Source organism: Phocoena phocoena, chromosome 8 (assembly GCF_963924675.1).
Source record: "Phocoena phocoena chromosome 8, mPhoPho1.1, whole genome shotgun sequence".
Classification (NCBI taxonomy): Eukaryota; Metazoa; Chordata; class Mammalia; order Artiodactyla; family Phocoenidae; genus Phocoena; species Phocoena phocoena.
In genome coordinates this window covers 101,393,336-101,465,424 of record NC_089226.1, presented here as the reverse complement: position 1 = coordinate 101,465,424, position 72,089 = coordinate 101,393,336, and the positions used below count along the sequence as shown (strand labels likewise).

Sequence of the window (72,089 nt, the reverse complement as noted above, 5' to 3'; positions counted from 1 at the left end):
CAAGAGGCCAACAGATGCATGACAAGGATTTCAGCATCACTGGTCATCAGGGAAATGTAAATCAAATCTGCAATGAGATACTACCTCACACCTGTTAGAACAATTATTGTATAAAAGAGGGGAGATGTTAAGTGCTGGTGAAGATGTGGAGGAAAAGAACACATGTAGACAACTGATGGCAATGTGAATTGGAACAGCAACTAGAGAAAACGGTATGGAGGGTCCTCCAAATATTAAAAATATAAACACAATATGACCCAACAATCCTACTTCTGGGTACCTAACCAAAAGAATGAAATCTCTATCTTAAAGAGATATCTGCACTACCACGTTCTTTGCAGCATTATTTATAATACCCAAGACATGGAAACAACCTAAGTATCCACCACTAAGTGAATTAGAAAAATATAGGTATGTACCACCTATGAGATATAGATAGATGAAATGTAACAGATAGAGATATAATAGATAAATAGTATGGAGAATATTATTCAGCCATGTGAAAAATCAAGAAGTCCTGCCATTTACAACACGGTTGACTCCTTGAGGGCATTATGCTAAGTGAAATAAGTCATAAAGAGAAAGACAGGGCTTCCCTGGTGGTGCAGTGGTTGAGAGTCCGCCTGCCGATGCAGGGGACACGGGTTCGTGCCCCAGTCCGGGGAGATCCCACATACCGTGAAGTGGCTAGGCCTGTGAGCCGTGGCCACTGAGCCTGCGCGTCCAGAGCCTGTGCTCCGCAACGGGAGAGGCCACAACAGTGAGAGGCCCGCGTACCGCCAAAAAAAAAAAAAAAAAAAAAAAAGTAAAGAGAAAGACAAACACTGTATAACCTTCCATATATGTGGAATCTAAAAAGCCTGAACTCATAGAAACAGGGAAGTGATTACCAGCTTGGTTGCCAGGGGTAGCAGGATTGAGTGATGTGTTCAAAGGGCACAGACTTCCAGTTTACACTTAAGAAGTTCTGGGAATGTTATGTACAGCATGGTGACTAGAGTCAGCAATATTTTACTGTAAATTTGAAAGTTCCTAAAATATTAGATTTTTAAAGCGCTCAACAAAAAAATATAACTATGTGACGTGACGGATGTGTTAACATACCTTATTGTGGTAATTATTTCACAACATGTACCTATATCTAATCATTATGTTGTACATTTTAAATGTACACAATTTTATATAAATCTTATCTCAATAAGCAGAATTTTTTAATTTTAAAAAAGAAATAATTTGATTTATAATCTTTTGGAATTGGCTTTTTTCACTAAGCAAAATTATACAGATATCCATCCAAGTTGCTATGTTTATCTATAGTTTGTTTTCTTTTTATTGGTGAGTACACAAAATGTATATGCAAAAGTTAGTTTAACCAATCTTCTGGGGAAGGCCATCTGGATTGTTTCAAGTTTTTGTTTGCTTGTTTTTTATTGTAATATAATTGACATATTAAGCTGTATAAGGTTAATGTACACAACATGTTGATTTGATACATTTGTATGTTGCAGTAGGATTACCAGCATAGTGTTAGCTAACACTTTATTCATGTCACAAAATTATTATTTATTTTTTGTGTTGAAAACAATTAAGATCTAACTTATCAAGTTTGACATTTATAAAATAGTATTTTCGACTATAATCGTTAGCTGTGCATTACATCTCCAGACTTTATTTATCTACTAGCTGCAAGTTTGTAACATTGAACGTTTCCCCATTTCCCCCGTCCCCTGATAACCACTATCCTAGTCTCTGTTCCATGAATTTTTTTTTCTTTTTTAGATCTGACATCTAAGTTACCTACAGAATCTGTCAATCTCTGTCTAACTTAATCTAACTGATCACAGTGTCCTCAAGGTCCATCCATGCTGTCACAAAGAGCAGCACTTCCATTTTTTCATGGCTGAATTATATTCCATTTTTTATACATATATCATATCTTTGTCCGTTCATCTGTGGATGGACACTTAGGTTGCTTCCGTATCTTGGCTATTGTAAATAATGATGCAATAAACATGAGAGTGCAGGTAACTTTTCATTATCTTGCTTTCATTCCCTTTAGATATATGACAAGAAGTAGGATTGCTGGATTTTATGGTGTTTTAAAAAAAAAATTTTGTGGATCCTTCATACTGTTTTCTGTAGTGGCTGTACCAATTTACATCAGCATCAACAGTGTACAAGTATTCCCTTTATTGAGCATAACTTATTATCTCTCGTTTTCGGATGATAGCTGCTGATGAAAATTAATCAATCTTCAATCAAAAGGGAGAAATAAAGAATTTTATTCGAGTCAAGCTGAGCATTATAACCCAGGAGAAAGCCTTCCAGAAAATTCTGAAGCCTATCCCGTTTGTTAGAAGTCAAAGGCACAGTCACATACATTTTTGAGACAAAGAATTTTGCATCAAAATGACACACTGACATTTTACACCAAGTTCACCAAAGATACATAGTCCAGTTCTGCACATACCAAGCAAGCAGCAGGTCACCATGACCTGTTAAATCAAGCATGCATTCCCTCCTTTCAGGAGGTCTGGTTAATGTATAATGCAGAAGCACATTGCCTGCTAAGGAGAGCCCAATATGGGCAGAGAATATGCTATGCTTAAAATTTCTCGTCCTGCCTTAAAACATAAATTTTTTTCCATCATAGTCATTCTAAGAGGTTGAGATGATTCCCCGTTGTATTTTTTTTTTTTTTTTTTTTTTTTTTTTTTTTTTTTTTTTTTTTGCGGTACACGGGCCTCTCACCGTTGTGACCTCTCCCGTTGTGGAGCACAGGCTCCGGACGCGCAGGCTCAGCGGCCATGGCTCACGGGCCCAGCCGCTCCACAGCATGTGGGATCTTCCCGGACCAGGGCACAAACCCGTGTCCCCAGCATTGGCAGGCAGACTCTCAACCACTGCGCCACCAGGGAAGCCCCCCTGCCTTGTATTTTTGATTTGCATTTCCAAGATGATTAGTGAATTTGAACAAGTTTCCATATACCTGCTGCCAATTTGTATGTCTTCTTTGGGGAAATGTCTATTTAGGTTCTTTGCCTATTTTTAAAGTAGTATTTTGGGTTTTGCTGTCGAGTTGTAGGAGTTCCTTAAGTATTTTGGATATTAACCTCTTATCAGATAATGTGGTTTGGGAATATTTCCAAGTCTGTTGTAGGTAATACTACACAGCAATAAAAAGGAATAAAATATTGATCCAAACAAAAACATACATTAATTTCATGTACAATATACTGAGAAAAAGCCAAATACAAAAAATATTAACCTGTAATTCTAATTATAGGTTAATAATAAACCTAATACCTAGTGAAATATATATTGGAAGAGAAGTGAGGGCTACATGACAATTCTGACTGAGGAATGAGCACAAAAGAGCTTTCTGGATGATGGAATTAATCTGCCCCTTGAAAGGATTGTAGATGACACTAGTATATGAATTTATGCAAATACATTGAATTTTAACTTAGGATTTGTACATTTGACCATGTGTAAATTTTATCTAATAAAGGAACCATAAACAACAACAAAATGATATGAATTGAAATGATTACTATAAACATTTAGAGGGTGATTACTAATAAAATGGTAAGAAGGAATATTACTTTGTACAGAACATGTGTATCATCTTATTTACTAGTATGTTATATTTTCTAATTTGGGTGGTGGTTAAACAGTTGTCTTTATAATAATTCTTAAAATCTACTTATATTTTAATATACCCTTCTGTATGTAAATTTCAGTGCTCACAAGGTTAAAAGTGTATATGGAATAAAAATGTTCTGCTGATAGCTATGCTAATTTTGAAAAAGGACAAAGGTAAGTGACTTTCTCACCCAGGTTTTAAAGATACATAAAACAAGTGAGTTACTGAATTAAAGAAACACTGAGTTATAGGAACAGGAGGAGACAAGCTGACCAATAAAACAGAACAAGTGTTTCTGAAAACAAAGAATCTGTTATATGATACAGAAAGCATAACATATAGAGAGGCTAGAAGATTTGTTTTAAAAGATTGTGATGGAAATATATCCCATTCTGAACACAAATATACGTGGATATCACAGCATTTGCTAGAGTTGAACCCCAATAGAACTTAAGATAATAACCAGGTTGGTGTCCTTGCAAACTACATTTCCAGATGGCCTTGCCAATTGGACTATGGTTCAGGCAGTAGGAGGTGATGGTAAAAGATTGGAGAGCAAGAGGAGAAGAGAAGCAGTGACTTCACCAGTGATAATATCTCCTCTGTTTCTCCAGCAACCACCATCTGGTACATTTCTTCCAGGCTCCTCTGGGTGACCCTGGAACCTGAACCTCCTCTGGTAGCACCAACTCCTCTATGTGTTGTCTAGACTTGTGGTAGCAGCTTCTTGTTACTGATGACCTAAATTGTCTTGCCACCCCTTGTTGGAAAATTTGCAACTTATTTCCCCATATTAAATCCTTCTTTTTGAAATAAATGATATTTTATGGGTTATATGATTGGATCCCAATGCCTCGGGCTTTCTCATGTTCCTTTTATTCAATATTCCACAATCACTTAATATGTTCCCCAAACTCTTAATGTGCCAAGAATTCTTCAACGTGATACAACACAGAACAAAACATACCTCTTCTATTTGAATAATGAGGAAATAGACAATATTCAAATATATAGCTGGGAGTGCTAAGTGGTATGAAGAAGATGAAGCAGAACAAGGAAATATTAACATGTAAGGAGAATGCATAGGGAAATTCTCTCAAATGTGGTAGCAGTTGGCTAGAGAACTGAAAGAACTAAAAAATTTTTGACGTAAGTATTTTGTGGGCAAAAGAAAGGCAGTGGGAGTATGCCTGGTATCCTTTGAGACATGAAGGAAACTGGTGTGTCTATAACAAAGTTAGATAATATAAGAGAGGGAAAGAGACAGAGGGGAACTAAATCTAACACGGACTTGAGTGTAACAGTGTCGACTTTCATCCTGGATGAGTTGGAAGCCACAAGAGATATTTGAGCAGAGATTTGACATCACAAGATTTACATGAAGATTTATTTGGAGAAACTGGGGAGGGGATGATAGTCCAGTTGAGAAATGAGAGCGACTTAGACTTGGGAAGTTATAGTGCAGTTAGGGTCAGCCAGATTCTGGATGTCATTTGAAGGTGGAGCAAGTTTTAAAACCTGGGCTTTACAGGAGAGGCTATGATGGTGATGTAAATTTAGGAGCCATCAGTAAAGAGATGAAGAGAATGAGTATACACAGAGAAGAGACAATATTCAGGACCTGAGCCCTTCAGCACTCCAGTGTTGGAAGAGTCAGCACAGGAGAGTGAGAAAGAGAAGCCTGCAACGAGTTAGTAAAACAAGAACAGAGTAGGGTTTGGTGGCCAAAAAAAGTTTCTAGGAAGAGGAATTTACCAGCTACCACAAATAACCATTTGGATGTGAAAATATGGAAAACATTAGGATCTTAAGAAATTTGGTGGGGTTGAATATCTTATAGGAATGGGTAAAAATATAAATGGGAAAGAAAGAAATCAGAGAATAGGGCAGTAGCTGAAGGAGAAAGTAGGTTCATCAGAAGTTTATTTTGTTTACTATTTAAGTTGGAATACTTCACTCCCTGTTTGTACTTCAGGGTCCTGGTGATTAGAGGAAGCTTATCTCATGCCACAGAATTCTTCTGTCTATGTCCTATTTTCTTGTCTCCCCCAAATTTGGGACAGCTCTGATCCCAATGATATAGAAGAATATGTCTTTTGGTTGAGGGCAGCATCTTCCAGGGGCATCTTTCTTGGGAGGCCCCTTGAGAAGACCTCAGTTTTCAGTGCAGCCTTGCCTTACAGAAGTTTCTCATGTGATCTAGGCACTGTATGTCTCCACTAAGCAAACATGGATATGAACCCTAATTTTGCCTCCTTGTAATATGGAAGGGTTTCAATGAGATCAAAGGAATGAACTGAATTCTGGAACAAATCAATGCAAATGTCTTTTTGTGTGTGTGGTAATATACTTTGATAATTTCCTCTTTATCATTTTGTATCTACTGTTAGGTTTTCCTTTCTGGTTACCATATTCTTGCATAAAGCTTTTTACAGTTTGGACAGTCTATTTTAAGCTGATAACAACTAACCTCGATTGCATACAAAAACTCTCCAATTTTACTTGCCACAAAACACACATGGTATATGCTAATTGTGTCAGAATTTTCATTTCTTATCCTGTATTTATAAAAAAATATTTTATTTTTTAACATCTTTATTGGAGTATAATTGCTTTACAATGGTGTGTTAGTTTCTGCTCTATAACAAAATGAATCAGCTATACGTATACATATATCCCTATATCTCCTCCCTCTTGCGTCTCCCTCCCACCCTCCCTATCCCACCCCTCTAGGTGGACACAAAGCACTGAGCTGTTCTCCCTGTGCTACGCGGCTGCTTCCTAACTAGTATCTAATTTACATTTGGTAGTGTATATATGTCCATGCCACTCTTTCACTTCATCCCATCTTACCCTTCCCTCTTCCCGTGTCATCAAGTCCATTCTCTATTTCTGAGTCTTTATTCCTGTCCTGCCCATAGGTTCTTCAGAACCTTGGTTTTTTTTTTTTTTAGATTCCATATATATCTGTTTGCATACGGTATTTCTTTTTCTATTTCTGACTTACTTCACTCTGTATGACAGTCTCTAGGTCCATCCGCCTCACTACAAATAACTCAATTTTTCTTTCTTTTTATGGCTGAGCACTATTCCATTGTATATATGTGCCACATCTTCTTTATCCATTCATCTGTCGATGGACACTTAGGTTGCTTCCATGTCCTGGCTACTGTAAATACACCTGCAATGAACATTGTGGTACATGACTCCTTTTTTTTTTTTTTGCAGTATGCAGGCCTCTCACTGTTGTGGCCTCTCCCGTTGCGGAGCACAGGCTCTGGATGTGCAGGCTCAGCGGCCTTGGCTCACAGGCCCAGCCACTCCGCGGCATGTCGAATCTTCCCGGACCGGGGCACGAACCCGTGTCCCCTGCATCAGCAGGGGGACTTTCAACCACTGCACCACCAAGGAAGTCCACATGACTCTTTTTGAATTATGGTTTTTTCAGGGTATATGCCCAGTGGTGGGATTGATGGGTCATATGGTAGTTCTATTTTTAGTTTTTTAAGGAACTTCCATACTGTTCTCCATAGTGGGGGTATCAATTTACATTCCCACCAACAGTGCAAGAAGGTTCCCTTTTCTCCACACCTTCTCCAGCATTTATTGTTTGTAGATTTTTGATGACGGCCATTCTCACCAGTGTGAGGTGATACCTCATTGTAGTTTTTATTTGCATTTCTCTAATGATTGGTGATGTTAAGCGTCCTTTCATGTGTTTGTTGGCAATCTGTATATCTTCTTTGGAGAAATGTCTGTTTAGGTCTTCTGCCCATTTTTGGATTGGCTTGTTTGTTTTTTTGATATTGAGCTGCATGAGCCGCTTATGAATTTTGGAGATTAATCCTTTGTCGGTTTCATTTGCAAATATTTTCTCCCATTCTGAGGGTTGTCTTTTGGTCTTGTTTATGGTTTCCTTTGCTGTGCAAAAGCTTTGAAGTTTATTAGGTCCCATTTGTTTATTTTTGTATTTATTTCCATTTCTCTAGGAGGTGGGTCAAAAAGGATCTTGCTGTGATTTATGTCATAGAGTGTTCTGCCTATGTTTTCCTCCAAGAGTTTGATGGTGTCTGGCCTTACATTTAGGTCTTTAATCCATTTTGAGTTTATTTTTGTGTATGGTGTTAGGAAGTGGTCTAATTTCATTCTTTTACATGTACCTGTCCAGTTTACCCAGCACCACTTATTGAAGAGGTTGTCTCTTCTCCATTGTATATTCTTCCTTCCTTTATCAAAGATAAGGTGACCATTTGTGCATGGGTTTATCTCTCGACTTTCTATCCTGTTCCAAAGCACTATATTTCTGTTTTTGTGCCAATACCATAATGTCTTGATTACTGTAGCTTTGTAGTACAGTCTGAAGACAGGGAGCCTGATTCCTGCAGCTCCATTTTTCTCTGTCAACATTGTTTTAGCTATTCGGGATCTTTTGTGTTTCCATACAAATTGTGAAATTTTTTATTCTAGTTCTGTGAAAAATGTCATTGGCAGTTTGATAAGGTTTGCACTGAATATGTAGATTGCTTTGGGTAGTAGAGTCATTTTCACAATGTTGATTTTCCAATCCAAGAACATGGTCTATCTCTCCATCTCTTTGTATCATCTTTAATTTCTTTCATCAGTGTCTTATAGTTTTCTGCATACAGGTCTTTATCTCCTTAGGTAGGTTTATTCCTAGGTATTTGATTCTTACTGTTGCAATAGTAAATGGGAGTGTTTCCTTAATTTCTCTTTCAGATTTTTCATCATTAGTGTACAGGAATGCCAGAGATTTCTGTGCATTCATTTTGTATCATGCTACTTTACCAAATTCATTGATTAGCTGTAGTAGTTTTCTGCTAGCATCTTTAGGATTCTCTATGTATAGTATCATGTCATCTGCAAACAGTGACAGCTTTTCTTCTTCTTTTCCAAATTGGATTCCATTTATTTCCTTTTTCTTCTCTGTTTGCTGTGGCTGAAACTTCCAAAACTATGTTGAATAATAGTGGTGAGAGTGAACAACCTTGTCTTGTTCCTGATCTTAGTGGAAATGGTTTCAGTTTTTCACCATTGAGAAACATGTTTCCTGTGGGTTTGTCATATATGTCCTTTATTATGTTTAGGTAAGTTCCCTCTATGCCTGCTTTCTGGAGGGTTTTTATCATAAATCGTTGTTGAATTTTGTCAAAAGCTTTTTCTGCACCTATTGAGATGATCATATGGTTTTTCTCCTTCAATTTTTTAATATGGTGTATCACTTGATTGTTTTGCATATATTGAAGAATCCTTGCATTCCTGGGATAAATTCTACTTGATCATCGTTTATGATCCTTTTAATGTGCTGTTGGATTCTGTTTGCTAGTATTCTGTCGAGGATTTTTGCATCTACGTTCATCAGTGACATAGGTCTGTAGTTTTCTTTCTTTGTGACATCTTTGTCTGGTTTTGGTATCAGGGTGATGGTGGCCTCGTAGAATGAGTTTGAGAGTGTTCCTCCTTCTGGTATATTTTGGAAGAGTTGGAGAAGGATAGGTGTTACCTCTTCTCTAAATGTTTGTTAGAATTCACCTGTGAAGCCATCTGCTCCTGGACTTTTTTTGTTTGAAGATATTTAATCACAATCTCAATTTCAGTGCTTGTGATTGGTCTGTTTACCTGTTCTATTTCTTCCTGGTTCAGTCTCAGAAGGTAGTGCTTTTCTAAGAATTTATCCATTTCTTCTAGGTTATCCACTTTATGGGCATATATTTGCTTGTAGTAATCTCTCATGATCCTTTGTATTTCTGCAGTGTCAGTAGTTACTTCTCCTTTTTCATTTCTATTGATTTGAGTCTTCTCCCTTTTTTTCTTGATGTGTCTGGCTAATGGCTTATCAATTTTGTTTATCTTCTCAAAGAACCAGCTATTAGTATTATTGATCTTTGCTATCGTTTCCTTCATTTCTTTTTCATTTATTTCTGATCTGATCTTTATGATTTCTTTCCTTCTGCTAACTTTGGAGGTTTTTTGTTCTTCTTTCTCTAATTGCTTATGGTGTTAGGTTAGGTTGTTTATTTGAGATGTTTCTTGTTTCTTGAGGTAGGATTGTGTTGCTATAAACTTCTCTCTTAAAACTGCTTTTGCTACATCCCATAGGTTTTGGGTCATGGTGTTTTTTGTCATTTGTCTCTAGGTATTTTTTGATTTCCTCTTTGATTTCTTCAGTGATCTCTTGGTTATTTATTAGTGTAATGTTTAGTCTCCATGTGTTTGTATTTTTTACAGATTTTTTCCTGTAATTGATATCTAGTCTCATAGCGTTATGGTTGGAAAAGATACTTGATATGATTTCAATTTTCTTAAATTTACCAAGGGTTGATTTGTGACCAAGATGTGATCTATCCTGCAGAATCTTTCATGAGCACTTGAGAAGAAAGTGTATTCTGTTGTTTTTGCATGGAATGTCCTATAAATATCTATTAAGTGCATCTTGTTTAATATAACATTTAAAGCTTGTGTTTCCTTATTTATTTTCATTTTGGATGACCTGTCCATTGGAGAAGGTGGGGTGTTAAATCCCCTACTATGATTGTGTTACTGTTGATTTACCGTTTTATGGCTGTTAACTATAAAACAAACTTTTATGGTCGTAATTGTTAACACTTTTTTTTTTTTTTGTGGTACGCGGGCCTCTCACCGTTGTGGCCTCTCCCGTTGCGGAGCACAGGCTCTGGACGCGCAGGCTCAGCGGCCATGGCTCACGGGCCCAGCCGCTCCGCGGCATGTGGGATCTTCCCAGACCGGGGCACGAACCCGTTTCCCTTGCATCGGCAGGCAGACTCTCAACCACTGCGCCACCAGGGAAGCCCCAATACGTTTTTATTTAGCTTTTATGTCAGTGCTAAAAGGTAATTTACATATCACTGGTCCAGTATTACATTATAGTTTGTCTGTATATTTCCCTCTACCTTTCTCAGTGAGATTTGCACTTTCTTATTCCTTCATAATGCTGCTTAGTACCATTTCGTTGCAACTTAAAGATCTGCCTGAACTTCTCTGAGATGATTAGTTTGAATTCTTTGTCAGGCAGTTCATAGATATCCATTTCTTTAGGGTCAATTAGTGCAGCTGCATTTTGTTTCCTTGGTTGTATCATATTCCCCCAAGTCTTCATGGTCCCTGCAGCCTTGCATTTCTGTCTGCCCATTTGAAGAAGCAGTCACCCTTTCCAGTCTTTACCGACTGGCGTAGGCAGGGAAAGGTCTACACCAGACAGCTTGGCCAGAGAGTCTGTACAGTCCAGTTGTCAGGGACCCTGGGCAGGCTGCCTGGTGACGTCCATGGTTGTGGCCTGATGCTAGAATCCAGAGTCTTTCTCTCTCTTTCGCCAGTGAAAGAACTTATGGGCCAAGGGGATCTTTCTCAGTGCTGCTCTGTGGCTTGTTGGGAGGAAAGTGGAACTCTTCTGTTCACCCTTTCAAACAGGTCTTTCCTCATTTCTGTACTGCACCACGCTGATGAACCCTCTCACCTGGATCCCAGGTATCTCATAAAGGAATTTTCATCATGGACAGTTGTTAAATTGGTGTTACTGTGGGAGAGGAGGGCTGGGACCTCCTATCCTGCTATCTTTCTGATGTCAGTCTCTTTTATCATTTGTTCTTTTGTGTCACATTTAAGAAATCATTGTCCAACCAAAATTGTGAATATTTGCTCTTATGTTCTCTTCTGAAAATTAATAGTTTTAGTTCTTATATTTAAGTCTATGATTCATTTTGAGACTTGTTTGTTTATGGTATAAGATAGAGGTCCTGAAACTTTTTGTATGTGTATATCTATTTCTCCAAGCATCATTTCTTTTCTTTTTTTTTTTTTTTTTTTACTGTCAAAGTAAGATGAGCAGTTTATTAAAATAAGCAGCAAATTTGGGGTGGCAGGCCAGCAAGGACTTGACCTGCAGAGATATGCGGAGATGGTCAATATAGCACAATACTTCTAAAAGTAACTTACATGGAAAGCTAACCAGGATATTGCTTAATTTCTATAACAAAAAATCAAGGATGTATCTTTTTGAATTAGTGTTTGGGGGATTTTTTTGGATAAATACCCAGGACTGGAATTGTTGGTTCATATGGTAGATCTATTTTTAGACTTTTGAGAAACTTCCATACAGTTTTCCATAGTGAGTGCACCAATTTACATTCCCACCAACAGTGTACGAGGATTCCCTTTTCTCCACATACTAGGCAACATCTCTTATCGTGGTCTTTGATGATATCCATCCTGACAGGGGTGAGGTAACGTCTCATTGTGGTTTAAATTTGCATTTCTCTGCTGATTGAGGATATTGAGCATCTTTTCATATGCCTATTGGACATCTGCATGTCTTTTTGGGAGAATGTCTATTCAAGTCTTCTGCTCACTTTCTTTTTTTTTTTTGCAGTACGCAGGCCTCTCACTGTTGTGGCCTCTCCCGTTGCGGAGCACAGGCTCCGGATGCGCAGGCTCAGCGGCCATGGCTCACGGGCTCAGCCGCTCTGCGGCATGTGGGATCCTCCCGGACCGGGGCACGAACCCATGTCCGCTGCATCGGCAGGCGGACTCTCAACCACTGTGCCACCAGGGAAGCCCTTCTGCTCACTTTTTAATCTGGCTTTTTTCTTTTTTGATGTTGAGTTGTATAGGCTGTTTATATATTTTGGATAGTAATTCTTTATCGGTCATTATTTGCAAATATTTTCTCCCATTCAGTAAGCTGTCTTTTCATTTAGTCGAAGGTTTCCTTTGCTGTGCAAAAGCTTGTAAGTTTAATTAGGTCCCATTAGTTTATTTTTGCTTTTATTTCCTTTGCTTTAGGAGACAGATTCAGAAAACACTGCTATGATATATGTCAAAGAGTGTTCTGCCTGTTTTCTTCTAGGAGTTTTATGGTTTCAGGTCTTACATTTAGGTCTTTAACCCATTTTGAGTTCATTTTTTATGTGGTGTTAGGGAATGTTCTATTTTCATTCTTTTACACGTAGCTGTCCAATTTTCTCAGCACCTCTTATTGAAGAGACTATCTTTTCACTATTGTGTATTTTTACCTCCTTTGTCATAGATTAATGGACCATAACTGTGTGGGGTTTTTTTTTTTTACATCTTTATTGGAGTACAATTGCTTTACAATGGTGTGTTAGTTTCTGCTTTATAACAAAGTGAATCAGTTATACATATACATATGTTCCCATATCTCTTCCCTCTTGTGTCTCCCTCCCTCCCACCCTCCCTATCCCACCCCTCTAGGTGGTCACAAACCACCGAGCTGATCTCCCTGTGCTATGCGGCTGCTTCCCACTAGCTATCTATTTTACGTTTGGTGGGGTATATATGTCCATGCCACTCTCTCACTTTGTCACAGCTTACCCTTCCCCCTCCCCATATCCTCAAGTCCATTCTCTAGTAGGTCTGTGTCTTTATTCCCGTCTTACCCAAGCATCATTTCTTGAAGACTTCCTTCCTCCCACTGAATTTTCTGGTCCCCTTTGTTAAAAATCAATTGACCATAACTTTAGGGTTTATTTCTGTGCTCTCAATTTTATTCCTTTATGTTAAAGTCTATCCTAATGCCTGAATCACACTGTACTATAGATTTGCAGTAACCTTTGAAATTGTAAAGTGAAAGTCCTCTAAGTTCATTTTTCTTTTCCAATATTGTTTTGGCAATCTGGGTCCTTGAGTCCATATCAATATTAATGACAATGATATTATAAATTCACAATTAATGTCAGTTCTGCCCAAAAGTAAGCCAGTTGAGATTTGGATAGAAATTTTGTTGAAACTATAGGTCAACTTGGGGGTATTGCTTTACTGACAACACTAAGCCTCCCAATACAAGAATATGAGCTATCTTCCCATTTATGTAGATCTTCTTTATTTTCTCAGAACACTGTTTTTTGGTTTACAGTGGACAATTCTTGCACTCCTATTAACTTTTTCTGTGCATTTTATTCCCTATGATAGTATTGTAAATTAATTTTTATAAGATTTGGTTTTGGGGCTTCCCTGGTGGCGCAGTGGTTGAGAGTCCGCCTGCCGATGCAGGGGACATGGGTTCAAAAAAAAAAGATTTGTTTTTGGATTGTCTATTGCTAGTGTAAAGAAATACAATTGATTTTTGCAATTTATTTTATATTTTGCAAAGTTCATAAACTCATTTATTACTTCTAACAGATATTTAGTGGATCCTTGGGAATTTCTACGTACAAAATTATGTCATCTACAGATAAAGACCGTTTTGCTTTTTCTTTTCGAATATGGTTATCTTTTATTTGTTTGTCTTCTCTAATTACCCTCATTAGAACTTTTAATATTTTGTTGAATATACATGATGATAGCTGACATCATTATATTTTCCCTGAATTTATGGTGAAGAAATCAGCTTTTCACCATTTAGGGTGAGAATTCCTGCAGGTTCTTTGCATTTGCTCCTTCTTGGCCTTGCTGGGGTGTAATTGATGCACCAAATAACTTCACATTTTGTTGAGATCGTACATATGCATACACTTACGACACCATCACTAAACTAAGGTACTAACCATATTGATCACCTGGAAAAATGCCCTTCTGTGCCTTTGTAATCTTTTTTGATTGAACACAACATAAGATCCACCCCTTTAACATATTATAAAATGCACAATGCTGTATTGTTAACTATAGCCTTATTCATCATGAATAAAAAAACTTTATACCCATTGGAAAACAATTTCCAACTTCTCTCTCCCCCCAGCCCCTGACAACTATCATTCATTCTACCCTCTGCTTCTATGACTTTGACTATTTTAAAAACCTCATATAAGTGGAATCATGCCATATTTGTCATTCTGTAACTGGATTATTTCACTTATAATAATGTCTGTATGCTTATCCATGTTGTCCCAATGGCAGGATTTGCTTCTTTTTTATGGACAACAAATATTCCTCTTTTAAGCAAGATGTAAACACTGACTTGGAACTCTAAAACTCCTCAGAGAAAAAGCTAGGGAAAAACTTTGACGTTGTTGGTGGCAATGATTTCTTGGATTTGGCATGAAAATCACAGGCAACAATGTCAAAAATAGAAAAGTGGACTACATAAAACTCAAAAGCTTCAAAAAGCAAAGGAAATAATCAACAAACTGAAAAGGCATATACGCTGTTTACCAGGGTGAACTCCCTTTCTTTTGCTCACTTCCCATCTATTTTCTAAAAGAGTTTGTGAAGGATCCATGTTAATTCCTTTTAAATGTTTGGTAGAGTTCACCAGTGAAGCTAAATTAGACTGAGCTTCTCTTTGTAGGAAGTTTTAAAGTAGTAACTTAAGATCTTTAATTTTTATAGTCTTATTCAGATTTTCTATTCCTTCTTTGAGCCAGTTTTGGTAAATTTTGCCCTTCTAGGAATTTGTCCGTTTCATCAAATTATCTCATTTCTTGGCATTCAGTTGTTCACAGGATTACCTATCTGCTCTTTTTTATTTATGATTTTAGAAACTTGAGTCTCTTCTAATTCTTTTCTTAGTTAAGACACTTAAAGTTTATTCACCCTATTTTGTTCACCTTTTCAAAGAATCGATTTGGTTTCACTGATTGTTCTCCATTGTTTTTCTATTATCTCTCTCTTTTTTATCTTTGTACTAATGTTATTACCTTCCTTCTGCTTTCTTTGGATTTAGTTTTCTCTTCTTTTTCAAGTTCAAAGATTGAAGGTTAGATTACTGATTTGTGCTCTTTCTTTTTCTTTAATATAGTCATTTTCTTCCATGTCTTTTCCCCTAAGAATTGCTTTAGTGCATCCTAAAAGTTTTGCTATGTTATGTTTTCCTGTTCATTCATCTTGAAAAGTTCTCTAATTTTCCATGTGATTTCTTCTTTAACTAATGGTTAGGTAGAAGTGTATAACTTAATTCCTCATATTTGTAAATTTCTCAAAATTTATATTGTTGATTTCTAATTTAATTCTATTGTGGTCAAAGAACATATTTTGCATTATTTCCGTCCTTTACTGTGTCTAAAGGCTTGCTTGATGGACTAATTTATGGTCTATTCTGGAGAATGTTCCATGAGCTCTTGAGAATATGTACTGTGATGTTTTAGGTGAAGTATTCTATACTTGTTAGGTCTTCTTTGTTTATAGCATTGTTCAAACCTTCTTTACACTTCCTGACCTTCTAACAAAGGTTCTATCCATTATATTTAGCAGGATATTGATGTTTCCAACTATTATTGTTTGAATTTTCTATTTCTACCTTCAGTTCTGTCAGTTTTTGCTTCATCTATTTTAGGGTTCTGTTGTTACATTTATGCACATTTATAATTCTTATATCTTCTCGATTAATTGACCTATTTATCATCCTAAAATGTGCAGATTTTGCTTTAGTCACAGTTGTTGTCTGAAAGTCTGTTTTGTATGATATTTATATAGTCACGCCAGCTATCTTGCAGTTACGGTCTGAGTGGTATTTCTTTTTCTATCCTTTTACTTTCAACCTATTGGTATCAGGTCTAAAGTACATTTCCTCTAGACAACATAGAGTTGGATATTTTTGTTTCTCATCCAGCCAGTCTCTGCTTTTAATTAGATTGTAAATATTATTATTGATACAGTTGGAATCACATCAATTATTTTGATTTTATTTTTCTTTCTGTCTCATGACTATTTCATTCCTCTAGTCCTCTTTTGATACCACCTTTAAAGTAAATATTTTCTAGTGTATCATTTAATTTATTTAAGTATTTTAAACTCTTTTTTTTCTCAGTGGTTTCTCAGTAGTTGCTCTAGAGGTTATAATACACAGCATAAGCTATCAGAACCTACTTCATATTTATACTCACTGAATTCCATAATATATAGAAACTTTACTCCTATAGAGTTCTATTTCCTCCCCCATCCACTTTGTGCTATTATTTTTAAGACATGTTAATATATTACTATATATACTTTCACAGTCTAGAATAGTTGCCCCATGAGTTCTTTCATGGTGCATTTAGTCAAAAGAGAACAGATTCAGTATGCTTACTTTATCTTCTTCAGGATCAGAACCCTCCTCCTTTTTTAAGGGAAGCTCTGTACCACAGCAAACTAGTCATATATGTTTAATTTTGGTATATATGGTGTATATATGTGTCTTTTAAAAACTGTTTTCTGTAGATAATTAAGTTCCGTAATTAAAATTTTTTTAAAGAAAAAATAAAGAATAGGACAAAAGGGAAATTAACAGGAAGCAGAGAAACACATAAAGTTTGGTAGCAAGAGAGAGAAAGATGATGAAGAGGGAGAAATTATGAAACCATGCTCCATAGGATTAATGGAAGCTGGTGTTTAACAGAAATCATTGAATGCGTCTAACAGAGCAGCAGATAAGGGAACAGTTTCTTAGAAAACCCTCTGCTTGTAACCTGCCTTTACTGATTAAGCCTACTTCTTTTGTATTTTTTCCCCTTTCTCTAAATACAAACCCTCCAAACTTCACGAACCCTACATAATTTATCATCAGACTTCTAACCACCCCTATAGATAATACTTCTGATGTATGAGTCACTGTAGTAATGGGGGCTTAAGCTGTTTTCCAAAAATTTGGAGTCAGCTCCTGCCCAATACACCTGGCTAAGACTAGTTGAGCCCACTGACCCTAAAGCTGGGCCTGCACAGAAATGAGTTACTTCATCTTTCCCCAATCTCCAATCACCTTTCCAAATGCCTGAGACCACTCTGCTTCTTTATATCATAAATATCTCAAGCCTCTGGCCTTTGGAGATGCATATCTGAGATTTATTCTCCTGTGTCCTCACTTGGCTACCTCACAAATAACACTTTCTCTGTTGCAAACGTCAGTGACTCAGTGTTTGGCTTGTTGTTCTACGGGCAAATAAACCTGGTTTGGTTACATATTTGGTGAGCAAACCAGGAGATAACTCCAGACAGTCCTTTTGCCCATGGTTCTTCAGCCCCTTACCAGTATTGATAGCCTGTGGATGAGTCCAAACAGCTGCCTGGTAGACACTCCACAGGATTTCCCCCAGACCCAAAAAGATCAGTGTTTTCAAGTCACTTAGGCATATCCCAAACAACTCAATAATATTTTTAGGAATAAAAAGTATCTAGCATCCAAGAAGTTAAGACACAGTACTTGGCATCCATCAAAAATTAGGTAAGTAAAGTTATAGGAAAATAAAATCCATGATAAGGAGAGAAACTATTAATGAAGAAAAAGATAAACTAAATAGCCCTATATCTATTACATGAAATAAATTTATAGTTAAACATTCTCCCACAAAGAAAACTACAGGTATCTTCACTGAAAATTTTACCAAATATTTAAGGAAGACATATTACCCATTTTACGCCAACTCCTTCAGGAATAGAAGAGGAAAAAAATGTTTCCTAACATTCTATGTGGGCACCATTTTTCTGATCATGGAATTACATGTTCCAAGACATCATATGTTTAATTGCAAATTAATGCCATGATTGTAAATGAGATTCATGTTCCAGTATACTTTCTTGCTAGTATGTAAAGATAAAGGAAAACTCCCATTTTCTTCTTCATATTTTTATTTTCCTCACCAGTCATCTCATGAAATCCACTTAAAATTTTGTCACTTTAATGTAGAAATCTTTTTCATGTGCTTCTCTCGAGAATTGTTTGCTGGAAAAACAAAACAGAAAAAATCAAATCAACCAACGAGTTAGCAAATAAAAACACACATTAAAAAATAGAAAATAATAAAAGTAAGTTTGGATGCCATCCGTGCACAAGTACAAACTGATCCTTAACCATCAGCTTTTTATAATCCAGTAAAATCCATGAGAGATTGACACTCATCCTGCAAAAGGCTCTGCTGACTGTGCAGACCCAAGAAAGCAGTTAGAAAGTGCTACTCTCACTTGGTCTTTTTAGACCTCTGACCAAAGACACCTTTGGAAAGTCAAGGGGTGAGCTGAAAATCTTAGCCCCATTTGTTATGCAGTGAAATGTGTCCCTTCAAAAATTCATATGCTGGGGCTTCCTAGGTGGCGCAGTGGTTGGGAGTCCGCCTGCCGATGCAGGGGACGCGGGTTCGTGCCCTTGTCCGGGAAGATCCCACATGCCGCGGAGTGGGTGGGCCCGTGAGCCATGGCCGCTGAGCCTGCGCGTCCGGAGCCTGTGCTCCGCAACGGGAGAGGCCACAACAGTGAGAGGCCCGCGTACCGCAAAAAAAAAAAAAAAAAATTCATATGCTGAAGCCTTAACTCTCAGTATCTCAGAATATGAGATTGCCATATTTAGAAACATGGTTCTTGCAGATATAATTAATTAAGATGAAGTCATACTGGAGTAGGTTGGGCCCCTAAACCAATTTGATTGGTGTCATTATACAAAGGGGATATTTGGATGTAGAGACATGCCAGGGAGATGCCATGTGGAGATTGGAGTTAAGCTGCCACAAGCCAAGGAACTACCAGAAACCAGGACAGACCTGGAACAGACCCTTCTCTAGAGCCTTCAGAGGGAGCATGGCCCTGCCAACAACTTCAGCTCAGACTTCCAGGCTCCAGAACTGTGAGACAATACATTTCTGTTGTTTAATTCACTCAGTTTGTGGAACTTTATTATTGAGGCCCTAGGTTACGAAGATAGCATATTTCTCATATTAAAAGACTTTTACTAGTTTCTTTTTTCCCCTATCCTTGATACTTTCCATTACTTGTAGTGACAAAATTTGCCTGAATCTTACAAGCACCTACACAAGATTTATTTCTTTATTATCTTTTCAAAGAGAGTCTTTATATTTTTTCTTTAAAAAAATTTTTTAGCATCTTTAATGGAGTATAATTGCTTTACAATGGTGTGTTAGTTTCTGCTGTAGGACAAAGTGAATCAGCTATATATACACATATATCCCCATATCTCCTCCCTCTTGTGTCTCCCTCTCACCCTCCCTATCCCATCTCTTTAGGTGGTCACAAAGCACCGAGCTGATCTCCCTGTGCTGTGTGGCTACTTCCCACTAGCTATCTATTTAACATTTGGTAGTGTATACATGTCCATGCCACTCTCTCACTTCGTCCCAGCTTACCCTTCCCCCTTCCCGTGTCCTCAAGTCCATTTTCTACATCTGCATCTTTGTTCCTGTCCTGCCCCTAGGTTCTTCAGAACCTTTTTTTTTTTTAGATTTCATATACATGTGTTAGCGTACGGTATTTGTTTTCCTCTTTCTGACTTACTTCACTCTGTGTGACAGACTCTAGGTCCATCCACCTCACTACAAATAACTCAATTTCATTTCTTTTTATGGCTGAGTAATATTCCGTTGTATATATGTGACACATCTTCTTTATCCATTCATCTGTCGATGGACACTTAGGTTGCTTCCATGTCCTGGATATTGTAAACAGTGCTGCAATGAACATTGTGGTACATGACTCTTTGAATTATGGTTTTCTCAGAGTATATGCCCAGTAGTGGGATTGCTGGGTCATATGGTAGCTCTATTTTTAGTTTTTTAAGGAACCTCCATACTGTTTTCCATAGTGGCTGTATCAATTTACATTCCCACCAACAGTGCAGGAGGGTTCCCTTTTCTCCACACCCTCTCCAGCATTTGTTGTTTGTAGATTTTCAGAATGGCCATCATCAAAGAGTCTTTAATTCAACATGATCTTCCTAACATTGTTCCTTCACTGGTCATCCCATTTCTTTTCCCTTTATATCCCCTGCTCTTATGGATCTGAGGATCATGAAATACTATCATAAGGGCAGGTAGGATATGCCCTCACAGTAGAGCTAATTACTGTCTCTTCAGCACTAAAACTACCAATGAGAACAGGGCAGAGAGGAATCTCTGCAGTCTAGACTGGAACTCACAATGGTTAGAAATGACCTTGCCACTTGTGAAGGCCATGGCCCAAGATGGAAGTATCCCAGCAGGCTCAGCCTTTCCCGTGATCTAAGGGACCCACCCTGTGTTTTGTCTTTCTCACTCACAGATCCAAAGCACACAGTCTCTCCCAGGGGATGGCTAGAAGCATTACTCACTTATTTTCCACATCCTGGATGGTGTCAAGCAGAAGCAGATTTCTGGTTTCAGGTTGGAAAGGGACAACAAGACTCGCGATAATGGGACATACTCCATAGATGATCCAGGGCAGAGTGGGTAGATACACCACCAGGGTCATCAAGAGGGGAGCCAGTGCTGACCCACACCTACTAGCCATTACATCTAATCCCAAAGCTTTTGCCCTGAAAGATAAACAAGAATACATAATAATCCAGTAAAAATCCACACATGTAACTTATGATCTATTATTTTGATGTGATTATGGAACACACTAAAACACAATTATTACATATGTGGGCTTCACGAAACACTTGTTTTTGCTCTGTGATTTTCTAGCTGTCTTTGAAAGGGTCAAAATGTGTTAAGACCCATTTTCATCATTTTAATAAAAACAGATGTATTGAAGTACTGCTTAGTATGGTACATGGCACCAAGTCAGCTTTTCTGATAAACTTTGGTGATAATTGTTTTTTAGTATATTGTTACTATTACTATTACAAATAATTGCTTTATAATTAACATTTCTTATTATGTTATTCCACAATAAGCATCAATTAGCTGGGAAAGTCCTATTTTTTGGCCCTGGAGGGATATTCAAAGTTCTTTGTTTTTGATTTTTCATTTTCTATTCTAGTAGTACAGTTTACAGTTATTAGATGATAAACAATAAAAAGTCACTTTTTAGAAAATCCATATCCAAAGTCAACCTCAAGTACACAGTAATTAAGGTTAAATCCACTTTTTTTGTTTGTTTTTATTTTCTAATATGTTTGGTGCTTTATATTTCTGTTTTACACTCATAATTGGAACTTACAAATGGGCAACTACTACCTTATTATTAGTGGAATTAGAACATTTTCCTGGTCCCTTTCCTAAATCACAAATTATATTAAACTACTGGACACTATATATCAATCTTTACTCAGGCGTTGGAAGGATATAAAAAATCCTCATACCTGAGGAGAGTGGGGATGAGTTCATTACAGTGGACAGAATAACTGGTGATAGAAGCGGCACCACAGCTGATTCCCACACTTGCCAAAGTCACACACAGGGTCTGCATTTCTAGAGAGAGGAAGACCAGTGAGATTAAGAAAGCTGTGTTAAAGGAATCAGCAACCACCAAATTTATTCAGGACAAACAACTCTACGGGTTATTTGTATGTTTGAAATAGATTGTAGAAAATATTACAGTAGCAGGATCATGGAGTCTTTTATAAACTGAGAAAGATAAAGTTATCAACAGAGGTTGTAAAATGTACATAAAATTATCTCAGTTAATTGTAGCAAATCTCTCTGTATATCCGAGATTTGCCAGAGAAGAAGAAGAAAAGGTGAGTGTGGCAGAAATTTGCTTTTAGTTATTCTGTCCAGTACTTGCTCTATGCTTATTATAGAAGGTAGGACTGTCATGTGGACAATTACTGTGTCTAAGCCTCAGCTTTAACCTTGAGGACTTTACAATTAAAGAGCAGAATTTAAAGTGACCAGTCATCCTGGTTTTCCTGGGAATTAGGAGGTTTTAGCAATGTGAGATTTTCATTAATAAAACCTGGAAAGTCCCAGACAAACCTCAATGAGTCAGTCAACCTAGTGTAGATACAGCATTGCCATGGGGTGAGTATGGTACAAGAGAGTAACAGAAGGACAGGGCTCTTCTGTTAGTGGACAGGCTGAAGAGAAGCTGGATCTACATCAATGTTAGACATGAGGAACCAAGAATGGAAACTTCTATTTGGAAAAAAAGAATTTGGAACCACTAAAAAAAATTTCAGAGAAACAGTTTTCTGCACAGTATAAAAAGAAATCTAATTATAGCTTTATAATATTGGAAAGAACTCTCGTGTAAGGGAGTAAGCCTGCATCATTAATGATATTCTAAAGAGCAGAGTCCACCCACCTGTAATGCTGTGAAGCATATTCTTGCATTGGGAGATGGTGAAGCATAGAGCTCACTAAGGTTCTACTAATCGTTACATATCATTTTTCTATTAACTTGTAAAGTAATCTAACAGGGAATGGACAAGGATTTTTTTTTAATACCTATTTTAATTAATTTATTTATTTTTGGCTGTGTTGGGTCTTCGTTTCTGTGCGAGGGCTTTCTCTAGTTGCGGCAAGCGGGGGCCACTCTTCATCGCGGTGCGCGGGCCTCTCACTATCGCAGCCTCTCTTGTTGCGGAGCACAGGCTCCAGACGCGCAGGCTCAGTAGTTGTGGCTCACGGGCCTAGTGGGATGTGGGATTTCCCAGACCAGGGCTCGAACCCGTGTCCCCTGCATTGGCAGGCAGATTCTCAACCACTGCGCCACCAGGGAAGCCCCGGACAAGGATTTTAATCTGCTTAAATTCTATTCCTACTGTTCACTCCTTCATTCCTTGAAAAAGGGGGATTTTTTTCATTTTCTGGGAGACTCTCATGAGCAAGAGCAGCAGTCATGGTGACTTAACACCACACTCATATGTGGGTATGTAGAGACGGGGAAGTGACTAGTCATCAAAGCTGGTAATGAAGAACCCAAACAGAGGGAGGGACCATGCTGTGTCCTCACCTGGGGGATCATTGCAAGGCCTCACCCCTCCATGTTTGTTATTTGAAGTGTGAATGGACAAAAGGCAGGTAAACAATTGCTGTCCTAGAGAAATAATCTGGGATAAATTGTACCAGTTTAAGACACTTCCCAATGTGATGAGATGAACATATGCCTGATTTGCCCCTCGCTGACCTTTAGTTTTTTTCCCAAAAAATTTTTAGCAGAATTTCTCATAAACCATCAGATTGGTTTGGGGGAATACTTAGCACATAACTGGTACCTCTTTTTTTTTTTTTTTCGGTACGCGGGCCTCTCACTGTTGTGGCCTCTCCTGTTGCGGAGCACAGGCTCCAGACGCGCAGGCTCAGCGGCCATGGCTCACGGGCGTAGCTGCTCCGCGACATGTGGGATCTTCCCGGACCAGGGCACGCACCCGTGTCCCCTGCAGCGGCAGGCTGACTCTCAACCACTGCGCCACCAGGGAAGCCCCTGGTACCTCTTTTTAAACCTGACTTCAGACAAGTGTGACCAATACAATCCCTGAAGGGTGGGAAAAAGAGACTTTTTTCCCCAAAGTCCAGTCTTCTCTCACCTTGGGGCACAAACGTGTTGGTCAAAATGGAAAGTCCCACCAGGAACATGAAAAGCATCTGGGTTGGTCGACGGCCCATATAATTCAATACTAGAAGTGCAAGACATCGGGCTAAGGCAGTGAGAACTCCAAAGATTACCTGGAACAGGAAAATATTGCTCCCAAAGTGCTGTAGATTGATAAAGATGCCAAAAACGGGTATTGTGCTTGCAAATCTGTAGTGAACAAAAGAGGAAAGACACAAGCTGTAAGATTTAGAGCCAACATGTTGCAGTCGATTATTATATTGACCCAGGCAGCCAATGATCAATGTTTAACAATTAAGGTGTAGTCTGATTTGTATAACACTTCCTTTTAGGGTGATGAAGTTACCATTAAAATAACATGGTTATAAAGGAAAATGATATTCCTTTTGTCCTTCTTTTTTTTGAGTCCCTAAGCATAGAGTTAGCAGTGACGGGCAAACATAACCTGACTCAATCACCAAACTGGATGGTACAGAGAATTTGAATATATAAGCATTAAAACTTAAAATTTAGGGAAATCATTTCTTTTTGAGAGTTGTCTGTATGCTGTGAGTCCTCCCTCTATTCCGCCAACCCCAATACTGTAAAGCATTTCCCTTTTCTCAGCTAGTGACTGAAACTGCAAAGAAACTACCTGTGTCCCCTTGACTGGGAGCATAGTATCCTGGTTTCAAACACAGTTCTGGGAAATTTAAAGTTCATATCAGAGTTCTTGGGGCTAAAAGAAAATGTAAGAATTCAGGAAAGCAAACATATACCAACTGTACCATCAGAAATGGAATCAAAGATTCCCACTGAGGATCTACCTTCTACCCAAAGAGCATCTAAGGGAAAGGAGCCCACATAAAAGATCTATTTCACCCAGAGAGAGACAGATTTAGGTATTGCAATAGAAGAAACCATCACACTAAACAGACATTTCTCCAAAGAAGATATACAGACTGCCAACAAACACATGAAAGAATGCTCAACATCGTTAATCATTAGAGAAATGCAAATCAAAACTACAATGAGGTATCATCTCACACCGGTCAGAATGGCCATCATCAAAAAAATCTACAAACAATAAATGCTGGAGAGGGTGTGGAGAAAAGGGAACCCTCTTGCACTGTTGGTGGGAATGTAAATTGATACAGCCACTGTGGAGAACAGTATGGAGGTTCCTTAGAAAACTACAAATAGAACTACCATATGACCCAGCAATCCCACTACTGGGCATATACCCTGAGAAAACCACAATTCAAAAATAGTCATGTACCAAAACGTTCACTGCAGTTCTATTTACAATATCCAGGACATGGAAGCAACCTAAGTGTCCATCAACAGATGAATGGATAAAGAAGATGTGGCACATATACACAATGGAATATTACTCAGCCATAAAAAGGAACAAAACTGAGTTATTTGTAGTGAGGTGGATGGATCTAGAGACTGTCATACAGAGTGAAGTAAGTCAGAAAGAGAGAAACAAATACCGTATGCTAACACATATATATGGAATGTAAAAAAAGAAAAAGAAAAAAAAAAGGTCAAAAGAACCTAGGGACAAGACAGGAATAAAGATGCAGACCTACTAGAGAGTGGACTTGAGGATATGGGGAGGGGGAAAGGTAAGCTGGGACAAAGTGAAAGAGTGGCATGGACAGATATACACTACCAAACGTAAAATAGATAGCTAGTGGGAAGCAGCCGCATAGCACAGGGAGATCAGCTCGGTGCTTTGTGACCACCTAGAGGGGTGGGATAGGGAGGGTGGAAGGGAGGGAGATGCAAGAGGGAAGAGATATGGGAACATATGTATATGTATAACTGATTCACTTTGTTATAAAGCAGAAACTAACACACCATTGTAAAGCAATTATACTCCAATAAAGATGTTTAAAAAGAAAATAGAAGAAACCATCACAGAACACAGCAATTGCAAACAGGTCTTCTCTTTATCATTGTATGTACTTTTTTCCTTCCACTCTGATTATCTAGAATTCAGAAACGTACGTCTGTGTCCTAGTGGATATGAAAAGGTCAAAAAGCACAATGTAGTTAAATGAATACGCAGTCTACTAGGATATGTCCGGGAAGGATAAATTATACTATTCAGTAGTCACTTTCTTAAGCTTGGCAGTGGGTGTTTATCGTCCTGTGTGCTTTTCGTCCATGTGTGTAAATCTTCAAAAATTCAGAATTTAAAATTTCTCCTCCTGACGATACCAAAGTAAATACTTATATCCCCTCAAGAGATAGAGCGCGACTTTAACAGAAGCCCTTGTGCTAACACACAAAAAAACTGTATCCAAATTGGAAAGAAATAAAAGTCCATCAGTATTGAAGTACATAAAGAAGTTGTCGTGTATTCATCCAATGGAGACTAAAGCACTAGGGAGGAGAACAACCTACTGTCACGCAACAGAATGGATGAATCTTCATGAATGGGCATGAGGAGAGACGGCCTGTCACAGAACCCTTCTATCATTTATATTATGTGAAGGTCAAGGTCAGGCAACACTCATCTCCAGTGAAGGAGATCAGAACCACTGTTAGGTTTTATTTGGCACGGGAGAGGGCGGTGAGCAGAGAACAGAGTCGGGCAAAGGTGTGGAGGCGGTGAATATTGCTGAACCAGAGAGCTGAGGGGAAGTCTTGGGGAATTAGGATTTTCTATCTTGATCTGTATGTTGGCTACCTTTTTACATACTGACATATTCATTGCTTTGTAGATATTTCTGACCTCTTCATGTTTCTGTTTGCAACGTTTGCTGCAATTAAAATTGAAAGAAAAATGCAGAAAATTAAGTGCCCAAATCTGTACTGTGATGGAAGTTCTCAACATCAATCTCCAGAGAAAAGACTGATAGTGTGATATGACTAACTAACTTTTCATCATATAATCAGTTTCATGTGAGTGTTATTTGGTGTGATTTCCTCATTTTTTCTCCAAATCAGCGCCTCCCTCTCACAGCACTGTTAAGACCTATGAAATACCTAGATTCATGTCCCCACTCTTTGAATGTCGTCATGCACTGCATGGCGCCCACCTCACACAGAGCAGGAGACAGATCCTCTTACGCAGGTTGGGTGTGCGGAACAAGTCAAATACAGTGGTTTTGGTCTGTGCGGCCTCCAGCTCCTCCTGCATGGTCGCTCTCAAACCCTTCAAGAAGGACAAACGTGTCATTTGCCAACACAGTGCCAGGTATTGCGATGAGTACTGGCACCCGATAGGAGAGGAGAGATGTGTTCCCTTTCTTTATAACATAACATATTACACATGCAATCACAGGAGTGAACATGGTATGAAGAAGGATGCAGGGAGTTAAGGGAGACTCCAGGAAATTAAACGGCAACAATGATATTTTGAAAATGAGGCCACAGAGGTGGGCAGGGCACCCAGAAGAGTACATAGGGTGTAGAGTCAGATCAGGAACTGAGCTATAGGAAGAAGTTCTGTACAGTGCTCACAGCTTCTTTTCTATGAGATGGCCATGAAAGACCAGGGAATTTGCATTCTCAACTAGCTGCCCTTGTTAGAAAAGCAGTTTGTCTATAATAAGGAGAAGGCACGTGTCAATTTGTATCTTCTCTCCAACCCAATAACCACCTTCCCCTTCCTGCTCACCTCCATGTTCAGGGCTGCTTCAGCATTCTTTATTCCATTTCTGTGTGCAACTTTTTTAAGTTCCTTTAAGCCCTCGTCTGGTTTATTGGTGATAATCAGCCACCGAGCAGATTCCACCAGCCACCTGATGAAAGAAGGGCACACTCGTGTGGTCAGCTATCTCTTGCTTATTTGTCCTATGGTTAATTACAACATACGCTTTTTGCCTTCCATCCAATATCCACCACCAACTGAAGTGGTGGATATTAGATGGAAGGCAAAAAATGTACTACATGCATAGGATCACAGACCTTGTTTTCAAATTGCCCCTCTGCTTATTCACCAGGAGATTTTCCAAGAGGCTTATGAAGCTTAAGTTTGAGAGCCCCTCACTTGCATAATTCCCTTCCAAAGCTTAGCATGAGATCTGGCAAATTTGTGCCATAGTATATATTCTATATATAGTATATATAATGTATATTATATATATATTATTATATATAGTGTATATAATGTATATTATTTTGAAAAAAGAAGTCCCCAAATTATGTAAACTTTTAGGCCAATAAATATTGCGAATACTCCTGCCACTACCAGAAGTGTTGGTAACTAACTACATAAATGAGTCACTTATTTACATCTGCTTTAGTTTTCTTATAACTAAATGGAAACAATAAGCACATCTTCCTTGTTATGAGAATAGAATGACTTAGCGGATGAGTCTGACATGGATTACACTCTTCTTTCTCTCTGTACTCATCTCACTGTATAAATCCTGTAGTCATCTTTCTGCGATCTACTAAAGCTAATTCTCCCTAGAGTGGTTTTAAGTGTAGGGATGGAATTATCCATAAATAAATATTTGTTAAAATTATTTAAGGGAAGAGGGAGTGTTGAACACGTAACGTAAGTCATCCAATCTGCGTGTCATTTTCACTTCTGGAGAAATTCTGTTGCTATTTTGTTAAATTGCTCTATGAATAAATTTTCTGCCTCTTCCTTTATCCAATTGCATCTGCAACATAGAAAATCATGGAAAACTTTATTGTACCTTATTCATTCCAAAGCCAAAAAATTGAAGGTATATCTTCAAGTCTATAAGAAAAATAATATTGGAATAACTCAAGGACCACAATACTGGGTAAGACTTAGGAAGAAAATGGCAGAAAATACCTCGAGCTCCCTGGAAGGAAGATCACTGTTACTCCCTATTCTACTTCTCAAATCTCAAATTGATCAGAGTGAACAGATGAGAAATGCTGGTTTAGGTCAAAACAACAGGAAATGGTCCAGGGAATAAGAAAATCAGTACATCCCAATTCAATATGCATTTTCATCCTAGGTTCCCTTAAGTGGAGTGAGAGAGAGGCTCATACCTTGAGGAGAAAAAGAAGACAAAGAATGGTATAGACACCACCAGCTGCAGGGTATGCCAGTCTCGAAAGACAAAAGCCAGTCCTCCCAGCATTATCTGTCCAATACTAATGGCACAGGTTATCAATGTTATTACCATGGCTTTTGACTGGGACCTTGTCCACTCTACAACTGAAAGAAAACCCAGTTGGGATATTAATGTCACGTGAGGGTGAAATTTCAAGGTTAAATTCAAGGCTTGGAAAATCAAGAAAATCAAAACTGTTGACTTACTGAGCATCCAGTTATTTGTTATGATGACCACAGCAGAACAACCTGACCAGAAGCGTAGTGAGCAGTAAATGAGGAAGGTGGGAGCAAAGGCTGCACAGGTCCCAGAGATGGCGAGCTGGAGCAAACACCACCTGAGAATCAACTTTCTCCCAAACCTAAGAAACAGAGAGGCAGGTTAGATTATGGGAGCAATGATAATTTGTGGTAAAAAAAAAATTAAGAAAACAAAGCATACATTGAAATTTAGACAATGTTTTAGCAAGTGATTCTTTGTACCTGAAACCTTGAGTAAACAAGAGCTAAATCAACAACGGAAATCGCTTCATATTAACACTCTGGTTTACAGACTAACATGACTAAAACTTCATCATCCAATCCCCAGGAGGACTCTGACAGGAAGTGATACCATACGAAAGAAACTACAATGTTGGAAATTGGAATATATCATGAGCATTCATTGTACTAACATATGTATTTACCATAGTGGAGAGTCTGTATAGTGAGCTAAAAGTGTACTTTGGTCTCTAGCACCAGACAGGTGAAGATGCAACTGATACAAATGATCAGTGAAGGAATGCATCAAAGTTGTTGAAGATTTATGTAAGAGTCACTCTTTGTTGAATCTGTATTTATAAACCTCAAGTAATGTGCTTTCCTAGAATAGAATATAGGAGCGCCATAACCCAGACAGTGACTATTATATCAACCTCTCACAGGAAAGAATTATGTAAAATGGAGAATGAAGAGAAAAAGAATGTGAAAGACAAATAAGGAAAAGTGAATTTTGCCTTTCATTGGGCATCAAGAAAAGAGGGTCTTAGTAGAGACAACGTGGACTAAACGAGATGTGGTAATGTAAATATAAGCCCATTGTCTGTAATAAAAACAGACAGTGTTTGGTATTAGGAATTCCTCTGCAATATTTTAAAATAGAATCAGATAATTTCCCCCCAAACAGAAAATGGGATACATAAGAACAAACACAACACCAAATAATCATGTTCATAATCACTATCATCATCAAGAAAATAATCTAGAAAGCAAAAAATGAAATGGTAGATGGAAAGAAAATCCCAAAACAATCACATCAAACTAATTGCTAATGACCTAAACACTCCATCGAATGATAGAGATTACCAGAGTGAGTTAAAAAACAGATGTACTGGGCCTCCCTGGTGGCGCAGTGGTTGAGAGTACGCCTGCCGATGCAGGGGACACGGGTTCATGCCCCGGTCCGGGAAGATCCCACGTCCCGCGGAGCGGCTGGGCCTGTGAGCCATGGCCGCTGAGCCTGCGCGCCCGGAGCCTGTGCTCCGCAACGGGAGGGGCCACAGCAGTGAGAGGACCGCGTACCGCAAAAAAAAAAAAAAAAAAAAACAGATGTACTTTTTAAAACATCTTTATTGGAGTATAATTGCTTTACAATGTTGTGTTAGTTTCTGCTGTATCACAAAGTGAATTAGCTATATGGATACATATATCCCCATAAACCCTCCCTCTTGCATCTCCCTGCCATGCTCCCTATACCAGCCCTCTAGGTGATCACAAAGCACCGAGCTGATCTGCCCATGGGATGCAACCGCTTCCCACTATTTATTTTACATTTGGTAGTGTATATATGTCCTTTCCACTCTCTCACTTCTTCCCAGCTTACCCTTCCCCCTCCCCGTGTCCTCAAGTCCATTCTCTACGTCTGTGTCTTTATTCCTGTCCTTCCCCTAGGTTCTTCAGAATGATTTTTTTTTTTTTAGCTTCCATATATATGTGTTAGCATATGGTATTTGTTTTTCTCTTTCTGACTTACTTCAGTCTGTATAACAGACGCTAGGTCCATCCACCTCACTACAAATAACTCCATTTCGTTTCTTTTTATGGCTGAGTAATATTCCATTGTATGTATGTGCAACATCTTCTTTATCCATTCATCTGTCGATGGACACTTAGGTTGCTTCCATGTCCTGGATATTGTAAATAGTGCTGCAATGAACATTGTGGTACATGACTCTTTTTGAATTATGGTTTTCTCAGGGTATATGCCCAGTACTGGGATTGCTGGGTCCTATGGTAGTTCTATTTTTAGTTTTTTAAGGAACCTCCAGACTGTTCTCCATAGTGGCTGTGTCAATTTACATTCCCACCAACAGTGCAAGAGTGTTCCCTTTTCCCCACACCCACACCAGCTTTTATTGTTTATAGATTTTTTGATGATGGCCATTCTGACCAGTGTGAGGTGATATGTCATTGTAGTTTTGATTTGCATTTCTCTAATGATTAATGATGTTGAGCATCCTTTCATGTGTTTGTTGGCCATCCATATGTCTTCTTTGGAGAAATGTCTATTTAGGTCTTCTGCCCATGTTTGGATTGGGTTGTTTGTTTTTTTGATATTGAGCTGGATGAGCTTCTTGTATGTTTTGGAGATTAATCCTTTGTCAGTTGCTTCATTTGCAAATATTTTCTCCCATTCTGTGGGTTGTCTTTTCGTCTTGTTTATGGTTTCCTTTGCTGTGCAAAAGCTTTTAAGTTTCATATGGTCCCACTTGTTTATTTTTGTTTTTATTTCCATTTCTCTAGGATGTGGGTCAAAAAGGATCTTGCTGTGATTTATGTCAAGCACTGTTTTTCCTGTTTTCTTCTAAGAGTTTTATAGTGTCTGCATTTACATTCAGGTCTTTAATCCATTTTGAGTTTATTTTTGTGTATGGTGTTAGGAAGTTTTAATTTCATTCTTTTACATGTAGCTGTACAGTTTTCCCAGCACTTCTTATTGAAGAGGCTGTCTTTTCTGCATTGTATATTCTTGCCTCCTTTATCAAAGGTAAGGTGACCATATGTGCGTGGGTTTATCTCTGGGCTTTCTATCCTGTTCCATTGATCTATATTTCTGTTTTTGTGCCAGTACAATACTGTCCTGTTTAGTGTAGCTTTGTAGTATAGTCTGAAGCCAGGCAACATGATTCCTCCAGCTCCATTTTTCTTCTCAAGATTGCTTTGGTGATTTGGGGTCTTTTGTGTTTCCATACAAATTGTGAAATTTTTTGTTCTAGTTCAGTGAAAAATGCCATTGGTAGTTTGATAGGGATTGCATTGAATCTGTAGATTGCTTTGCATAGTATAGTCATTTTCACAATGTTGATTCTTCCAATCCAAGAACATGGTATATCTCTCCATCTGTTTGTATCATCTTTAATTTCTTTCATCAGTGTCTTATAGTTTTCTGCATACAGGTCTATTGTCCCCGTAGATAGGTTTATTCCTAGGTATTTTTTTCTTTTTCTTGCGGTGGTAAATGGGAGTATTTCCTTAATTTCTCTTTCAGACTTTTCATCATTAGTGTATAGGAATGCCAGAGTTTTCTGTGCATTCATTTTGTATCATGCTACTTTACCAAATTCATTGATTAGCTCTGGTAGTTTCCTGGTAGCATCTTTAGGATTTTCTATGTATAGTATCAGGTCATCTGCAAACAGTGAGTTTGCTTCTTCTTTTCCAATTTGGATTCCTTTTATTTCTTTGTCGTTTCTGATTGCTGTGGCTAAAACTTCCAAAACTATGTTGAATAATAGTGGTGAGAGTGAGCATCCTTGTCTTGTTCCTGATTTTAGGGGAAATGGTTTCAGTTTTTCACCATTGAGAATGATGTTGGCTGTGGGTTTTTCATATATGACCTTTATTATGTTGAGATAAGTTCCCTCCCCGCTTACTCTCTGGAGGTTTTTTTTGATCATAAATCAGTGTTGAATTTTGTCAAAAGCTTTTTCTGCATCTATTGAGATGATCATATGGTTTTTCTCCTTCAATTTGTTAATATGGTGTATCACGTTGATTGATTTGTGTATATTGAAGAATCCTTAGATTCCTGGGGTAAACCCCACTTGATCATGGTGTATGATCCTTTTAATGTGCTGTTGGATTCTGCTTGCTAATATTTTGTTGAAGATTTTTGCATGTTTGTTCATCAGTGATATTGGCCTGTAGTGGTCTTTCTTTGTGACATCTTTGTCTGGTTTTGGTATCAGGGTGATTGTGGCCTCGTTGAATAAGTTTGGGAGTGTTCCCCTCTTTGCTATATTTTGGAAGATTTTGAGAGGGATATGTGTTAGCTCTTCTCTAAATGTTTGATAGAATTCACCTGTGAACCCATCTTGTCATGGGCTTTTATTTGTTGGAAGATTTTAAATCACAGTGTCAATTTCAATGCTTGTCATTGGTCTGTTTATATTTTCTATTTCTTCCTGGTTCAGTCTCTGAAGGTTGTGATTTTCTAAGAATTTTTCTATTTCTTCCAGGTTTTCCATTTTATTGGCATATGGTTTCTTGTAGTGATCAAAAAGGTGATGTACTTTTATACTGCCCACCGTAGTACTTAAAATATTGTCAGTTGAAAGATGGACCTAGAGTCTGTCATACAGAGTGAAGTAAGTCAGAATGAGAAAAAAAAATACCGTATGCTAACACACTTATATGGAATCTAAAAAAAACAAAAAACGGTACTGATGAACCTAGTGGCAGGGCAGGAATAAAGATGCAGACGTAAAGAAAGGACTTGAGGACACAGAGGGATGAAGGGAAAGCTGGGACGAAGCGAGAGAGTAGCATTGACATATATACACTACCAAATGTAAAATGGATGGCTAGTGGGAAGCTGCTGCATAGCACGGGGAGATTAGCTCGATGCTTTGTGAGGACCTAGAGGGGTGGGATAGGGAGGGTGGGAGGGAGGGGATATGGGGTTATATGTATACATATAGCTGATTCACCCTTTTATACAGCAGAAACTAACACAACATTGTAAAGCAATTATACTCCAATAAAGAGGTAAAAAAATGTAAATTGACAGAAAAAGATATAGAATTAAAATAGTAATAATAATGTGGGAGTCTTTATATTAATATCAAATAAAATAAATTTCAAAACAAAATACATTACCAGAAAAGATAACGCTGGAAATGTCAAATGTACCTTAACTTAAAACAAGTTTGAAATACATGAAACAATGTTGACAGAATTAGACACATAATTCACAATGATATTTGGAGATATATTTGAATGTTTTTAATGTCATATGATAGATACAATACTTGTCATTTTAATCTTTTCTAAATGTACAAACCTGTGATTAATTACATTCATCATGTTGTGCTACCATCGTCTTTTTTCTGAGACATTTACCTCAACACAAAGAGAAATTCTATCACCATCAAGCAGTAATTTCCCATTCACTCCTGCCCTCTTATTCTTCTGATATCACTAATCTACTTTCTGTCACCATTAATTTGCCTATTCTAGATATATTTCATATAAGTGGATGCCTACACCATTTGTTCTTTTGTGTCGGGTTTATTTCATTTAGCATAATTTTTTCAAGGTTCATTCATGTTGTACCATGTACCAGAACTTCATTCTTTTTTGCTGTATTTGATATACAGCTGTCTAAGTCCCTGTGTTTAGAGTATACACCTAGGAGTGGAATTGCTGGTTCAGATGGCAATTACATGCTTAGATTTTTGAGGATCTGTCAAACTGCTTTCCACAGTGGTTTCACCAATTTATATTCCCACCATCAATGGACAAGAGTTTCAATTTCTCCACATGCTCACCAACACTTGAAATTTCTAATTTTTTTTGAAGTACTGTTGATTTACAATATTATATTAGTTTCTGGTGTACAGCACAGTGATTCAGTATTTTTGCAGATTATATTCCATTATAAGTTATTATAAGATAATGGATATAATTCCCTGTGCTTTAAAATATATCCTTGTTGCTCTTCTGTTCTATGCACAATAGTCTTATCTATCTCTTAATATCATACCTCTAATATCTTCCTCCCCACTTCCTGCCTTTTGTAACCACTAGTTTGTTTTCTGTATCTGTAAGCCTGTTTTTTTTTTTTGCATACATTCATTGGTATTATTTTTTAAGATTCCACATATAAGTGATGTTATAGAGTATTTGTCTTTCTCTCTCTGACTTATTTCACTAGCACAATATTTTCTAGGTCCATCCACATTGCTGCAAGAATTTCATTTTTATCATGGCTGAGTAGTATTCCATTTTAAATATATACTACATCTTCTTTATTAGTCTGTTAATTGCTCCCATGTCTCAGCTATTATAAATAGTGCTGCTATGAATATTGGGGTGCATGTATCTTTTTGAATTAGTGTTTTCATTTTTTTCTAGATATTATCCCAGGAATGGAATTGCTGTGTCATATGGTAGCTCTATTTTTAGTTTTTTTTTGTTTTTTTTTTTTGTGGTACGTGGGCTTCTCACCGTTGTGGCCTCTCCCATTGCGGAGCACAGGCTCCGGACCCACAGGCTCAGCAGCCATGGCTCACGGGACCAGCAGCTCCGCGGCATGTGGGATCCTCCCGGACTGGGGCACGAACCCGCGTCCCCTGCATCAGCAGGCGGACTCTCAACCACTGCGCCACCAGGGAAGCCCTATTTTTAGTTTTTTGAGAACCTTCCATACTGTCTTCCACAGGGGTTGCATCAATTTACATTCTCACCAATAGTGTACAAGTGTTCCCTTTTGTCCACATTCTCACCAATATTTGTTATTTGTATTCTTGTTGATAGCCATTTTGACAGGTATGAGGTGATATCGCATTGTCTTTTTAATTAACATTTCTCTAATGATTAAAGATGTTGAGCATCTGTTCATGTGCCTATTGATCATCTGTATGTATTCTTTGGAGAAATGTCTATTTAGATATTCCTATTTTTTTATCTAGTTGTTTGGTTTTTTTGATGTTGGTGTGTATGAGTTATTTACATGTTTGGATATTAACCCCTTATCAGTCATATCATTTGTAAATATTTTCTCCCATTCAGCAGGTTGTCATTTCATTTTGTTGATGATTTCCTTTACTGTGTGAAAGCTGTTAAGTTTAATTTTGTCCCAACTGTTTATTTTGGGGTTTATTTCCTTTACTTTAGGAGACAGATCCAATAAAAACATTGCTTTGATTTATGTCAGAGTGTTCCACATATATTTACTTCTAGAAGTTTTATGGTTTCTAGTTGTACATTTAGGTCTTTAATCCATTTTCTTTTTTTATTTAAGTGTATATGGTTTTAGAGAATGTTCTAATTTCCTTCTTTTACATGAAGCTGTCCAGTTTTCTGAGCACCACTTATTGAAGTGACTGTCTTTCCTCCATTCTATATCCTTGCTTCCTTTGTTGATCATAAGTGTATGGGTTTATTTCTTGGCTCTCTATTCTGGTCCATTGATCTATATGTCTGTTCTTGTGCCAGTACCACATTGTTTTGATTACTGTAGTTTTGTAGTATACTCTGAAGGCAGGGATCATGATTCCTCCAGCTCTGTTCTTTCTCAAGATCATTTTGGCTATTGATGGTCTTTTCTGATTCCATTCAAAATTTAAAATTATTTGCTCTAATTCTCTGAAAAATGTTCTTGGTATTTTTATAGGGATTACTTTGAATCTGTAGATTCCCTTGGGTAGTATGGTCATTTTAACATTAATTCTTCCAGTCCATGAACACAGTATATCTTTGCATCTGTTTGTGTCCTCTTCAATTTCTTTCATCAGTGTCTTGTAGTTTTCCAAGAACAGGTCTTTCATCTCCTTAGGTAGGTTTATTCCTAGGTATTTTATTCTTTTTGATTGATTGGAAATTGAATTTTTTTTTTTTTTTTTTTTTTTTTTGTGGTACGTGGGCCTCTCACTGTTGTGGCCTCTCCCGTTGCAGAGCACAGGCTCCGGTCGCGCAGGCTCAGCGGCCCTGGCTCACGGGCCCAGCCGCTCCGGGGCATGTGGGATCCTCCTGGACCGGGGCACGAACCCGTGTCCCCTGCATCAGCAGGCGGACTCTCAACCACTGTGCCACCAGGGAAGCCCTTGGAAATTGAATTTTGTGTTTGATTTCTCTTTCCGATAGTTTTTTGTTAGTGTATAGAAATGCAACAGATTTCTGTATGTTAATTTTGTATCCTGCAACATTGGTGAATTCATTGGTGAGCTCTGGTAGTTTTCTGGTGGCATCATCGGATTTTCTATGAATAGTATGACATCAGCAAACAATGACAGTTTTTTTAAAAAAAAGTTTTCTTTTATTTCTTTTTATTGTATTTGCATAGTTAGGACTTCCAATACTATTTTGAATAAACGTGGCAAGAATGAGCACCCTTTTCTTGTTCCTGAACTTCTAAGAAATGCTTTCAGTTTTTCACCAGTGATTATGATGTTAGCTATGTGCTTGTCATATATGGTTATTATGATGTTGAGGTATCTTTCCTCTATGCCCACCTTCTGAAGATTTTTTACTGTAAATGAATGTTGAATTTTATCAAAATCTTTTTCTCCATCTATTTAGATGACCATATGGTTTTTCTTAATTCTTCAGTTTCTTAATGTGGTATATCACATTGATTTGTTTGCAGAAACTGAAAAATACTTGCATCCATGCAATAAAGCACACTTGATTATTGTGTATGATCCTTCTGATATATTGTTGGATTCAGTTTCCTAATAACAACATGTTATTCAGGATTTTTGCAACTATGTTCTTCAGTGATATTTGCCTCTAATTCCTTTTTTTGTGACAGCTTTGTCTGGTTTTGGTATCAGGGTGATGATGACCTCATAGAATATGTTCAGAAGTGCTCCTTCCTCTGAAATTTTTTGGAATAGTTTGAGAAGTATAGATGTTTTTGTTTTTTATTTTATTTTATTGAGGTATAGTTGTTTTACAATGTAGTGTTAATTTCTGCTGTACAGCAAAGTGATTAGTCATATATATACATGACTATATATATGAATATATATATTCATTCCTTTTCATATTCTTGTCTTTTTTTGTTTATTACAGGACATTGAGTATAGTTCCCTGTGCTATACTGTAGGAACTTGTTTGTCCATTCAGTATACAATAGTTTGGATCTGCTAATCCCAAACTCCCAATCTATCCCTCCCCCACCACTCCTCCTGCTTGGCAACCACAAGTCTGTTCTCTGTATCTGTGAACCTGTTTCTGTTTTGTAGATAAGTTCTTTTGCATCTTATTCTAGATTCCATATATAAGTGATATCATATGCTGTTTGTCTTTCTCTTTCTGACTTACTTCACTTAGTATGATAATCTCTAGGTCCATCCAAGTTGCTGCAAATGGCATTATTTCATTCTTTTTTGTGGCTTAGTAGTATTCCACTGTATATATGTACCACTGTATATATTTACCTTCTTTAGAGAAGGATAGATATTAACTGTTCTCTACATGTTTGGTAGAATTCCCCTTTGAAGCCATTTGACCCTGGATTTTTGTTTGCAGGAAGTTTTTAAATGAAAGATTCTATCTCACTTCTACTGATCAGTCTGTTCAAATTGTCTGTTTCTTCTTGACTCAGTATTGGCAGGCTGCATGCTTTTAGAAATTTGTTAATTTCTTCTAGGTTGTCCAATATTTTGATGTATAACTAGTCATAGTATTCTTTTATGATTTTTTTGTTTCTCTGTGGTATCAGTTGTTATTTCCCTTCTTTCATTTCTTATATTGTTTATTTGGGTCCTCTCTCTTTTCTTCTTAGTGAGCCTGGCTACAGGTTTATCAATTTTGTTTATATTTTCAAAAAACTAACTCTTGGTTCCATTGATCTTTTCTTTTTTTTTTAATCTATATTTATTTATTTTCTTTCTGAACTTTATTACTTCCTTCCTTCTAGTGACTTGTGTTTTGTTTGTCTTTCTTTTTCTAATTATGTTTAGGTGATTTATTTGAGAATTTTCTTGTTTTGCGGGGAAGACCTGTATTGCTATAAACTTCCCTCTTAGAACTGCTTTTGATGCATCTCACAGTTTATGGAAAGTGTGCTTCATTTTCACTTGTCTCAGGGTATATTCTGATTTCCTCTTTGATTTTGTCATTGACCCAGTGGTTTCTTAGTAGCATGTTATTTAGTCTCCACATGTTTGTTCTTTTCCCATTTTTCTTCCTGTGGTTGATTTCTGGATTCATACTGCTGTGGTAGGAAAAAATGTTTTATATTATTTCTATCTTAAATTTGTTGAGACTTGTTTTGTGATCCAATATGTGATCTATCCTGGAGAACATTCCATATGCACTTGAAGAGAATGTGTATTCTGATTTTGGGGGGAGGGGGATGTAATGTCCTGTAGATATCAACCAAGTCCAACTGGTCTATTGTGTCTTTAAGACCACTTTTGCCTTACTGATTTTCTGTCTGGATGATCTGTCCACTGATGTCAGTGGAATATTAAATTTTCCTACTATTATTGTATTATTGTCAATTTCTCCCTTTATGTTTGCTAGTGTTTGCTTTATATATTTAGGTGTTCCTCTATTGAGTGCATATATGTTAGCTAGTGTAATATCCTGTTCTTGTATTTATCCCTGTATTATTATATAAAGCCTTCTTTGTCTTTTTCTATAGGCTTTGTTATAAAATCTATTATGTTTCATATGAGTACTGCTACTTCTGATTTCTTGTCGTTTCCCTTTGAAATATCTTTTTCTATCCCTTCACTTTCAGACTCACTCTCAAGTTGTCTCATGTGGGCAGCATACTGAATGTCTTGGTTTCTTTTCCCAATTAGCTACTCTATATCTTTTGATTGGAGCAGTTAGTTAATTGATATTTAAAGTAATTATTGATAGTGGTGTACTTTTGCAATTTTATTACATATTTTCTGGTTGTTTTTATAGATCTGCTTTCTTCATTTTATCTCCTTTTAGTTCCTACTATTGTGATTTGATAATTTTCTTTTTTAAATATTTTTCTTAATTTTTATTGGAGTATAGTTGATGTACAATGTTGTGTTGGTTTCAGGTGTACACACCTACTATATATAAAATGATGATTTTCTTTAGTAGTGTGCTTGGCTTTCTCTTTTTGATTTTTGTGTATTCTTTTTATAAATTTATTTATTTTTGGCTGCGTTGGGTATTCCTTGTTGCATGCAGGCTTTCTCTAGTTGCAGCGAGCAGGGGCTGCTCTTCCTTGCACTGCACGGGTTTCTCATCACGGTGGCTTCTCTTGTTGCAGAGCATGGGCTCCAGTCATGTGGGCTTCAGTAGTTGTGGTGCATGGGCTTAGTTGGTCCGTGGCATGTGGGATCTTCCCCGACCAGGGCTCGAACCTGTGTCCTCTGCCTTGGCAGACGGATTCTTAACCACTGTGCCACCAGAGAAGCCCTAAAAATATTTATTTATTTATTTGGTTGCACCCTGTCAGTTGCGGCAGACGGGTTCCTTAGTTGTGGCATGCATGTGGGATCTAGCTCCCTGACCAGGGATTGAACCCAGGCCCCCTGCATTGGAAGCATGGAATCTTAACCACTGCACCACCAGGGAAGTCTTGATTTTTGTGTATTTACTATAGGCTTCTGATTTATTTTTACCATGGGGTTCATGTATGTTGACTCATAATTATACCCACTTGTTTTAAACTGGCTGTTAATTTAAGTTCAAACACATTCTAAGACATACACATTTTTATTCCCCTCCCCCACATTCCCCTCCCCGACATTTGTGGTTTTGATGTCATATTTTACATATTCATGTTTATCTCTTAACTGTTTATCTCATAGTAGTTATGGTTGTTTTTACAATTTTTTGACTTTTAATGTACAGCTGGCACACTTAGTGATCTTAAATTCTTTCTATATATTTGTGTTTCCTAATGGGATTTTCCCTTTCTTATAGATCCTTACTTCTTTTCTATTTGGAGAAGAATATTCAACATTTCCTTTACGATATGTTTAGTATTGATTAATTCTTTCAGTTTTGCTTTTCTAAGAAGTTCTTTATTTCTCTTTCTATCCTAAATGGTACTCTTGCTTGGTAGAGTATCCTGGGTTGCTGTTTTTTTCCTTTCAGCACTTTGAATATGTCATGGCACTCCATTCTGGCTTGCAAATTTTCTGCAGAAAAATCAGTTGATAGCCTTATGGGAATTCTCTTGTATATAACTCATTGTTTTTCTCTTGCTGCCTTTAGAATCCTTTCTTTATCTTTCACTTTTATCATTTTAATTATGATATATCTTGTTGTGGGTCTGTTTGGTTTAATCTTTTCTAGGACCCTCTGTGCTTCCTGTGTCTGGATATCTGTTTCTTTCTCCAGGTTTGGGAAATTTTCAGACATAATTTCCTTATATCCATTTTCAATCTACTTATCTTTCTCTTCTCCCTCTGGAACCCAATAATGCAAATGTTGTCATGCTTCATGTTATCTCAGAGATCTTATAGATTGTGATCATTTTTTTTTATGTGTCCGGAGCCTGTGCTCCGCAACGGGAGAGGCCACAACAGTGAGAGGCCTGCGTACCGCAAAAAAAAAAAAAAAAAAAAAGACAGTTGGCTATAAATGTATGGGTTTATTTCTGAACTCTCAGTTCTGTTACATTTGTCTGTATGTCAATCCTTATACCAGTACCATAACATTTGGTAACTGTAGCTTTATTGTAGTTCTGAAACCGAGATGCATGAGTCCCCTGAATTTACTCTTCTTTTTCAAAATTGTTTGGCTATTTGGAGCCCTGATTTCATATGAATATAAGTTTCAGCTTTTCTGTTTCTAGAAAAACATTACATTGGAGTTTTGATTGTGACTTCATTGAAACTGTAGCTGCATTAAATATGATTGACTTCATTGATAATATTAGGTCTTCCTACCTCATTAACATGGGATACTTTCCATTTATTTAGGTCTTCTCTAATTTCTTTCAACAACGCTGTATAGTTTTCAATGTGCAAGTCTTTCACATCCTAGGTTAAATTTATTTCTAAGCATTTTATTCCTTTAGAAGATGATGTATGGGTAATAAATTTCCTAATTTCTTTTCAAATTGTTCACTTCAAATATATAGAAAAACAACTGATTTTTGTGTGTTCGTTTTGTACTCTGCAACTTTCTTAAATTCGTTTATTAGTTCTAATGAATTTCTTGGGCATTCTTTGGAATTTTCTGTATCTATATGATCATGTCATCTATATATATATATATATATGATTATTATTCCTTTTTACTTTGGGTAAATTTTATTTCTCTTTCTCTCTAATTGCTCTACATAGGTTTACAGTATGATGTCAAATAGCAGCAGTGAAAGCAGACATCTTTATCTTTCTCCTTACCTTAGTGTGAAAGTTAATATTCTTTCACCATTGACTGTAGTGATAGTTGTAGCTTTATTCCTAAACACCCTTTAAAATATTGAGGAAGTTACATTTAATTCCTATATTATTTTCACCAAGAAAATTGTTTTATTTTATAAAATGTCTCCTAAGCATCAGTTGACATTATATAGGTTTTTTTCCTTCATTGTATTGATGTGGTATATTATATTGGATTATTATCTTATGATGAAGCACTTTGCATTTCTGTGATAAATCCTATTTTTTTTACAGTATATAAACATTTTAATATGCAGTTGGATTCAGTTTGCTTGCATTTTGTTGAATATTTTTAGGTCTATATTCAGAGGGGATATGGCTCTGTAATTTTCATTTTTCTGAAGTCATTATCTAGCTTTGATATCATAAGAACACTGGTCTTATAGTATGAGTTAGGAAGTTTTCCTACTTTTCTGCTTTATGGAAGAGTTCAAGAAGTATTGGCATTGGATTTGAGATAGTGGAGTAAAAGGACGTGCACTCACTCCCTCTTGCAAGAGCACTGGAATCACAACTAACTGCTGAACAATCATCAACAGGGATACACTGAAACTCATCAAAAAATATACCTCACATCCAAAGACAAAGGAGAAGCTGCAATGAGATGGTAGAGGGACACAATCACAATAAAATCAAATCCCATAACCACAGGGTGCATGACTCGCAAACTGGAGAACAATTATACCACAGAAGTCTGTGCACTGGAGTGAAGGTTCTGAGCCCCATGTCAGGCTTCCCAACCTGGGGGTCTGGCAATGGGAGGAGGAATGCTCAGAGAATCAAACTTTGAAAGCTAGCAGGATTTGATTGCAGGACTTTGACAGGACTTGGGGAAACAGAGACTCCGCTCTTGGAGGGCACACACAAAGTAGTGTGCACATCAGGACCCAGGGGGAAGGAACTGTGACCCCATAGGAAATTGAACCAGACATACCTGCTGGTGTTGGAGGGTCTCCTGCAGAGGACAGGGCTGTGGCTTACAGCAGGGACAAGGACACTGGCAGCAGAAATTCTGGGAAGTACTCCTTGGCATGAGCCCTCTCAGTGTCTGCCATTAGCCCCACCAAAGAGCCTGTAGCCTCCAATGCTATGTCATCACAGGCCAACCAACCAACAGGGAGGGGACTCAGCCCCACTGATCAGCAGACAAGCAGATTAAAGTTTTACTGAGCTCTGCCCAAAAGAGCAACATCCAGCTCTACCCACACTAGCCCCTACCATTGGGAAGCTTCCACAAGCCTCTTAGATAGCCTCATCCACCAGAGGGCAGACAGCAGAAGCAAGAACTACAATCCTGCAGCCTGTGGAACAAAAACCACATTCACAGAAGAACGGACAAAATGAAAATGCAGAGGGCCACATACCAGATGAAGGAACAAGGTAAAACCCCTGAAAAACAATTAAATGGAGATAGGCAACCTTCCAGAAAAAGAATTCAGAATAACGATAGTGAAGATGATCCAGGACCTCAGAAAAAGAATGGAGGCAAAGATCGAGAAGATGTAAGGAATGTTTAACAAAGACCTAGAAGAATTAAAGGACAAACACCTAGAAGAATTAAAGAACAAACAAACAGAGATGAACAATACAATAACTGAAATGAAAAAAATACACTAGAAGGAATCAATAGCAGAATAACTGAGGCAGAAGGATGGACAAGTGACCTGGAAGATAGAATGGTGGAAATCACTGCCATGGAAAGAATAAAGAAAAAAGAATGAAAAGAAATGAAGACAGCCTAAGAGACATCTGGGACAACATTAATAAACCAGCATTCACATTATAGGGGTCCCCAAAGGAGAAGAGAAAGAGAAAGGATGCAAGAAAATATTTGAAGAGATTATAGTCGAAAACTTCCCTAACATGGGAAAGGAAACAGCCATCCAAGTCCAGGAAGCACTTGGATGATTGTTCATCCAAGCCAGAGACTCCCAGGCGGGATAAACCCAAGGAGAAACATGCCAAGACACACAGTAATCAAATCGAAAAAATTAAAGACAAAGAAAAATTATTGAAAGCAACAAGGGAAAAGTGACAAATAACATACAAGGGAACTCCTATAAGGTAGTGGCTGATTTCTTAGCAGAAAATCTACCAGGCAGAAGGGAGTGGCATGATATATTTAAAGTGATGAAAGGGAAGAACCTACAACTAAGATTACTCTAGCCAGCAAGGATCTCATTCAGATTCAACAGAGTAATCGAAAGGTTTACAGACAAACAAAAACTAAAAGAACTCAGCACAGCCAAACCAGCTCTACAACAAATGTTAAAGGAACTTCTTTAAGTGGGAAACACAAGAGAAGAAACGGACCTACAAAAACAAAACCAAAATAATTTTTAACATGGTAATAGGAACATACATACTGATAATTACTTTCATTGTGAATGGATTAAATGATACAGCCAAAAGACACAGGCTGCCTGAATGGATACATAAAGAAGACCCATATATATGCTGTCTACAAGAGACCCACCTCAGACCTAGGGACACATAGTCTGAAAGTGAGGGGATGGAAAAAGGTATTCCATGCAAATGGAAATCAAAAGAAAGCTGGAGTAGCAATACTCATATCAGACATAATACTCTTTAAAATAAAGAATGTTATAAGAAACAAGGAAGGACACTATCTAATGGTCAAGAGATTAATCCAACAAGAAGATATAACAATTATAAATATATATGCATCCAACATAGGAGCACCTCAATACATAAGGCAAATGCTAACTGCTATAAAAGAGGAAATCTACAGTAACAAAATAATAGTTGGGGACTTTAACACCTCACATAAAACAAAGGACAGATCATCCAAACAGAAAATTAATAAGGAAACAAAAGCTTTAAATGACACAATAGACCAGATAGATTTCACTGATATCTATAGGACATTCCATCCGAAAACAACAGATTTCACTTTCTTCTCAGGTGCACACGGAACATTCTCCAGGTGAGATGACATCTTGGGTCACAAATCAAGCTTCAGTAAATTTAAGAAAGTTGAAATCATATCAAGCATCTTTCTGACCAAAACTCTATGAAATTAGAAATAAATTGCAGGGGGAAAAAAGTAAAATACACAAACACATGGAGGGTAAACCATATGTTACTAAATAACCAAGAGATCACTGAAGAAATCAAAGAGGAAATCAAAAAATACCTAGAGACAAATTACAAAGAAAACACGATGATCCAAAACCTATGGGAAGCAGCAAAAGCAGTTCTAAGAGGGAAGTTTATAGTAAATATAATCCTACCTCAAGAAACAAGAAAAGTCTCAGATAAACAATCTAACCTTATACCTAAAGGAACTAGAGAAAGAACAAACAAAACCCAAAGTTAGTAGAAGGAAAGAAATCATAAAGATCAGAGCAGAAATAAATGAAATAGAAACAAAGAAAACAATAGCAAAGATCAATAAAACTAAAAGCTGGTTCTGTGAGAAGATAAACAAAATTGATAAATATTTAGCCAGACTCATCAAGAAAAGGAGGCAGAGGACTCAAATCAATAAAATTACAAATGAAAAAGGAGGAGTTACAACAGACACTGCAGAAATACAAAGCATCATAAGAAACTACAACAATCAATTCTATGCCAATAAACTGGACAACCAGGAAGAAATGGACTAATTCTTAGAAAGGTATCACCTTCCAAGACTGAACCATGAAGAAATAGAAAATATAAACAGGCAAACACTACAAAAAAAGAAAATTGCAGACCAATATCACTGATGAATATAGATGCAAAAATCCTCAACAAAATACTTGCAAACAGAATCCAACAACACATTAAAAGCATCATAGACCATGATCAAGTGGGATTCATCCCAGTGATGCAAGTATTCTTCAATATGCACAAATAAATCAGTGTGATTCACCATATTAACAAATTGAAAAATAAAAACCATATGATCATCTCAGTAGATGCAGAAAAAGCTTTTGACAAAATTCAACAAAAATTTATGATAAAAGCTCTCCAGAAACTGGGCATAGAGGGAACCTACCTCAACATAATAAAGGCCATATGTGACAAACCCATAGCAAACATCATTCTCAATGGTGAAAAATTGAAAGCATTTCCTCTAAGACCAGGAACAAGACAAGGATGTGTACTCTCGCCATTATCATTCAACATAGTTTTGGAAGTCCTAGCCACGACAATCAGAGAAGAAAAAGAAATAAAAGGAATACAAATTGGAAAAGAAGAAGTAAAACTATCACTGTTTGCAGTTGACATGATACTATACTTAGAGAATCCTAAGATGCTACCAGAAAACTACTAGAGCTAATCAATGAATTTGGTAAAATTGCAGGATACAAAATTAATGCACAGAAATCTCTTGCATTACTATACACTAACAATGAAAGATCAGAAAGAGAAATTAAGGAAACAATCCCATTCACCTCTGCAACAATAAGAATAAAATACCTAGGAATAAACCTAGCTAAGGAGGTAAAAGACGTGTACTCAGGAAACTGTAGGACACTGATGAAAGAAATCAAAGATGATACAGATGGAGAGATATACCATGTTCTTGCAATGGAATAACCAATATTGTGAAAATGACTATACTACCCAAAGCAATCTACAGATTCAATGCAATCCCTATCAAATTACCAACGGAATTCTTTACAGAACTAGAACAAAAAAATCTTAAAATTTGTATGGAGACACAAAGGCCCCATATAGCCAAAGCAATCTTCAGGGGAAAAAACGGAGCCAGAGGAATAATACTCCCTGGCCTCAGACTATACTACAAAGCTACAGTAATTATGACAATTTAGTACTGGCATAAAAACAGAAATATAGATCAATGGTACAGGATAGAAAGCCCAGAGATAAACTCACACACATATGGTCAACTAATCTATGACAAAGGAGGCAAGGATATACAATGGAGAAAAGACACACTCCTCAATAAGTGATGCTGGGAAAACTGGACAGCTACATGTAAAATGATGAAATTAGAACACTCCCTAACACCATACACACACACACACAAAAAAAACTCAAAGTGGATTAAAGACTTAAATGTAACACCAGACACTATAAAACTCTTACAGGAAAACATAGGAAGAACACTGTTTGACATAAATCACAGCAAGATCTTTTTTGACCCACACCCTAGAGTAATGGAAACAAAAATAAACAAATGGACCTAACAAAACTTAAAAGCTTTTGCACAGCAAAGCAAACTATAAACAAGACAAAAAGACAACCCTCAGAATGGGAGAAAATATTTGCAAAAGAAGCAACAGACAATGGATTAATCTCCAAAATATATATACAGCTCATGCAGCTCAATATTAAAAAAACAAACAACCCAATCCAAAAATGGGCAGAAGACCTAAATAGACATTTATCCAAAGAAGACATACAGATGGCCAAGAGACATATGAAAACCTGCTCAACATCACTAATTATTAGAGAAATGCAATACAAAAACAATGAGGAATCACTTCACTCCAGTTAGAATGGACATCATTAGAAAGTCTACAAACCACAAATACTGGAGAGGGTGTGGAGAAAAGGGAACCCTCTTGCATCTATTGGTGGGAATGTAAATTGATACAGCCACTATGGAGAATAGCATGGAGGTTCCTTAAAAAACTAAAAATAGAATTACCATATGATACAGCAATCCCACTACTGGGCACATACCCAGAGAAAAACCTAATTCAAAAAGTCATATGCACTCCAATGTTCATTGCAGCACTATTTAAAATAGCCAGATCATGGAAGCAACCTACATGCCCATTGACAGATGAGTGGATAAAGAAGTTGTGGTACATATACACAATGGAATATTACTCAGCCTTAAAAAGGAACGAAATTGGGTCATTTATAAAGACGTGGATGGACCTAGCAACTGTCATACAGATTTAAGTAAGTCAGAAAGTGAGAAACAAAAATAGTATATTGACACATATATGTGGAATCTAGAAAAATGGTACAGATGAACCAGTTTGCAAAGCAGAAATAAAGACACAGATGTAGAGAACAAATGTATGGACACCAAGAGGGGAAAGTGGACGGGTGTATGGTAGGATGAATTGGGAGATTGGGATTGACATATATACACTGATATGTATAAAATAGATAACTAGAGGGGGACCTTCAAGAAGGCAGACTAGTAAGAGGTGGAGATCACCTTCTTCCCAACAAATACATCAAAAATGCATCTACATGTGGAACAACTCCTACAGAACACCTACTGAGCGCTGGAAGAAGACCTCAGATTTCCCAACAGGCAAGAAAATCCACTCATACCTGGGTAGGGCATAAGAAAAAGAAAAAACAGAGACAAAATAATAGGGATGGAACCTGCACCCCTGGGAGGGAGCTGTGAAGGAGGAAAAGTTTCCAACACTAAGAAGCCTCTTCACTGGCAGAGACGGGGAGTGGGTGGGGGAGAAGCTTCAGAGACCCAGAGGAGAGCTTAGCAACAAGGGTGCAGAGGGCAAAGCAGAGAGATTCCCACACAGAGGATCAGTGTTGACCAGCACTCATCAGCCTGAGAGGCTTGTCTGCTCACCCCCCAGGGCGGGTGGGGGCTGGGAACTGAGGCTTGGGCTTCAGAGGTCAGATCCCAGGGAGAGGACTGGGGTTGGTTGCATGAACACAGCTTGAAGAGGGCTAGTGCACCACAGCTAGCTGGGAGGGAGTCTGGGAAAAAGTCTGGACCTGCCAAAGAGGCAAGAGACCATTGTTTCAGGGTGCGTGAGGAGAGGGGATCCCTTCCCTGTCTGCCCACAGAAGGCAGAGCACTGCCTAAACGAGCTCCCGAGACAGAAAAGAAATGCTAACACTGCTGCTGCAGCCACAAAGAATCTTGTGTGCAAGCACAGGTCACTATCCACACACACTCCCCCAGGAACATGTGCAGCACGCCACTGCCAGGTCTCGTGATCCAGGGACAACTTCCCGAGGAGAAAACACTACACACCTCAGGCTGTTGCAACATCACAGCGACCTCTGCCACCACAGGCTCGCCTCGCATTCCACTTAAAACTACCGCACCCCTCTCTGTTCCTGGCATGAGTAAGCAAGAGCCCCCTAATCAGCCACTGCTTTAACCCCTTCCTTCCTGTGGGGAACAGATGCCTGAGAGCGACCTGCATCCAGAGGTGTGGCCAAAACCAAAGCTGAACCCCAGGAGCTGTGCGAACAAAGAAGAGAAAGGGAAATTTCTCTGTGCAGCCTCAGGAGCAGTGGACTAAATCCCCACAATCAAGTTGATGAACCCTGCATCAATCAATAGCAGAAAAATTGAGGCAGAAGAACGGATAAGTGACCTGGAAGATAAAATAGTGGAAATAACTACCACAGAGCAGAATAAAGAAAAAACAATGAAAAGAATTGAGGACAGTATCAGAGACCTCTGGGGCAACATTAAATGCACTACTATTTGAATTATAGGGGTCCCAGAAGTAGTAAACAAAAAGAAAGGGTCTGAGAAAATATTTGAAGAGATTATAGTTGAAAATTTCCCTAATATGGAAAAGGAACTAGTCAATCAAGTCCAGGAAGTGCAGAGACTCCATACAGGATAATTCCAAGGAGAAACATGCCAAGACACATATTAATCTAACTATCAAAAATTAAATACCAAGAAAAAATATTAAAAGCAGCAAGGGAAAAGCAACAAATAACGTACAAGGGAATCCCCATAAGTTGAACAGGTGATCTTTCAGCAGAAATTCTGCAAGCCAGGAGGAAGTGGTAGGATATACTTAACGTGATGAAAGGGGAAAATCTACAACCAAGATTAATCTACCCAGCAAGGATCTCATTCAGATTCAACAGAGAAATTAAACCTTTAGAGACAAGCAAAAAATTAACAGAATTTGGCACCACCAAACCAGCTGTACAAATGCTAAAGGAATTTCTCTAGGCAGGAAACACAAGGGAAGGAAAAGACCTACAAGGACAAATGCAAAACAATTAAGAAGATGGTAATAGGAACATACATATCGATAATTACTTAAAATGTAAAAGGATTAAATGCTCCAATCAAAAGATATAAACTGGCTGAATGGATATGAAAATAAGACCCGTATATATGCGGTCTACAAGAGACCCACTTCAGACCTAGGGACACATTCAGACTGAAAGTGAGGAGATAGAAAAAGATATTTCATGCAAATGGAAATCAAAAGAAAGCTGGAGTAGCCATTCTCATATCAGACAAAATAGATTTTAAAGTAAAGAGTATTATAAGAGACGAAGAAGGACAGTACATAATGATCAAGGGATCAATCAAAGAAGAAGATATATCAAGTGTAAATATTTATGCACCCAACATAGCAGCACCTCAATACATAAGGCAAATGCTAACAGCCATGAAAGGGGAAATCAACAGTAACACATTCATAGTAGGGGACTTTAACACCCCACTATCACCAATGAACAGATCATCCAAAATGAAAACAAGGAAACACAAGCTTTAGATGATACATTAAACAAGATGGACTTAATAGATATTTATAGGACATGCCATGCAAAAACAACAAAATACACTTTCTTCTCAAGTGCTAATGGAACATTCTCCAGGATAGATCATATCCTGGGTGCAAATCAAGCCTTAGTAAATTTAAGAAAATTGAAACTGTATCAAGTATCTTTTCCAACCACAACGCTATGAGACAAGATATCAATTACATGAAAAAATCCATAAAAAGTACAAACACATGGAGGGTAAACAATACACTACTAAACACCCAAGAGATCACTGAAGAAATCAAAGAGGAAATCAAAAAATACCTAGAAAAAATGGGCCCGCATACTACCGCCCACCAAAAAAAAAAAAACTACAATGAGATATCATCTCACACCAATCAGCATGGCCATCATCAAAAAATCTAGAAACAATAAATGTTGGAGAGGGTGTGGAGAAAAGGGAATCCTCTTGAACTGTTGGTGGGAATGTAAATTGATACAGCCACTGTGGAGAACAGTATAGAGTTTCCTTTAAAAACTACAAATAGAACTACCATACGACCCAGCAATCCCACTACTGGGCATATACCCTGAGAAGACCATAATTCAAAAAGAGTCATGTACCAAAATGTTCACTGCAGCTCTATTTACAATAGCCAGGACATGGAAGTAACCTAACTGTCCATCATCAGATGAATGGATAAGGAAGATGTGGCACATATATACAATGGAATATTACTCAGCCATAAAAATAAATGAAATTGAGATATTTGTAGTGAGGTGGATGGACCTAGAATCTGTCATACAGAGTGAATTAAGTCAGAAAGAGAAAAACAAATACCGTATGCTAACACATATATATACGGAATCTAAGGAAAAAAATGGGCAGAAGAACCTAGGGGCAAGACAGGAATAAAGATGCAGACCTACTAGAGAATTGACTTGAGGATACGGGGAGGGGGAAGGGTAAGCTGGGACAAAGTGAGAGAGTGGCATGAACCTATATACACCACCAAATGTAAAACAAATAGCTATGGGAAGCAGCCACATAGCACAGGGAGATCAGCTCGGTGCTTTGTGACCACCTAGAGGGGTGGGATAGGTAGAGTGGGAGGGAGGGAGATGCAAGAGGGAAGAGATATGGGGACATATGTATATGTATAACTGACTCACTTTGTTATAAAGCAGAAAGTGAACACACCATTGTAAAGCAATTATACTCCAATAAAGATGTTAAAAAAAAAAAGAAGATATACAGATTGCCAACAAACACATGAAAGGATACTCAACATCACTAATCATTAGAGAAATGCAAATCAAAACTACAATGATGTATCACCTCACACCAGTCAGGTGTGAGGCCAACATCAAAAAATCTACAAACAATGCTGGAGAAGGTATGGAGACAAGGGAACCCTCTTGCACTGTTGGTGGGAATGTAAATTGATACAGCCACTATGGAAAACAGTATGGAGGTTCCTTAAAAAACTAAAAATAAAAAAAAATTTTTAAATAAACTAAAAATAAAACTACCATATGATCCAGCAATCCCACTATTGGGGATACACTATGAGAAAACCATAATTCAGTGAGTCATGTACCACAATGTTCATTGCAGCACTATTTACAGTAGCCAGGACATGGAAGCAACCTAAGTGTCCATTGACAGATGAATGGATAAATGGGATGTGGCACATATATACAATGGAATGTTACTCAGCCATCAAAAGAAATGAAAATGAGTTATTTGTAGTGATGTGGATGGACCTAGAATCTGTCATACAGAGTGAAGTAAATCAGAAAGAGAAAAACAAATACCGTAGGCTAACACATATATTTGGAATCTAAAAAAACCAAATGGTTCTGAAGAACCTGGGGCCAGGACAGGAATAAAGACGGAGATGTAGAGAATGAACTTGAGGTCATGGTGAGGGGGAGGGGTAAACTGGGAAGAAGTGACAGAGTAGCTTGACATATATACACTATCAAATGTTAAACAGATAGCTAGTCGGAAGCAGCTGCATAACACAGGGAGATCAGCTCAGTGCTTTGTGTCCACCTAAAGGGGTGGGATAGGGAGGGTGGGAGGAAGAAGAAGAGGGAGGGGATTTGGGGATATATGTATATGTATAGCTGATTCACTTTTTTATACAGCAGAAACTAACACAACAATGTAAAGCAATTATAGTTCAATAAAGATGTTTTAAAAAAAGAAAGCTCTCAAATAACTTTAATTTACACCTGAAGGAACTGGCAAAGAGGAGAAACTAAGCCCAATGTTAGCAGAAGAAAAGAAATAACTAATAGCAGTTCAGAAATAAATAAAATAGAAACTAGGAAAACAATAGAAACCATCAACAAAACCAAGTCGCGATTTTTTGAAAAAGCAAACAAAATTGAGAAACTTATTTGACTAAGAAAATGAGAGAATATTTAAATTAAAAATTTTTAAATGAAAGCAGATAGATTACAGCTGATACTACAGAGATACAAAGAGGCTACTGCAGATATTTATAAGTGACAACGTGTATAACCTAGAATAAAGGGGAAAATTTCTAGAAACATACAATCTACCAAGACAGAAACATTAGCAAGTTCAGTATCTGAACACACCAATAATGATGAAAGATATTGAATCACTAATCAAAACCTCACCCATCCTCAAAAGAAAATATCCAAAATATTTAAACAACATATATAACTCAATATCAAGAAAAGTAAACAACCCTACATAAAAATGGGCAGAAGAACTGATTAGACATTTTTCCAAATACAAAAACAGATGACCAACTGGCACATGAAAAGATACTCAACACTAGGAATCATCAGATAATGCAAATCCAAATCACAATGAGATATCACTTCAAAGCTATCAAATACTTATCGTGAAACAGACCACAAACAACAACTCTTGGTGAAAATACGGAGAAAAGGGAACTTTTATACATTGTTGGTGGGAATGTGAATTGGTGCAGAAACTATGTAAAACAGTATGGAGTTTCCTCAAAAAACTAGAAATAGACTACTGTATGATCCAGCAATACCACTTCTGGATACATATCTGAAAAGAAAAAATACACCATTCAAAAAGATAAGTGCATACAAATGTTCATAGCAGCATTATTTACAATAGAAAAGATATGGAAGCAACCTAAGTGTCCATCAACAGACGAATGAATGAAGAAGATATTATATATATTTATATATATATATACACATATATCTACATACAATGGAATATTACTCAATGATAAAAAAGAAGGAGGGGCTTCCCTGGTGGCACAGTGGTAGAGAGTCTGCCTGCCGATGCAGGGGACACGGGTTCGTGCCCCAGTCCGGGAGGATCCCACATGTCGCTGAGCAGCTGGGCCTGTGAGCCATGGCCGCTGAGCCTGCGCATCTGGAGCCTGTGCTCCGCAACGGGAGAGGCCACAACAGTGAGAGGTCTGCATACCGCAAAAAAAAAAAAAGAAGGAAATTCTAAAATTTGCAACACCATGGATGGGCCTACAGAGTATTATGCTTAGAGAAAAAAGTCAGACAGAAAAAGACAAATACTCTGTGCTTTCATTTATATGTGGAATCTAAAAAATAATACAAATGAATTATGTAATTATACAGAAACAGACTCACAAACTAGTGGTTACCAATGGGGAAAGGGAAGGGCGGGGGAGGCAAGATAGGGGATGAGATTAAGAGACATAAACTACTATGAATAAAATAGATAAGCCACAAGGATAAATTGTAGAGCACAGGTAAATGTAGCTGTTAATTTGTAATAACTTTAAATGGAATATAATCTATAAAAATATTGAATCACAATGTTATGTACTTGAAACTAATACAATACTATAAATTGACTATATTTAAATTTTTTAAAAAGACCTGATAATTTCACAGATGAATTCTTACAAATATTTGAAGAATAAACACCAACTCTTCTCAAACATTTCCAAAACACTAAAGAGGAGAATACAGTCTCAAACTCATTTTATTTATTTATTTATTTATTTAATATCTTTATTGAAGTATAATTACTGTACAATGTTGTGTTAGTTTCTGCTGTACAACAAAGTGAATCAGCTATATGTATACATATATCCCCCATCCCTTCCCTCTTGAGCCTCCCTCCCACCCTCCCTATCCCACCCCTCTATGTCATCACCAAGCACCGAGCTGACCTCCCTGTGCTATGAGGCTGCTTCCCACTAGCTGTCTATTTTACATTTGGTAGTGTATATATGTCAGTGCCACTCTCTCACTTCGTCCCAGCTTCCCCTTCCCCCTGTGTCCTCAAGTCCGTTCTCTACGTCTGCGTCTTTATTCCTGCCCTGCCACTAGGTTCATCAGTACCATTTTTTTAGTTTCCATACATGTGTGCTAGCATACATTTTCCTGTTGTTTTTCTGACTTACTTTACTGTGTATGACAGACTCTAGGTCCATCCACCTTACAAATAACTCAATTTCGTTCCTTTTCATGGCTGAGTAATATTTCATTGTATATATGTGCCACATATTCTTCATCCATTCATCTGTCAATGGACATTTAGGTTGCTGCCATGTCCTGGCTATTGTAAATAGTGCTTCAATGAACTTTGTGGTACATGTATCTTTTTGAATTATGGTCAAACTCATTTTAGAAGACCACCATTTTCAAGATATCAAAATCAGATAAGGACACAACAAGAAAACTACAGTCCAACATCTCTGATGAATATAGATGCAAAAAATTTCTCATCAAAATAATAGCAAACCAAATTTAACAGCACATTAAAAGGGTCATACAATATGATGAAGTGTGATTCATTCCTAAGATGCAAGGAGTTCAACATATGGAAATCAATATACGTGATACACTATATTAATGGAATGAAAGTTAAAAATCATATGATCATTTCAAAAGATAAAGAAAAATCCATTTATATAATACAATATCCTTTCATGATAAAAATGCTCAATTAATTGGGTGTAGAAGGAACATACCTCAACACAATAAAAGTGATATATGACAAGCCTTCAGATAACATCGTACTCAGTAGTAACAATTTGCAAGATTTTCCTCTAAGTTCAAGGGAATAAAGGGAGCCCACTCACACCACTCTTATCAGCATAATCCTGGAAGTCCTAACCAGAGCTATCAGACAAGAAAAAGAAGTAAAATATATTCAAATGGGAAAGAAGGAATTATGTTCTTTTTGTTACAGATGATATGAACTTGTATATAGAAAACCCGGAAGACTCAACCAAAAACTTTGTTAGAACTTATCTACAAATTCAGTACAGTTGCAGGAAACAAAATCAAACACATTTCTATATACCAACAATGAAATATCTGAAAACGGTAATAAAAGAAACAATCCCATTTACTATAGCATCAGAAACAATAAAATGATTAAGGAGATGAAAGATCTGGACACTGAAAAAAACAAGATGATGAAAGAAATTGAAGTGGACAAAAATAAATGGAAAGAACTCATGTTCATGGATGAGAAAAATTAATATTTTTAAAATGTTCACACTACCCAGAGCCATCTATAGATTCAGTGCAATATCTATCAAAATTCCAGTGGCATCTTTCACAGAAACAGAAAAAAACTGTCCAAAAATTTATATGAAATCACAAATGAACCCAAATAGTCAAAGCAATCCTGACAAAGAAGATCCAAGCTAGAAGCAGAACATTGTCTACTTCAAGCTATATTACAAAGCTATAATAATCAAAAGAGTATGGTACTGGCATATAAAGAGACAGATAAACCAATAGAACAGAATCATGATTCGAGAGGTGACACATTCAGAGTCCACAATTTTCAGCCGTAAGATTAAACGACGTTAGGCTTACAGATGACAAGGGGTACTTTAAGCCTCCCATTTCCCCTATGGGAGACTTGAGTATGTGGCAGCCATTGCTGGTCCTCTTACTTTTGGATGACCCCTGCCAGGCACAGGATAACCCAAACTTCTGACTCCAAAAATTATGACTCCTGAGTTCTATAGATTAGTTACCTTATATTGTTGAAAGTATGACCTCTAATGAGGCTTTTTTTCTCTTACAAAATTAAACATACAGGTTATAGCCACAATTATTTCTAATTCAACTTCAGTACCATCTCACTGAGCACATAAATTTTATAGAAATCAATACTAATTACAGCGGGTAACCATGATATGAGGACTAATGTGAGAACCCACAAACATTTAGCTCACTGAATCCTTGGGAAAGGCCTACAATGCTGTTTCTTCAAACAGGCAGAACCTCCTATCTTGAAGCACCTTCCTCTCACTTCCCATTGGTAACTCCTTCTCACCTTTATAAATGAAGTTTATGGTAACTCACCTCAAACTACTATTCTGAAATGCACCTAGATCTCATGAAGAGGTCATTTCTGTGTCCAGTACAGAGAGCTCTGTGGCAACAAAATGGCATTCATCACAATGAGTCTAATTCTGCATTTCCATCTATAGCTCCCTTGGAACCAAGGCAACCCACAACAGTATAAATTGTATATTGGTACTCAATAAAGAATCTTTATGAAGCAATTAATCATAAACTGTGAGAACACCACAGAGGAATGGCAGCAGTGATCTGGAGACACTCACCTGTCTGAGAGATGGCCATATATGAGGCCCCCCACCAGCATTCCAGCCATGAATAGGGATTGAACCACTGGTTTCTGTGACTGATGATCACATACGAGGTCCCACTGGAAGAGAAGGAAACCAGCACAGAGAAGCTTCACAGCATCTTTTACCATTCGATGCGCACTCACTCCAATAGCCCTCAGTGAACACGCCCTCTGGTTTCCTTTACTACATCTACTCATCTGTGTCATTCATGTCTCAGCTTAAGCATGGCTTTCGCTAGATCCTCAGCTCACTCTCCCAGGTTATACCAGGGACAATCTTCATATTGACTGAGCACTGCATACCTCAGTGGTTCTCAATCTTTGTCACACATTGGAAAAATTAAGGTTTGTTTATTTTTTTTAATCACTGATGCCTGGATCACACCTATAGTGAAATACATTCTGATTTGTTTCTCTGACAATTAGTCAGGAAATGGAATTTTTTTAAGTTAATACAAATATTTCCAATTGCAACTAGACTGAGAACAAGTGACCAAGAATAATTTTTCAGGGCTTCCCTGGTGGCGCAGCGGTTGGGAGTCCGCCTGCCGATGCAGGGGACGCGGGTTCATGCCCCGGTCCGGGAAGATCCCACATGCCGCGGAGAGGCTGGGCCCGTGAGCCATGGCCGCTGGGCCTGTGCGTCCAGAGCCTGTGCTCCGCAACGGGAGAGGCCACAACAGTGAGAGGCCCGCGTACCACAAGAAAAAAAAAAAGAATAATTTTTCACACATTATATCAAGTATGTCCTTGTCTAAACGTCAATCTTCACATTAAATTTTAAGCTTTGTGATGGTAAAATTCATAACCAGTTTGTTGATTTCATCATCCTCAGTTGTAATGTGAGTGTTTGGCAATTAAAAAGATAAACAATCACTGAAAGAATAAAAGAGAGCTGGTTATACCAGCTACTCAGTAACTGAATGTTTGAACAGTACCTATTTATGTTATTCTAAACACCCACACCATGTACTCAGAAGAGGTAAATGGGGCCTTTACCTCAGTCACGATGGTGGAGGAGAAGGAGCTTCGGTCATATACCCAGCCGTCCACACAGGGCTCCGTGTCCAGGTCACTCATGTTGGGGAAGGTCCCGTTCAGTTGAAGGAGCTGCCACTGGGGGAGGAGGAAGCGATGACATTTCTCTGGTTTCAAGTTAGAATCCAACGGGATGAAGATTCTCAGGAGGACATCAGGGCTGAAGATCCCAGTGTCATTATCAGAGACAGTGTCATTATCAAGGATGGGGACCCAGCAGCGATGACCAGGAATGGCTGCAGTGAAGTTTTCCAGCAGTATGTGACAGGCTGCTATCATGACCGGAGGAAGAACGAAAACCATCTGAAGGATCTGGAATTTTCCCAGGCCACCAACTTCATTCAGAAGCTCCTCAAAAGCCATTGTGAAGAGGCAATTTTCAAGAAAACTCACAATGAATTTGTAGAGGTAAGTTCAAAGGGAGAAAACTGTTTCCTTTCATTAACTCACACTAAATCTATGTGACCTCACATCAGTTTCTCATCAGTGCTTCTCGTCACTTCGCTACTGCACCAGAACATTGGAAGCAGTTTCCCCAATCTGTCTGGAATCACGAGGTATTAGTTTTTTAAGTAAAGTCATAGAGAAAATTATTTACCAAAGATACTTCTATCTGATGAACATTAAATCTGTTTAAAGGTTTACTCACTTAACGTGCTTCTTCTCAGTGATTCTGTAAAATCAACATTGGACTTTGGCATGTACATGGTCGCTAAATAATCTAAAATATGCCTGCTACAGTCTTTAGTCATTTCCAGAAAATGGAATTTGAGAGACCCAGAAGTGAATGCTTTATGATTTTTCTGGGGAAAGAACAGAAAGCAAGTGTTTTTCTTGTTTATACTGACTTTAAGTTACAATAATTAACAAAGTATAATCCTTTGTTTCTAATTAAAGCATAGTGGGATATGGTGCGATTACTACCTTTTAGCAACTGATACGTGCTTCAGTTTCAGTCACACCCAGAACTCAAAATAATTTTAAATTCCTTCAAATAAAGACAGTGGAGAAAGAGAGGTGAGCTCACCTAAGGATTTATCTTCTGAGGTTTTCCCTTACAGAATATATTAAGGATCTTTTATGCGTTACTGGTCAGAATCCTGATGAATTGGTCACTTTATCAAGATGCTCCTGGCCTCTTTACGTCTAGTAATGCTTCTCGATTTCCAGTATGTATTTTACTTATATTAATATAACATTCCAGGTTTCTTATACTTACAATTTACATGTTACAACTTCCAGTCTGGTATACTTTTAATTGAAGTGTTTATTGGTATTATTGAAGATTTACACGCAGTAGCAAGAAAAAATATAATGAGAATCTGCGTGCACTTCACTCGGTTTCCCCCAACAATAATATTCATAAAACTATAGTATAATAATCACAGTGAAGATATTGAGAGTGACACAGTCTACTGATCTTCTTCAGATTTCCCCAGTCAGGTTTTCCTGTACTTGTGTTTGTGTGTGCATGTAATTAGAACTGTATAGTGTTATCACCCGTAGCTTCCTGTGCCCACCGCCATAGCCCAGATACTAAATAATTCCCTCTCCACAGGAAATCCTGTTTTAGTACTCTTATAAATGTACCAGCAACCCTTGCTCCTGTCATTCCCTTTCCTACCTTTGGCATCTAGTGATCTGTTTTCCATTATTTAAAAGTTGTTATATAGAGGGGAGGGATCGAAAGGGTGCAGTGGGAGGATGTGGAGCTCACCAATCCTTACGCACGTGAAAAATACATCAACATGTGGAATAATTCTCACTGAATACTGAATGCAAATTGTCAGAAGAACCCTTAAACAAACAAAGCTTCAAGAAAGATTTCCACATAACAGAGGAGGACAGAAAAAAATGCCTATGGTCAGGATCCCAGCCCTGGAAAGGGATCTTCAAGTAAGAGAGAAATTTTGCAGGGGCAGACCCTCACCCTGAGGAGCTATCTGGTTGAGTCACAGCCTGGACATCCCAATCTGGGTTCCTGCGTGGAGACAAGACCTCTTGGTGGCTGGGAGAACCTCTGGGACAGATAGATGAGCTGGAGGAGCCTTGACCCTACACACAAGGAGATCACACATTTTGGCTCCAATAATCAGGGTGGACAGAACTTTGAACTGGCAGCTACCGCCTTGCTGCACTCCCCAATCTGAGGGGGCAAACATCCCACCCCCACTCACTCCACAGCACATCTTACTGCTGCATCTGGGGCAGAGAGGTCCTGGGAGAATACTGCCAGTGAGGCAGCCCATATACCTGACAGAAGTGCAGCCACCTCAATTCCTGCAGCCATAGCACCCTGACCCCAAGCCCCAGTCTAGTGAACGTGCCAGCCTGGCCACTCCACACCACAGCCTTGCACTAGATCTGGGATGAACACATCAGGGAAAAGGATGGGGTGCATCTGAGTGGAGCTGTGGACACCAACACAGGCAGCGCTTCAGTTCTCTGTGAGCACACGGACCTCTATTGCTTCCATACTCCCCTCTTTTTGGGCAGGGCATGCACTCAAGGGGAAAGAAACCAGATGGAACCTGACTTTCAGAGCTTCTACTCCAAAAACTGGGGACCAGACCTGCCCATGAGAGCATGGTGATAGGCATGGAGCAGAGAGGAATTCCTGTCTCACTCTGGACTGGCGTTAGATCCCCCAAAACCAACCGCACCAACCTGAGAGAAGACATGGCTAGCATCTATTACAAACCAGCCTTTGAACCAAAGATATTGGACACACAGGGTCTACACCAGTATGCTCCCATCTAAAACACCTCTTCAACAGCACAATATATAACTGTTTCCCCTAAATTCATAGAGAGAGAGAAAGTTAAGTAAAATGAAAATTCAGAGGAACTACTCCTAATTAAAAGAACATGAGAGATCCTCTGAAAGAAAAAATAACAAAGCAGACCTCACCAGTCTATTACAACCTAGTTCTAAAAGGAGGTAATAAAGATGCTAAAGGAATTAAGAAAATATATCAGTAGAAACACAGATCACTGTAACAAGGGACTAGAAACTATATAATAACACTTATCTGTTATTACAGAATATTGAATATAGTTCCCGGTGCTATAGAGTAGGTCCTTGTTTGTTATCTATTTCATATATAGTAGTGTGTATATGTTAATCCCAACCTCCTAATTTATCTCTCCCCCCACCCCCTTTCCCCTTTGGTAACCATAAGTTTGTGTTCTATGTCTGTGAGTCTCTTTCCATTTTGGAAATAAGTTCATTTGTATCTCTTTTTTTAGATTACACATATAAACGATGTCATATGATATTTATCTTTCTCTGTCCAGTTTACTGCACTTAGTATGACAATTTCTAGGTCCATCCATTTTGCTGCAAATGGTATTATTTCATTCTTTTTTATGGTTGAGTAATATTCCATTAAATATATGTTTATATACATGCATATATATATATGTTTATACACATACATATCCTTTCATATGTCGATGGACATTTGCTTCCATGTCTTGCCTATTGTAAATAGTACTGCTATTTACATGGGGTGCATGTATTTTTTCAAATTATGATTTTCTCCAGATATATGCCCAGGAGTGGGATCGCAGGATAATATCGTAGCTCTATATTAGTTCCTTGCAGAACCTCCATACTGTTCTCCATAGTGGCTGTACTAATTTACAATCCCACCCACAGTGTAGGAGGGTTTCTTTTTCTCAACATTTGCTACTTGTAGGCTTTTTTGATGATGGCCATTCTGAACGGTGTGAGGTGATACCTCATTGTACTTTTGATTTGCAGTTCTCTAATAATTATCGATGTGGAGCATCTCTTCATGTGCCTTTTGGCCATCTGTATGTCTTCTTTGGAGAAATGTCCATTTAGATCATGTGCTCATTCTTTTGATTGGGTTGTTTGTTTTTTGATATTGAGCTATATGTGTTGTTTGTATATTTTGGAGATTAATCCCTTGTTGGCTGCATAATTTGCAAAAATTTTCTCCCACTATGTATGTTGTCTTTTTATTTTGTTTATGGTTTCCTTTGCTGTGCAAAACCTTTTAAGTTTAATTTGGTCCCATTTGTTTATTTTTGTTTTTAAATCCATTACTCTAGGAGGTGGACCCAAAAAGATATTGCAACAATTTATGTCAAAGGGTGTCCTACCTATATTTTCCTCTAGGAGTTTTGTGGTATCCTGTTTTACATTTAGGTCTTCAATCCATTTTGAGTTTACTTTTGTGTATGGTGTTAGAGAATGTTCTAATTTCATTCTTTTACATGTAACTGTCCAGTTTTCCCAGCACCACTTATTGAAGAGATTGTCTTTCCACCGTTGTATAGTCTTGCCTCCTTTGTCTTAGATTAATTGACCATAGGTGCGTGGGTTTATCTCTGGGCTTTCTATCCTGTTCCATTGATCTATATTTCTGTTTTGGTGTGCATGCCATACTGTTTTGATTGCTGTATCTTTGTAGTATAGTCTGAAGTCAGGAAGCCTGATTCCTCCAGCTCTGTTTTTCTTTCTCAAGATTGCTTTGGTTGTTGGTGGTCTCTTGTGTTTCCATATAAATTTTAAAATATTTTGTTCTTGTTCTGTGAAAAATGCCATTGGTAGTTTGATAAGTATTGCATTGAGTCTGTAGGTTGCTTTGGGTAGTATAGTCATTCTGACAATATTGATTCTTTCGATCCAAGAACACCATATATCTTTCCATCTGTTTGTGTCATCTTTGATTTCCTTCATCAGTGTCTTATAGTTTTCAGAGTACAGGTCTTTTGCCTCCTTAGGTGGGTTTTTTCCTAGGTATTTTATTCTTTTTGATGTGATGGTAAATGGGATTGTTTCCTTAATTTCTAATCTTTCATAGTTAGTGTATAAAAATGCAACAGATTTCTCTGCATTAATTTTGTATCCTGCTGCATTACCGAATTCATTGATGAGCTCTAGTGGTTTTATGGTACATCTTTAGGATTGTCTATGTATAGTATCATGTCATTTGCAAACAGTGACAGTTTTACTTCTTCTTTTCCAGTCTGAATCCCTTTTATTTCTTTTCCTTCTCTGATTGCTATGGTTAGGACTTCCAAAACTATGTTGAATAATATTGGCAAGAGTGGACATCCTTTTCTTGTTCCTGATCATAGAGGTAATGCTTTCAGCTTTTCACCATTGAGTATGATATTAGCTGTGGGTTTGTCATATATGGCCTTTATTATGTTGAGGTTGCTTCTCTCTATGCCCACTTTCTAGAGAGTTTTTTATCATAAACGGATGTTGAATTTTATCAAGAGCTTTTTCTGCCTCTATTGAGATGATCATATGGTTTTTATTCTTCAGTTTGTTAATGTAGAGTATCACACTGATTGATTTGTTGATATTGAAAACTCCTTGCATCCCTAGGATAAATCCCACTTGATTATGGTGTTTGATCCTTATATTGTATTGTTGAATTTGATTTGCTAGTATTTTGTGGAGGATTTGTATATCTATATTAATCAGTGATATCCGCCTGTCATTTCCTTTTTTTTGTGGTATCTTTGTCTGATTTTGGTATCAGGGTGATGGGGACCTCACAGAATGAGTTTAAAAGTGTTCCTTCCCCTGCAATTTTTAAAACTAATTTCAGAAGGATAGGTGTTAATTCTTCTCCAAATGTTTGATAGAATTCACCTGCCAGCTTGTCCTGGACTTTTGTTTATTGGGAGTTTTAAAATCACAGATTCAATTTCAATACTTGTAATTTGCCTATTCATATTTTCTATTTCTTCCTAGTTCTGTCTTGGGAGAGTGTACCTTTCTAAAAATTGGTCCATTTCTTCTAGGTTTTCCATTCTATTGGCATGTGGTTGCCTGTAGTACTCTGTTATGGTCTTTTGTATTTCTGTGGTGTCTGTTGTAAGTTCTCATTTTTCATTTCTAATTTTACTGATTTGGGCTGTCTTTCTTTTTTTTCTTGATGTGTCTGGCTAAAGGTTTTTCAATTTTGTTTATCTTTTCAAAGAACCAGCTTTTGGTTTCATTGATCTTTTCTATTGTTTTCTTAGTCTTTCATTTATTTCTGCTCTGATTTTTATGATTTCTTTCCTTCTACTAACACTGGGTTTTGTTTTCATTTCTCTATTTGCTTTAGGTGTAAGGTTAGGATGGTTATTTGAGATTTTTCTTTTTTCCTAAGGTAAACTTGTATCACTATAAAGTTCCCTCTTAGAACTGCTTTTGCTGTGTCCCATAGGTGGCAGATTGTCATGTTTTTGTTTTCATTTGTCTCTAGGTATTTTTTAATTTCCTCTTTGATTTCCAAGTGACCCATTTGTTGTTTAGTAGCATATTGTTTAGGCTACATGTGTTTGTGTTTTTCACAATTTTTTTCTTGTAGTTGACTCCTAACCTCATAGCCTTGTGGTTGGAGAAGTTGCTTAATATGATTTCAATTTTCTTAAATTTACCAAGACTTCCTTTGTGGCCCAGCATGTGACCAATTCTGAAGAATGTTCTATTTGCACTTGAAAAGAATGTGTATTCTGCTGCTTTTGGATGGAATGCTCTATAAATATCAAGTCTATCTGGTCTAATGTGTCACTTAAGGCCTGTTTCCTTATTGATTTTTTGTTTTTTGTCTAGATGAACTTCCATTGATGTAAGTGGGGTGTTAAAGTCCCCCACTATTATTGTGTTACCGTCAATGTCTCCTTTTATGACTGTTTGTGTTTGCCTTATATATTGAGGTGCTCCTATGTTGGGTGCATATATATTTACAATTGTAATATCCTCTTCTTGTACTGATCCCTTGATCATTTTGTCATGTCTTCCTTTGTCTTTAGTTTTAACAGTCTTCATTTTAAAGTCTATTTCGTCTGATATAAGTATTGCTACTCCACCTTACTTTTGATTTCCAATTGCATGGAATACCATTTTCCATCCCCTTACTTTCAGTCCGTTTGTGTCTCTAGATCTGAAGTGGGTCTCTTGTAGACAACATATATATGGGTCTTGTTTTGTATCCATTCAGCCAGACTATCTCTTTTATTTGGAGCATTTCATCTGTTTACATTTAAGGTAATTATCCATATATATATTCTTATTGTTGTTTTGTTACTTGTTTCAGATTTGTTTTTGTATGCCTTTTTTTCCCCTTTCCTCTTGTGTTCTCTTCTCTTGTGATTTGCTTGGATTCACTTTTCTTTTTTGCATGTATATTATGGATTTTTCGTTTGCAGTTACCATGAGGTTTTGATATAGCAGTCTATATGTATACAAGATTGTTTTACATTGCTGATCTCTTCATTTGAAATGCATTTCCAGTATCCTGCATTTGTACTCTCCTCCTCTCATGTTTACTGGTTTTGATATCATATTTGTGTGTGGATGATTGCCTACCTTTACTGTATGTTTGCCTTTATTGGTGAGCTTCCCCATTTTGTAATTTTCTTGTTTCGAACTGTGGCCTTTTGTATTTCACTTAGAGAAGTTCCTTTAGGATTTGTTGTAAAACTGGTCTGGTGGTACCGAATTCTCTTAGCTTTTGTTTATCTGTAAAGCTTTTGATTTCTCTGTCAAATCCGAATGAGAGTCATGCTGGGCAGAGTATTCTTGGTTGTAGTTTCTTCCCTTTCATTACTTTAACTAAATTGTGCAACTTCCTTCTGGCCTGCAGAGTTCCTGCTGAAAAATCAGCTGATAGTCTTATGAGTATTCTGTTGGGTGTTATTTGTTGCTTTTCCCTTATTGCTTTTAATATTTTCTCTTTGTCTTTCATTTTTGTCAGTTTAATTGCTATGTGTCTTGACGTGTTGCTCCTTGGGTTAATCCTGTATGGGACGCTGTGCTTTCTGGACTTGGGTGACTGTTTCTTTTCCCATGTTAGGGAAGTTTCCAGCTATTATCTCTTCAAATATTTTCTCAGGCCCTTCTCTCTCTCTTCTCTTTCTGTGACCCCTATAATTCTAATGTTGTTGTGTTTGACATTGTACCAGAGGTCTCTTAAACTATCCTCATTTCTTTTCAACTTTTTTCTTTATTCTGTTCTGTGGCAGTCTTTCCACCACTCTGTCTTCCAGCTCATTGATTTGGTCTTCTGCCTCATTTATTCTGCGATTGATTCCTTCTAGTGTATTCTAAATTTCAGTTATTGTATTCTTCATCTCTGGTTATTCTTTGTATTTTCTAACTCTTTGCTAAAAACTTCTTGTATCTTCTCACTCTTTGCATTCATTCTTTTCCTGAGTTCTTGGATCATCTTTGATCGTTATTCTGAACTCTTTCTCAGGTAGATTGCCTATCTGCACTTCACTTTGTTGTTCTTCTGGTGTTTTATCTTGTTCCTTCATCTGGAACATATCCTTTAGGCGTCTCATTTTGTTTAAAATTGTATTTGCATTTTGTGTATGTAGTAGCTTAGTTACATTTCTCGACTTGGAGAAGTGGCCCTCTCTAGCGGATGTCCTATATGTCCCAGGAGTACACTCCTTTCTCGTCAACCTAGGGCCAGGGACCAGCTGGCCCCAGGGTCATCTCTGACCTGTGTTTGCAAACTCAGTGCTATAGGCTGAAGGATTGTAGTTTTCTTGCTTCTGGTGTTTGCCTCCTGGTGGGTGAGACTGGTCTAGAGGCTTGTACAAGCTTCCTGGTGGGAGGGGCTGGTACCTACCCACTGGTGGGTGGAGCTGGGTCTTGGCCCTCTGGTGGACAGGGCTGTGTCAAGTGGCGTGTTTAGAAGTGGCTGTGGGCTCAGGAAGTCTTTAAGCAGCCTATTTGCTGATGGGTGAGGCCTTGTGCTGACCCTGTGATTTGTTTAGCCTGGGGCATTCCTGCACTGCTTTCTTTCAGGTTTCAAGGTGCATTTAGTCAAAGAGACCAGAGCCAGTATGCTTAGTCTATCATCCCCAGCATCAGAGCCTTCCTCCTTCCTCCTTTCTTAAGGAAAGCTCTGTACTATGAACTAGTAATACTTGTTTAATTTTTGTGCATATGGTGTATATATGAGTGTCTTTTTAAAAATTGTTTTCTGTAGATAAGTAAGTTCTATAATTAAATTTTTAAAAAAAGAAAAGCAAAAACTTGGACAAGATGGAGATGAACAAAACTCATAAAGTTTAGTAACCAGGGAAAGAGGGATGTTGAAGAGAGAACAGAGATATTCATAGAAGCCAAGTCTTTGAGTAGATGTGGGGAAATGAGATTCCTTTAAAAATGAAATGTTTGGCTTTGGTCAGGAGAAGGTCATGCTGTGCAAATGAAAAAATGCAGAGTTTGTGGGTAAAGATATGAGTAAAAATGAGGTCTCCTCTGTTATTTTTCCCCTTATCGAGATAACTAACTGGATGCCCATCAGGTAGTACACCTGTAGGAGAAGCAGTGTTGTAAGTCTGAGGAGAGAGGACTGGGTACATAAACTGGAAGACTGGTCCTGCTCTAAAGTTGGAGTTAAATCATCCTGCAAATATAGTAGAATTGTCAGGGAATTCCAAGGATTTACTTTGTAGTTACAGTCTCACATTTACTGGGAAAAGTGAGCAACCACATTCAGTGACTTGAGTCCAAAGTGCAAAATGGAGTGAAGTTACCTCAAACCACATACCTAAGTTCACTGACTTGTGTAGGTGACACGTGGCAGTTTCAAGGAGCACAGATGGGATGGGATTGACATCTTTATCAGCAACCTCTTCCCCTGCCTGCACAACTCCATGCACTTCCCAGTCTCACAGAGAAGGGTCCTGTGTAGGGAAAGGCCAGTCTATTCAGAATTTTTTTTTCAGGGAGGAGGGATATTCAGGGAGCCTTTGGGTGATCCCTGGCCTTAGAGTAGATGTCCCCAGAGGGGCACCTTGGCAGGATAAGGAATGGGAGCTTGATTCAAGGGGGGGGTCTAATGAGTGCCTAAGGAAGAGGGGTCAGGGTTAGGAGGGGCTGCTGAGCCTCCACAAGCTAAAATTAGTAGTTGTTGGAAGAAGTGGGTCTATGGCCAGCTTGGCCAGGACTTGCCATAAATTGGGTTCTGGAAGGTCCCAGCTTTAGATTCATAGAGGCAGGAAAGGGTGGTGAGATGGGCCTCGTGTAAGTCGCACAGCCCCATTATAGAAAACTACGACTTCTTTCCTCAAGGATAAGGAAAATGGCAAATATACACAAATAATCTTTTCTTTCCACTATGGAAAATAGTTCTTTTATTTTCTATCACTATAGAATTAAAAATTCTTCACAGAAAAAGTTGGAAATAAAATTTTACTCCACAAAAGATCTAGGCTGTATTAACACACATAGATACTGTTAATATTTTGGCTAAATATATAGAACTTTATTTCTGGCCATAAGAATAGTGTCCCATATAGGATAAATCCAAGGAGAAACACTCCAAGACACATATTAATCAAACTATCAAAACTCAAATACAAAGAAAAAATATTAAAGCAACAAGGGAAAAACAACAAATAACCTACAAGGGAATCCCCATGAGGTTAACAGCTGACCTTTCAGCAGAAATTCTGCAAGCCAGAAGGGAGTAGCAGGACATAGTAAAATGGATGAAAGGGAAAAACCGACAACCAAGATTCTACCTAGCAAGGATCTAATTCGGATTCGATAGAGAAATTAAACCTTTACAGACAAGCGAAAGCTAAAAGAATTCAGCACCACCAAACCAACTTTACAACAAATGCTAAAGGAACATCTCTAGGCAGGAAAAACAAGAGAAGGAAAAGACCAACAAAATAAACCCAAAACAATTAAGAAAATGGTAATAGGAACATATATATCAATAATTACTTTAAATGTAAAAGGATTAAGTGCTCCAATCAAAAGATATAAACTAGCTGGATGGATACAAAAACAAGACCCGTATATATGCTGTCTATAAGAGACTCACTTCACACCTAGGGGCACATTCAGACTGAAAATGAGGGGATGGAAAAAGATATTCCATGCAAAAGGAAATCAAAAGAAAGCTGGAATAGCAATTCTCATATCAGACAAAATAGATTTTAAAGTAAAGAGTATTACAAGAGACAAAGAAGGACACTACATAATGATCAAGGGATCAATCCAAGAAGAAGATATAACAATTGTAAATATTTATGCACCCAACATAGGAGAACCTCAATACATAAGGCAAATGCTAACAGCCATAAAAGGGGAAATCGACAGTAACACAATCATAGTAGGGCATTTAAAGACCCCACTCTCGCCAATGGACAGATCATCCAACATGAAAATAAATAAGGCAACACAAGTTTTAAATGATACATTAAACAAGATGAATTTAATTGATATTTATAGAACATTCCATCCAGAAACAACAGAGTACACTATTCGCAAATGCTCTCGCAACATTCTCCAGGGTAGATCATATCAAGGGTCAGAAATCAAGCCTTTAAATTTAAGAAAATTGAAATCGCATCAAGTATGTTTTCCAACCAAAACGCTATGAGACTAGATATCAATTACAAGAAAAAAATCTGTAAAAACTACAAACACAAGGAGGCTAAACAATACACTATTTAACAACCAAGAGATCACTGAAGAAATCAAATAGTAAATTTTTAAAAACCTAGAAAAAAATGACAATGAAAACATGACGACCCAAAATCTATGGGATGAAGTAAAAGCAGTTCTAACAGGGAAGCTTATAGCAATACAATCCTACCTTAAGAAACAAGAAACATCACAAATAAACAACCTAACCTTACACCTAAAGCAACTAAAGAAAGAAGAACAAAAAAAACCCAAAGTTAGCAGAAGGAAACAAAACAGTAATATCAGATCAGAAAGAAATGAAAAAGAAATGAAAGAAGCAATAGCAAAGATCAATAAAACTAAAAGCTGGTTCTTTGAGAAGATAAGTAAAATTGATAAACCATTAGCCAGACTCAACAAGAAAAAAAGGGAGAAGATTCGAACAAGAGAACTAGACGTGAAAAAGAAGAAGTAACAACTGACACTGCAGAAATACAAAGGATAATGAGAGATTACTACAAGCAAATATATGCCCATAATATGGGCAACCTGGAAGAAATGGATAAATTCTTAGAAAAGCACAACCTTCCAAGACTGAATCAGGAAGAAATAGAAAATATAAACAGACCAATCACAAGCACTGAAATTGAGACTGTGATTAAAAATCTTCCAACAAACAAAAGTCCAAGAGCAGACGGCTTCACGGGTGAATTCTATCAAACATTTGGAGAAGAGCTAACACCTATCCTTCTCAAACTCTTCCAAAATATAGCAGAGAGAGGAACACTCCCAAACCCATTCTATGAGGCCACCATCACCTTGATACAAAACCAGACAAAGATGTAACAAAGAAAGAAAACTACAGGCAATAACAATGATGAACATAGATGCAAAAGTCCTCAACAAAATACTAGCAAACAGAATCAAACAGCACATTAAAAGGATCATACACCATGATCAAGTGGGGTTTATCCCAGGAGTGCAAGGATTCTTCAATATACGTAAATCAATCAATGTGATACAGCATATTAACAAATTGAAGGAGAAAAACAACTTGATCATCAAAATAGATGCAGAAAAATCTTTTGACAAAATTCAACACCGATTTATGATAAAAACCCTCCAGAAAGTAGCCAAAGAGGGAGGATACCTCAACATAACAAAGGCCATACATGGAAAACCCGCAGCCAACATTGTTCTCAATGGTGAAAAACTGAAAGCATTTCCACTAAGATCAGGAACAAGACAACACTGCCGACACTTACCACTATTATTCAACATAGGTTTGGAAGTTTTAGCCACAGCAATCAGAGGAGAAAAAGAAATAAAAGGAATCCAAATCAGGAAAGAAGTAAAGTTGTCACTGTCTGCAGATGACATGATACTGTACATGGAGAATCCTAAAGATGCTATCAGAAAACTACTAGAGCTAATCAATGAATTTGGTAAAGTAACAGGATACAAAATTAATGCACAGAAATCTCTGGCATTCCTCTACACTAATGATGAAAAATCCAAAAGAGAAATTAAGGAAACACTCCCATTTACCATTGCAACAAAAAAAGAATAAAATACCTAGAAATAAACCTACATAAGGAGACAAAAGACCTGTATACAGAAAACTATGCCACTGATGAAAGAAATTAAATATAATACGAACAGATGGAGAGATAGACCATGTTCTTGGATTGGAAAATCATCACAGTGAAAATGACTCTACTACCCAAAGCAATCTACAGATTCAGTGCAACCCCCATCAAACTACCAATGGCATTTTTCACAGAACTAGAATAAAAAATTTCACAATTTGTATGGAAACACAAAAGACCCCAAATAGCCAAAGCAATCTTGAGAAAGAAAATTGGAGCTGGAGGAATCAGGCTCCCTGACTTCACAGTATACTACAAAGGTACAGTAATCGAGACAGTATGGTACTGGCACAAAAACAGAATTACAGATCAATGGAAAAGGATAGAAAGCCCAGAGATAAACCCAAACACATATGGTCACCTTAATTTTGATAAAGGAGGCAAGAATATACAATGGAGAAAAGACAGCCTCTTCAATAAGTGGTGATGCAACAACTGGACAGCTCCATGTAAAAAAAATGAAATTAGAACCCTCCCTAACACCATGTGCAAAAATAAACTCAAAAAATAAAATAAAAGAAAATAAACTCAAGATGGATTAAAGACCTAAATGTAAGGCCAGACACTCTAAAACTCTTAGAGGAAAACATGGACAGAACACTCTATGACATAAATCACAGCAAGATCCTTTCTGACCCACCTCCTAGAGAAATGGAAATAAAACCAAAAATAAACAAATGGGACCTAATGAAACTTAAAA

General features: G+C 37.7%; 1 protein-coding gene across 1 annotated transcript; it reads right to left on the bottom strand.

The window, feature by feature from the left end:
- Nucleotides 1–18,211: 18,211 nt before the first annotated feature.
- LOC136126380 (solute carrier family 22 member 10-like) lies at nucleotides 18,212–58,688 on the bottom strand. Its single transcript, XM_065881484.1, has 10 exons — nucleotides 58,287–58,688; nucleotides 57,262–57,365; nucleotides 29,055–29,209; nucleotides 28,784–28,952; nucleotides 27,429–27,552; nucleotides 26,848–26,963; nucleotides 23,790–24,004; nucleotides 21,621–21,729; nucleotides 20,643–20,846; nucleotides 18,212–18,272 (listed from the first exon to the last, which is right to left on the bottom strand). Exons 1-10 carry the CDS (start codon nucleotides 58,686–58,688, stop codon nucleotides 18,212–18,214), a joined length of 1,659 nt encoding a protein of 552 aa, XP_065737556.1.
- Between the last annotated feature and the right edge of the window lie 13,401 nt (nucleotides 58,689–72,089).

What these genes read in the sequence shown, in the direction of transcription:
- LOC136126380 (XM_065881484.1), bottom strand. Translation starts at nt 58,688, where the DNA reads ATGGCTTTTGAGGAGCTTCTGAATGAAGTTGGTGGCCTGGGAAAATTC. An exon ending in TATGGCCATCTCTCAGACAG is followed by an intron (nt 29,210 to 57,261) that starts GTGAGTGTCTCC and finishes TCTGTTTCTTAG; the next exon opens with GTTTGGGAGAAAGTTGATTC. An exon ending in TGTCTCCTGCTCTGTGTGAG is followed by an intron (nt 24,005 to 26,847) that starts GTGGGCGCCATG and finishes TGTTCACTACAG; the next exon opens with ATTTGCAAGCACAATACCCG.